The sequence below is a fragment of the Microplitis mediator genome, chromosome 5 (assembly GCF_029852145.1).
Source record: "Microplitis mediator isolate UGA2020A chromosome 5, iyMicMedi2.1, whole genome shotgun sequence".
Lineage (NCBI taxonomy): Eukaryota > Metazoa > Arthropoda > Insecta > Hymenoptera > Braconidae > Microplitis > Microplitis mediator.
In genome coordinates, this window is record NC_079973.1 from 13,336,569 (window position 1) to 13,408,657 (window position 72,089).

At 29.4% G+C, this 72,089-nt stretch overlaps 4 protein-coding genes across 9 annotated transcripts; 1 reads left to right on the top strand and 3 right to left on the bottom strand.

Annotated features, from left to right (window-relative positions):
* Positions 1-4,109: 4,109 nt before the first annotated feature.
* LOC130668011 (synaptic vesicle glycoprotein 2B-like) lies at positions 4,110-6,504 on the top strand. The gene is made up of 5 exons (XM_057469982.1): positions 4,110-4,172; positions 4,238-4,399; positions 5,210-5,372; positions 5,460-5,581; positions 5,664-6,504. The coding sequence occupies exons 1-5, from the start codon at positions 4,118-4,120 to the stop codon at positions 5,963-5,965; spliced, it is 804 nt and encodes a 267-aa protein (XP_057325965.1). The 5' UTR covers positions 4,110-4,117; the 3' UTR covers positions 5,966-6,504.
* Positions 6,505-10,784: 4,280 nt separating this feature from the next.
* On the bottom strand, positions 10,785-11,579 carry LOC130668845 (ankyrin repeat and KH domain-containing protein mask-like). Its single transcript, XM_057471333.1, has one exon. The coding sequence runs from the start codon at positions 11,577-11,579 to the stop codon at positions 10,785-10,787; it is 795 nt and encodes a 264-aa protein (XP_057327316.1).
* A 7,669-nt stretch (positions 11,580-19,248) lies between these two features.
* On the bottom strand, positions 19,249-52,472 carry LOC130667410 (uncharacterized). Of its 6 annotated transcripts, XM_057468953.1 has the most exons (8): positions 42,618-43,244; positions 41,535-42,052; positions 36,559-36,706; positions 32,743-32,956; positions 32,502-32,597; positions 30,119-30,359; positions 24,874-28,627; positions 19,249-22,250 (listed from the first exon to the last, which is right to left on the bottom strand). In XM_057468953.1, exons 2-8 carry the CDS (start codon positions 41,746-41,748, stop codon positions 22,079-22,081), a joined length of 4,839 nt encoding a protein of 1,612 aa, XP_057324936.1. In that variant the 5' UTR covers positions 41,749-42,052; positions 42,618-43,244; the 3' UTR covers positions 19,249-22,078. The 6 variants fall into 6 exon arrangements, with proteins under 6 accessions (XP_057324936.1, XP_057324940.1, XP_057324937.1 ...); XM_057468957.1 differs by lacking the exons at positions 41,535-42,052; positions 42,618-43,244 and adding an exon at positions 52,259-52,472; XM_057468954.1 differs by lacking the exon at positions 32,502-32,597 and having other exon boundaries at positions 42,618-43,243.
* Positions 52,473-62,751: 10,279 nt separating this feature from the next.
* Positions 62,752-66,476, bottom strand: LOC130668350 (small heat shock protein hspM-like). The gene is made up of 2 exons (XM_057470595.1): positions 66,370-66,476; positions 62,752-63,172 (listed from the first exon to the last, which is right to left on the bottom strand). The coding sequence occupies exons 1-2, from the start codon at positions 66,424-66,426 to the stop codon at positions 62,990-62,992; spliced, it is 240 nt and encodes a 79-aa protein (XP_057326578.1). The 5' UTR covers positions 66,427-66,476; the 3' UTR covers positions 62,752-62,989.
* Between the last annotated feature and the right edge of the window lie 5,613 nt (positions 66,477-72,089).

Genomic DNA, 72,089 nt, shown 5'->3' on the forward strand with positions numbered 1-72,089 from the left:
TTCATTAAATTCAAATTTTTTATATGTAATATACATAAAGAAAAATTACATTTCACATCATTGGTGGATACAAAGGCAAAAAAAAAATTTTTTTGTGGGGCAGAGAGGCCCCCCTCCAATAAATGATAATTTTTTTTTTTATTAAATTGTTTTCATCATTAAGAATGTATTTCTTTCTCTTGACAATTATTTTTGGTTTTACAATACTCTAAAAAAATTTTTTTAGGTGTAATAAATCGTTTCCCCTCGATTAGCTTAATTACTAATTGTTATGTAATAAAAAAAAACAATTCTATATTTTTTATTTGTCATTATTGTGAACCCAAAAAACGTGTTTTTTGATTTTTTAGACTACAGATTATTTTGCATTATTTCAAAAATTTTATCAATAAAAAAATAAAATATTATTTTCGAATATTTTTAGTGGCCGAATTTGCCACAGCTATAGAGAATCAGCCGAAAAATGAATGAATATATTAAATTTTTTTTAATTTGACAATAAAAATATGAAAGAATCATTTATTCAGAATTTTTGGATGGTCCATTTTGCCCCAAGTGTCATGCGTAGTGCTAAAAATGCGCAAATATATCGGATTTATAGCAATTAGACTAAAAAAAACATTTTTTTTTTTTTAATATTTTGGGGGTACTCCGTTTTGCCTACCCTACCCCCTTTTGCCCCCCCCCTCCCCTTCCCTAGTAGTGCTAATAAAAATATGTCATTACTCATCAGACAATTTTGTTCATTAAATAAAACTACAGTTCACCTCATCTTTACGATTTAATATTTTTGAATTAAATTGTATTTAAATAATTAACAAGCAAAAAAATCATGATTATTTGGACATCAGATTTAGCACAGTGGATAGCGTCCCGGCCTAGTAATCAGAAGGATCTCAGTTCGAACCCCGGTAGCCCCCAAATAATTTTATTTGTTATTTCCCATTAATTCAGTAATTAGTTAATTACACTCCAATGTAATGTCGATAAAAGTGTGATCAAACTTTTTTTTAATTATATTTATTAATTTAAATAATAATATTTTAGATCGAGCATTGGGTGAGCCTTAGATTTTTTGCTTCCCGAGGTTTGGCCGAGGCTTGATTTTTTGTTTCCCAAGCCTTGGCCAAGACTCAATTTTTTGTTTCCCAAGACTCGGCCGAGGCTTGATATTTCGTTCCCCAAGGCTGGGGACATGGCTATCATCCAAGGCTTGGATCAATCCTTGGCCCAATGCTCAGCCAAGGCACGTGCCAAGCCTTGCATAATCCTAGTGACGCTTGGCCAAGGCTTGGTCCAAACCTTGCCCAGTTGTTCTTTCCTACCTGGGACATGGTAAATTTTGTTCGATGTATTCGAAAAATTTCTATATTATCCGTAAATTTCACCATAATTCTATACTGTCCGTATGCTACGATAGCTATAACAATGTTGCTATAATTTTTTATGCAAAAAATACCGTGAAATTCTCTGAATGTAATTATTTTTTAGTTACCTGGGAACAGCAAGAAATATTCGATTTTTTCAGATTGAAAATCGCCAAATAAAAACGTCGTTTGGTAAATTAACTTTTGAAAAATTCCAACCGACTGAATATGATAAATAAAATATTATAAATATAATATTACACTTTATTAATAATAGCATTATTAATTTGATGAGTGATTAATTCAATTGCCTTCACTTATCAATTTAAAATCAAGCAAACTGGTCATACAACTGTGTATTATTAGCCACAATGTTCTTCGTCAGCTAAAAAAAAGCTGCTTCAGCTAATGTATTGCTCGAGTAAAAGTAAATCAAGTAAAGTTATGATTATAGATTAAAAAATATGTCTATCGGTTGACCCTGCGGGTCAGCCCTAAAACTTCCCGCTGTTTTCGAGCTCCTTGAGCTCGTAAACATTGTTGTGAATACATTTTCGAGCTCTTCAAGCTCGAAAATACGTTTGTATTCCATTGTTTTCGAATAAACCGTTTTTTACCAATTCTCTCCCCACAATATCCTGCGAACGAATTAACCGATTGAGACGGTTGAGGTGGCAATCGAAAGCTTTTATCGAGTTCTAGAATTGATTAGATTTTTGAATTGATCGATCCAACAGTTTTCGCAATATCCAACGAAAACGAAAAAAAAAATTTTTTTTTTTTCGTATTTCTTAAATATCTCAGAGTTTATTTGACTGAACGGTCTAAATTTTTTTTAAAAATCTAAGTTCAGAAAATACCTTTTGAATGCCGCAAGAACCATCTAAATCGTTTCATTCGTCAAAAAGATATGAGAGGTTTACATCCACACACGCACACACACACACACACACACACACACACACACACACACACACACACACACACACACACACACACACACACACACACACACACACACACACACACACACACACACACACACACACACACACACACACACACACACACACACACACACACACACACACACACACACACACACACACACACACACACACACACACACACACACACACACACACACACACACACACACACACACACACACACACACATACATACACACAGACATCGCTCTGAAAATGTCAGAATAGCATCCTAGCACCTTCAAATGTCGACATATGATAAAAACCGAGTTTTTGAAAATCGGGGTAAAACCAATAACTTTCCGAATTTTTTGAAAATTGTCGATTTTCTCAGCGGGAAGTTAAAAATTATTACTTCATTAATATGAAGTATCAGAAGTAAAGTATATACTTTATATGAAAAAAAAATCTGATAAAATTATAGAATATTTTTTTTAAAGATATTCTGATAATTTATGCAAATTAATTAATATAAATTTTTAAATAATAATTTTACCTTAGATGAAATAATAAACTATCTGTTAATTTTTCATTCAGAAAAAAAATGTTAGGAAAGTTTTTGTTTTTCTTAAAAAAAAAATGATCACCCAGATAGTCGAGGTGCGGGGAACTACCACCATATCCCGGAGGATGGCAGATGCCATCATCGTCCGTGACCCGGAGATTCGAAACTCAGTCCAAGAGTCTCGCTCTCTTCCCGGTTCGAATATGGGAACTGCCACAAGAACACGGAGAACGACATGCGTCAGTAACGTCCGTGCCCGACGCTTAAGACCTATTCATTGGACTCTCACTGGGGTGACATTAACACAGCATTGAAAATCTTATATATTCAAACTACTGTTATGACGAGTACATGTGAGAAGCGCTACAAGCAGCGCCATCTACGACAGAGTCGCGAAGTAACTTCTGGAAATTTATATATATACTATATATATTTTATAATTCAACTTATCTAATTTTTTTACGTATAGTGAAACCTAAGCTTACAATTAACCTTCTTAATAAGACAATTTATAGATAAATTGAGAAAAATATAGATAGCCTGAACTGGGATTCGAACTCAGACCATGTTGGAATCTTGCCGAGTGTTTTATAATTTTTGTAGAATTTTCATAAAATTTGTAGAAATTGATATTATAAAAGAATAAAGTTATGTATTTTATAAGTTATTCTCCAAATCAATAAACTTATTATCATAGTTCAATTGATATTGTCCTTGAGCGATAACATTTAGTGAGCAACTATGGGTTAACTCAACGTCCTTAAAAACTTAATATTAATTAATCATCAACATAATTCTTCAAATAAAATCTATTCTAATATTTACAACTATGAAAAATAATTTTTTATTTCATTCACTAATTTATATTAGGTGGTTTCATCTCACTCCAATGAACAGTGAGCAGGAAATGGGTCTTTTACCTTATATTTAATTAATATCGACTGTATTAGTATAATGATTCGGTGAATTTTAAGAAAACTAATATTTTTAAAGACATTACTTATGTATTCACTTTTTATGATAACACTTTCAAAGTTGATGAAAATTACGCAGTAATTACTATTAACAGTTTCAGCTCGAGTTACATATCTTATCACAAAATTAATTTTTAATCGATATTCTGTCTTGGAAAAACAGTATATATAAAACTAGTTAATATGCAATAAACATAATATAGATAATTTTTATCTATAGTTTCAATGTCACTATTTAATAAACGTAAAACTTGAGTAGAATACAATCATTCTTTTCATACCATGACAACCTCAAGAGTAGATGAAAAAGTTGTTCAAGCCGCTTTAAATGAAACAGGTAAAAATTAATTATTGTTAATTAAATTTTTCATAAAAATAATTATTAATATTTTTGAAAATAAGGTTTCGGCAAATTTAACTACAAAGTATTAATTATTGTTACTTTAATAGCAATAAATACTGGTATCAGTTTTGAGAATGTCAGTTTTGTTATCCCCGCAGCTACATGTGATTATAAAATGTCAACAATTGCGCAGAATGGCATTGCAATTAGTTTACTGATAGGTAAATATTGTGAAAGTTATTATTTTGTATGAAAAGAATTTTAATATAATTGTTTATTGATGTGTGATATCGGAATATTCGCTATTAGAATTTGACATCTTGGAAAAAATTATTTAAAAAAATTAATTCTGCATTAAATTTAAAATTTTCTAAGGATACCCGGGTCAGAAACAAAACTTGATTAATGCTCGCTTCACCATATTTTCTTTTGAAGTTATCGTTTTGCCGACGATTTTCCGATAAGATCTTGACTTTTTCAACTAAAATTAAATTTTTGTCAACTTTTAGAGATTTTTTCATCTTAGTTTCAACTTATTTGTAGTTTTCGATCTTAGTTTGAAGAATAGTTCTGATTCCTATGCTAGAATGGTAACCATTACTATGCTACATAGTAACGAAGATTTTTGTGAATATCCTGTTTGAATTTGCTGGAAAAAATCTTTGGAATTGTGGCAAAATTATGAGTGATAGCACATTCGATGCGGAATCAAATTTTGAGCAAGATGTGTTTTTTTTTTATTCATCAAAATTTCAGTTTTTTATTAACAAAAAAGATAAACAAAATAAAGAATCTTAAGTTAAATTTTAGTTTCCACTAGGATGTTCTTCCAGAATCAAATTTTATGGGTGATTCTTACTAAAAAATTCTCAAGCAAAATTTCTTAGTTGATTGAAGTAAAAAAATTATTTGAATCCAGAAACTCTGGTACCCTGCTCGTACATTACTTTGTGAGTAACTTAAAATAATTTGCTTTAAATTTCAAGGAAAATTATTAAGTGTATTCTTATGTATTTATAAAAAATGAATAGGAATGGCACTGGGTTCATATTTTTGGGCATGTATGGCCGAAACTAGCGGTCGGAAAATAAGTTTAATTTATGGTTTGCTTTTGGATGGCTGCTCAAATGCTCTAGCTTCTGTTATATCAAATTACTATAGATTCGTAATTTGTAAATTTTTCAATGGAGTCGGGTAATTTATCGAAAAATTAATTTAAATATGTCAAAATTTATTCAAATTCTTATCATGAATTTTTTTTTTCTTTTTTTTTTTCGTTAGTCAAAGTGCACAATTTACAGTAATCTTTGCTCATCTTGGAGAATTTCAACCTGATGACTATAGAGACAGGATGCTTAGTTGGATAGAATTTCCTTATATTTTTAGGACTATTTTGAATACAGGTAAATTACTTAAGAAAATTAACAAATTACAAAAAAAAAAAAATTAAATTAATGAATCGTTTTATTTTCTTTAAAAAAAAAGGGATCAGCTGGATTATTATTCCATTGAAATTCAGTTTCATAAGTGAAGCTACTTATTTTTTTTTTAACCCCTGGAACTTGTATATTTTAATATGTGCGCTAGTAGCATTTTTTACCGCATTTTGTTTGACTTTTCTACCAGAAACTCCTAAATATCTTGATGAAACTGGACAATATACTCAGTTAATGCATGTCTTTTGTCAAATGTATCGTCAAAATACCGGAAAATCAGATAAAAAATATAGAGTAAAAAAAATATACTTTCTGATGAATACACGCTATTGGAAATCTAAAAGAAAATGATTTGAGCTGAGTGAATAGCAACTTTTGTTCTGGAGATAATAGAGCATTTTTATCGCTTCGCATTCGAGGTATGCAAAAATTAAAATACGTTGAAAAAACCCAAGATAAATGACGATTATTCAAAGTGACTATAACAATTATCATTATCCTTAATAGTAAACTTTACCTTGCTGATTATACTATCATCGTATACCCATGTAAAAGAAAAAAATTCCGAAAAGGTTCATAACAGTGTTCTTGTAAATAATGAATGTATATCTAGTATATGAATTTATATCTATATAGTATTAAAATCGAATCCGATTCTTGCATTACTTCAGTCTGGCCCTAGTTGTGTTCATGGCACTCTCCATTTTCGCTAGTTGCTATATAGTTTTTTTTCGTCTTTTTTCTTCCGGATGACTGCCTCTGAAAACGTGGACATTGCGTTCCATGTCTTCGTGGACTTCAACATTGGCGTGAATCGGAATAAAGACATACAAAAATTACCAATATGGTCCAGCTTTACTATGACACCACAGCATACACAAAAATGTATACATTTCGAAAAAAAAAAACGACTTTAAAACCAACTATGACCAGTCTTTGACTCTTATCAGTACTGTTAAAAAACAAGGTTAGGAATAAAAAATTTGCTTGTTATTGAATTTTTCTATATTTACAAAATTGATCACCTCAAAGTTCAGAATGGTCTTAAATTTGCAACTTCACTAATTATTTACTATCTTTCGGAAACCATAACAAATTTTAAAATTATTTTTTCCGAGGCGGAAATTCCAATAGCGTATAATCAACCACTTTTTAACCCTTTGATGCTTTGGGGTCTCGAGGGATCTTGGTGTGAGCTATTTGGGGATAGCGACAATCATAAAACAGATTTTACTTGTTTAGTGTTACGATGAATTCCCTCTCTCTGTTCTTTAGTTCAGCGCTTGTGCTGCGACAGTGCCGTAGCTAAGATATATTAGCGACCGGCGCGCAGTGATAAATAAATCCATATTGTTCAAACTCATCGCGAGCAGTGAAATTTTCTTTCGGGATCTTAAACTTTAATAAATAATGCATGTAACCCATGAAAAAAAACTTCATTTTTTTACCGAGAAGTCAATGAAATTTTCATTTGTTTACTTAAAAGTTAATTAACAATGGAATAATAAACAAATAATTTTATGCTATTAACATTTTTATAAAATATAGATATTCGACAATAAATCCTGAAAATTTCATTAATTTATCTGTAACGGTTGTTTCGGAATCTATTTTTTAATTAAAAGTACTCAAAATTTTCATTGTAAAAAAAAAATGTTGTTAAATTAAAAATTTTGAAAAATCGTTTGAGGGGTTAATTTTTCATAGTGACTACATACGAAAAAAATACATAGAATTAATTTTCATGATCAAGTGGAAATTGGGGGGTCCACTTGACGTGATCTTGCTCAATGATACTAATTTGTCTCGAAGACTTCTCAATAGTTTCTGAGATATTCAATTTTACATCTAATTTTTTTATAAAAAAAAAATTTGCACACATCGAATTTAAATCAACTGTTTGTTTTAAATTTTTTCTAGCATTTAAAAAAAAAAAATCTTCAAAATCGGTTACTGTCAACGCTAATAATGATCTTCCACCGTTTTTTCGTGCACATCGAGTGGACTATATGCTCAATTTCTCACAAGTTGTTTGAATTAACGAGCCGCTACAAACGCCACAAAAAAAGCCAAATTAGTTCGTTCAAAAGTTAAAGAATATTTATATACATATATACACACATATATTCTATAAAATACCTATTACGATTTACGTTGATTCTTACACCGTCGGTTGTCCAGTGTTAGTTGTCTTGGTCCGGTAATTGTCCTGGTCCGTGTAATTGTCCTAGTCCGTGTAATTGTCTCGTGGTTACTCGGTCCTCCCGGCTCAGTGCTTCCTGGTTGTAACTTTGGGCGTCTAGATGGTTTGCCCGATCCTATTGACTGTGTCCCCGGGTGCGTCTGAGTCGTTACCCAGTCTTGCCGACTCTGTCTTGAATGTCTGTTCAGTCTGGCCGTTCCGGTCACTACTGTTCTTTTTCGCTGCTGTCTTCTAGTTTTATTAATTCCGCTCGATTATTTTCGGCAATGATCGAAAAACTCCTCTCTTAATTAATTATGGTTGGGCGTAGCGTCTCAGTATTTTCAATTAGCGCGCCCGGCTACAAGTCGAAAAACTTAATTGAATGCTCATTTGGGGTAGCAGGTAGGGTAGGTGACCATCCTTGAAAAATCACGATTTTGGTCGATAACGTAACTCAATTTACCCCGTTACAAATTATAGATGCCTTGTAACCGAGTTCGGAAAACGGAAAAAAAAGTTAAATGTTGTTAATTATTAATTTTACATTTTTTTCTTTACTTCTTAAGTTTCATTTGACCAAATAAAATTTTAATTCGATGAAATTTCAGCAATACGACTATAGATTTTTAATTTTTGATTTGAAATCAACAGTGACCGGGATTTTTTAATTTTTTTTAATTCATCAAATATTTCTATTTACTTTTATACTTTCATTTTTAAGTATATGTCTTTGGTTCTCTAGATTCCATAGAATAAGATGACGTCCGTTTCATGATGTCGAAAGGATAATTTGAAAAATTTTAAAGGTTTATTTCTTAGGTGACCGGGGCGACCTCACGCTCCCCTACTGTCAGACAATGACGTTAAGTTGATTGAAAATTCTTCTAAATTCTTCTGTCAAATTGCATCCAGATAACGGCAGTAGATTTGCACCAACTTGCACGCGAATATTATCCAGCCAAGGCTTGCCAGAAACTTGTCGTTAAGTTTGCCGAAAATGTTGAACTGCATAACTTGCTGAGCAATTATCTTTAGAGCGTGGCTATCAGGATATTTGAGATACCCTAATAGCCACTTTAGCTTGAAATTGACAGTAATTTGACATTGAAATTGCCTGAAATTCGCTGCCCGAATTTACTGACAAATTGACAGCAAAAGTTTGAAAGAAAAATTTTCGGTTAATTTTTGCTCAATTTACCCCAATAGCACAGTTCGCTTTAGCATAAGTTTACTTACAAAAGTTTTCTTGACTTTTTCTGTCAAATTTCCGTCAACTTGGGACTCTTCCGTTTTTGAGGACAATTAATATACAATTTGCCACACAACTTGACGTAAATTTACTACCCGAATTAGAATGCAAATTTACTTCAAAAGTTGACTAGAAAAAAGTTGTCAATTTTCAGGCAAATTTTACGTCCATTTATTGTTAATTCGACTTGAAAAATTATTAAGTATTTGTTTACCCTCAATGGGAAAGCTACCCTTAACATTAATACTATGGGAATCATTCCTATATTATAGGAACTGCTCCCATCAATTATGGACGTAGTTCCTATAACGGTATAAGAAAAAATTTCATAAAATTATGGGAACCGTACCCGTAATTTTTTTTCCTTATAGTAAATTATGAGTGGTGATCAATTAATATTTTATTGAAAATAAAAATATAAAGACAACAACGAATATTAATACTGATTAAACAATAAATTGATATAAAAACTTGACTTCAGACCACTAGGTTAACAGCAGCAACCCCTTGATTTTCTAAATTTGTTGTGGGGATGAATCATCACTTTTGTAATATTTAAATAATTTTATTTCAATTTCATTTATTTTTTTTTTTTATATAATTAACCTACTTTATTAATAAAGTGTCATAACAAAAATTCTACAGTTTGAACTTTGCGGCATGTAAAAATAATCGCTGTAGAGTTGATCTCTGTAGAGATTTTTATTATGAAAGATGTTCTCATGTAGAAATTGATCGATGTGAAAATAATCGTTTCTAGAGTTGTTGCGATGTAAAACTTTGTCTGTAGAGTTGACTCGTGTAGGGAAAAACTTATATGAACATTATATTCAAACATACATAAATTTTTGCCGCTTTATATAATTATATATTTTCGTATATAAAATAAAAATATACTTTGTTTTCATGCAGGAAATTTTTAAAAATAAAGTATTTTGTTTCATATAATAATAATTTGATTTTATTTTATTGAAAAAAATCAACCCCAATAGCTTACGCCAATAACAGGATTAATAAAATTATACATAATGTAAATATAAATTTATATATTTACAAAGCTTAACAAAATGTCTTATAACTAATGCAATATTAATATAATAATAATAAAATACATGTAATAAAAATTAATTCATTAAATTTACTTGATAATAACTACTGATTTGTTACAAACTAAATAATACTAAGTAAAAATATTCGTATAAATATTTCATTGTAATTTTTTTAAATTTTCATTGGATAGAAATTTAAAAATATCCCTCGTAAAAGTACTTGGGAGTTGTAGTTCTTGGAAAATATCATCAATTAAATCAGTAGCACTGAATAACAATTTCTTTCTTCTTAATGCTTTTTTTAACCGGTAATTTATTATTCCAGCATATAGTGGAAAAATAGATTGAATGGCAGAATCTAAAATCGTACTATCACTAACATATTTTAAACTTAAAGCTAATTTGTGGACACATTTATTATTTAAAACATAATGATACGTTACATTACTTTTACCAACAAATGTTATCTTCATTTTTTCCATTTCGCTTATGCACTGGTTGCGTAATGCGCCAAATTTTTCACTATTTATGACTGCTAAATTTTCTTCATTGACATAAAAATTCGCCGCACTACATTTCGCAATATGTTCCGTAATTATATCATTAACTTTTTTTGAATTATTCTGTGTTGAAATATTAAATGCTGTTTTACCATCACTGTTTTTTAAATTAACATCAATACCAGCATTAAGAAGTTATGATATTATCGTCAGTCGTATCCATCATTGCGCAATGAAGTGCTGAATCTTTAAAATCTGTCACTATATTTATATCAATCATATCATGATCTAAGAACAATTTTAATGCTTCCGAGTCTTGATTGTGGGCAACAACATGTAGAGGACTTTCTCCTAAACCGTGAGGAATTCCTCCAACATGTTTCATTACAATATTAACATTTGAACCGTAGGCCAGAAGAAGTTTTATAATTGGTAAATCTCCTTTAATAGCAGCAAAGAGTAGTGGTGATCCATAAGTATCAGCATCAGGATTCGGATCAGCATTATTTTTTAAAAGTAGCTCTACCATTTTTACATTCTGTCCATGAATAGCGATATTTAATGGTAGAGTGGCAACAGCTGTATGACCAGAAAGAAATATCGTATGGATACAGAAAGAGGATGATAATGAAAACTTACGAATTTCTTTACAATATTGGTAAACTGCCATCTTGAAACGGCGTAATTCAGAGAACTCAATTCGATGATTAACGTCTGCTCCAAAGCTTATTAGACTTTGAATTGTTGTCAGGTTATTCACTATCAGAGCAATATTAAAAACTGTACCCCAGCATTCACTTTTTGAATTTATATCAGCTCCTTTGCGGAGCAGATAGTCCACTAATTGTTGATCATTATTCAAAGTTGCTATGTGAAGCAACGTTAAACCACCCAAGACTGGAATCACTGCATTGATATCTTTGATCACACCTCGTTCGATCGATTTGGAAACGTATTCGTAGGTAAACTCTGATAATTCCATTGTAATGAATTTGATATTGTTGGTAATTGTTTATTTTTAACAAATGAACTCTTAAAAAACGAACTTGAGCACTACACTGTTAGAGTAACTGTTCACTTTGTACTAATTCAACGTTAAATTATTGGTAAACGTTGGTTATACTGATGTAGTCTTAAGACGAGAGTAACTGTACGACTTGCAGTCTCAAGATCAAAACTGAGTTTAAATGATGATGTCTATGGTACTTCCGACATTAGCAAAAATGCCCCCGACAATGATTTTTCTTGCCCCACTCTTCAAAATCCATCGTCATTAGTGCAACAAAGATAGAATTATTCAAAAGTAAACCCATACAGGACAACAATAGTTCTTAAGTTGTTCTGAAAATTAATTTCTTTCTACTAAAATTAAATTTGTCCATTTGACAATACGGGAATCCCAATGAGTTCATTGTCTCAACTATTATAGTTTTCCAGTCTTTCTCTCTCAATAACTTTATCCTTTTAATCTTGAAATCTAAATAAATAATGAGCTAACGACGATTCTATGTTATAGAAATATTTATACTAAAACTAAATATTTAAGAGTATTGTACATATGCAGATCATTAAATACTTATGTACTTTACTATTGTAGTACCGTATATGAGTGTCATTACGACAATCCATCTTCGAAGCATTAAGGTTTTTCGAACTAATTACACTGTTAAATTTTTACCTGAGTCCTTATGAGCGACTTAATAATGGTCCGGGGAACATTTTCGTATCTACGATAGAGTTGAGTTAAATTAAAATATATCGTTGCCGGCAAAAATGAAATTTTTTTTTTTAAGGGCAACTGAAAATTTTTTCTATTTACTTTGAAAATCATTTGAAAAAAAAAAAAAAAGATTTGGCGTATTTGAGTCCTCGAAACCTTAGAATTTTCTTAAGTACCCCGCTTTGCCCCCCCCCCCCTTCCCCTATATATACATATATTTATCTTAAAAAACCCAAAGATTTAACTTGTAGAAATATTTTATCTTCAGGTTTATATACAATTTCTAACTGATATTAACTAAATTCGCAAATTTATACATTAGGGTGTGCCAAAAAAAATCGATAATTTTTTTATTTGACTCCCCCACAAAAAATTTGTTGGTCAGCCCTAAAAAAAAGTTCAGTTAAAATTTCAGCCCTTAATTTCAATTTTAAGAGGTCCATCATCGATCTCAAAGTTTTCCCATTTAAATAACATGGGAAAACTATTTTTTTACATTATTTATGGCTGCAAACTGTGAAGATTTTTTTTTTTGACATTGTTGATCAGTGAACCTTCTTAAGCTATAAATTGTCTATAAAAAAATTCATAGAATCAAATCTGTGCACTCAATATTTCGTCTATTAATGACGTTAGAATATGCGAATTTTACGAAAATTCGTTATTTTTACATCTGGAAACTAAACTGTTGGTTGTAGAAAAAAAAGTTAAGTAGTAATTTCGTAGTACATTTGATTTTCTACAAAATTGCCATTGAGAACTTTTTTGTATGATGAACATATCAATAGTTATGAGTTTTCGAAGTCTTATTATTTAAGTTATTTACTTATAACAATTAAAATATTGACTATTAAAAAAAAAGTTGAGTAGTTATTTTGTAGTACATTTGATTTTCTACAAAATTGTCTTTATGAACTCTTCTGTATGATGAACAGTTCAATAGTTACGAGCTCTCGAAGTCTCATTATTTGAATTATTTGATTATAACAATTAAAGTATTGAGTACAGAGACAACAGTTATTTAAAAATTCGGTAAAAAATCCAATACACTACATATATACGCGGAAATTTTATCTTCAACGACTCAATAAATTTGAGCTCCAAAAGTCTCAATTATACATTTATTAAAATTATCAGTTTAACCTATTATCTGTTGAAAATAATTTGAATCAAGATTCTTTAGCAGTATTTTAAATTTATAAAAAAAACTCGTAATAAGACCATCATATCATTAATAGTTGATTGTTTATTTACTATTTCTATTTCTTGATTACAAAAATCTAATAAAATAAAATTTTTTTTTGTTTTAATTAAAAAACAAAAAGATTTTCTAATTTTTTTTCGGAGTATCCGACACTTAAATATTACTAACACATGCTATTAAAGATTTTTTCATTATTTAAAGGTAATTGTTGCGGAAGTTAACCAAAAGTTAATAATTTTACATTTGAATTTCGATTTCTTTATGCAGTTGAAACAAAACTCAAGCATAATTTTTATTGAAGATTCCATTTACCAAATTAAATAATATCAACTTATGTGATATGATATTTTCTGATCTTAAAAATTAATTGTAGATGAAAAACATCATCTTTATTATAAAATTTATTAAAATAAAAATTATGTATTTTTTAAATAACTGTGAGCTTTAAAATTGATGTTATTTAAAGTTAATCCTTCAGACAATGAAAAATAATCATTTAGATAAAATTAGGTAAAATACAGTGTGACTTTAAATTTTGTGACTTAAAAGTTTTAAGTAGTGTGAAAATAAAGTATATTTATAAGTTAATTATCGCTGTGTGTATTTTTTATACTTTTCACTCACTCAGGCTTCTAAATTACTCTAAGTTAATTTTAATTTCGAGAATAACAAATTTCTCAGTGGGTTATATAAATTTAAATTTGAATTTATCGAAGAATTAGCTACTAGCAGCTAGAATACTCCAAAGAAAAATTAAAAAATCGTTTTGTTTTTTAATTGAAACAAAAAAAATCTTTATGTCATTAGATTTTTGTAATCAAGGAATAGAAATAGTAAATAAACAATCAACTATTAATGATATGATGGACTTATTACGAGTTTTTTTTATAAATTTAAAATACTGCTAAAAAATCTTGATTCAAATTATTTTCAACAGAGAATAGGTTAAACGGATAATTTAAATAAATCTATAATTGAGACTTTTGGAGCTCAAATTTATCAGGATTCGTTGAAGATAAAATTTCCGCGTATATACGTAGTGTATAGGATTTTTTACTGAATTTTTAAATAACTGTTGTCTCTATACTCAATACTTTAATTGTTATAAGTAAATAATTCAAATAATGAGACTTCGAGAGCTCGTAACTATTGAACTGTTCATCATACAAAAAAGTTCTCAATGGCAATTTTGTAGAGAATCTAATGTACTACGAAATTACTACTTAACTTTTTTTTCTACAACCAACAGTTTAGTTTCCAGATGTAAAAATAACGAATTTTCGTAAAATTCGCATATTCTAACGTCATTAATAGACCAAATATTGAGTGCACAGATCTGATTCTATGAATTTTTTTATAGACAATTTATTGCTTAAGAAGGTTCACTGATCAATAATGTCAAAAAAAAAAATCTTCACAGTTTGCAGCCATAAATAATGTAAAAAAATAGTTTTCCCATGTTATTTAAATGGGAAAACTTTAAGATCGATGATGGACCTCTTAAAATTGAAATTAAGGGCTGAAATTTTAACTGAACTTTTTTTTAGGGCTGACCAACAAATTTTTTGTGGGAGAGTAAAAAAAAAAAATTATCGATTTTTTTTGGCACACCCTCCCGACTAGAATTTCTTCCTGATTTGCCTGAAGTACCATAAGGACCTTATCAGGTTAATATAAGGTTTGCCTTATTAGGGCAAACCTGACAAGGTCCTGATCAGGACCTCATCAGGATATCCTTATTCAAAAAAAAGTTATTTGCCATCGGGTCAACCTGACAAGTTCCTGGTCAGGACCTCATCAGGATATCCCTATTCAAAAAAAAAGTTATCCCATTCCTTCAAATATTTCATTTACAGGCTAAAAATTTAAAAAAGTACAAAAGAATATTATATAAAAATCACGTCAATCATTGTAGCACAGATTTTTTACTTCTTCATCAGTTATTCTTTGACATCATAATGAATATTATATTTACACTTTTGAGATCACTTGTGTATGTCAGCCCAGTGGATAGCATCGAGGACTTTGAATCGAAAGGACGCAGGTTCGAGCCCAGCAGTTATCGGGATTTATTTCATCAATAAATAATATGTTTACTTCCTCTAATTAATGCTTTCAATACAATAAATAACGTTCTCGATCGAATTAAAATTCTCTTATTTTTTTTTTTTTTGCAATTTAATATTTTTTCAAAAATAATTACTAATAAGGTAATCCTGATAAGGATTTGATGAGGATATCCTGGTATGGTCCTGATAAGGCAATCCCGATAAGGACCTCATGGGTCTTAAGCGTTACATCCATATCAGGGTCCTCGTCAGGATACCCTGATCGGGACCTTATTTGAAATAAGGTTAACCCGATAAGGAGCTCGTCAGGCCCTTATGAAAAATGCTAGTCGGGCTAATATACATACTTTCGGACATTATCTTGAAATTAGTCGGAACGGCTTCCTAAAACCTCAAGATCTGTTAGAAATTCGATTTTCTTAAAATCGGACCGAAACCAATTTCTCTTTTTTTTTTAAATTTTCAATTTTTATAGCGGGAAGTTAAATAATCAATAAGTATAAATTTTCTTTTGCTTCAAATAACTTATTAGTTACAATTTCATGAAATTGTTGAGTATTTTCTTTACGCAATTTTTTCTTGTTGTACTACTGCATATTAATGAGCTTGCCCGGCAAAAAATGTTCAGACCTGAACGTATTTCACGCTTCAGACATGATCATATATGACATCAGACATGAACAGGTATGATCAGATATAAGCAGGCCTGAACGTATTTAACACTACAGACATGGTCATAACTAATTTCAGGCCTGATCATACATGATTACTTTAAACACATTCATTGATTTCTGCCTGAATACATTTATTTAATTGAACACAATCATGAATAAAAATTTCAAAAACGCTTTTTCATTATTTTCGATCCTTAAATTTTCAAACTTCAGCATGAAACGTAATTTGTTTGAGTTTGAAGAGCTCATAAAAATCCTTGAACTTAAAAACAGCGGGAAGTTTTGGAGTTGACCCGCAGAGTCAACCGTTGCCCAGATATTTTTTTCTATATTGCAATAAAAAAAAAATATATATTTAGTTTTTTTTCATTTTTCTTAATAATTTGTTGAATCTGATTTTCGTTCAAGTAGATTCTAAAGATGTAAGAGTACTGGAAAATGCTAAGTGATTACAAAGATGGTTGTAATGAAGCCAAATATAAATGGAGTATAATTTTATCTTTGCACAGAAAAATTTTTTTTGTGGCTACAAAATAAGATAACATATGGTAACGAAATTCTGCCTTAATATACGGATAACGAAGCATTCGTTGGGATTTCAATGTTTTTGTAATGCTGAAAAATGTTTCGTTGTGCCAAGCAATGGTTTGTAACTGTAACAAAACTGTTGTGTTCCAATAAAAAAATTGATTTGTTAAAGTAACAGAATGAATTTGTAGCATTAAAAAAAATTTTCATAATCGTAAGCTAAGATTACTTACGGTAGCAAATGCCAAATTTAAAATACGACGATATTATTATAATAAACATCATGTGTTTTCATAACAAATCGACTTCTTAATTACGACACACATTGATTTGTTACCGTTAGCTAATCATGTTTGTCATTATGACAAAATTTTTCGTTATCCCGTCTATTGCTATCAGGACGAAATTCGTTTTTTCCGTGTGTATACCCGAGAAAAAATGATTTTGCCTAATTATATATCATCACTTATATATGATCAGATCCAAAAATTGGCCAGGTCTGATCATACATAACTCGATCTGTTTATAGATGATCATATATGATTATATATAATCATGCATGAACGAATATAGTCATTTTTAGAATCTCATTTAGAATATCTGTAAACTATTAATTAAATACCGTCCAATTAATATCCCACGTCGATGCTGTTCAACTTTGGTTATCGATGGATTGTAGTCTGGTCCTCTAGTCTGTTATACATTATTAGTAATAAAAGTTTATGGCATTACTGAACTCAAATAATCAAATTGATACATCTTACGTAAATAAGGCACCTAATGATGAATTTGGTTTTGTACAATTACAATAGAATTCATTACATACATTTAATCAAATCTATTTATCTATAAATTTATAAATATTCGTATATAAATCGATATCGATTTATACTTTTAAATTGCTGCCGAAACCTTTGAACATTTTTTAAGTATTGGGGATTTAAGTTTGATTGATAGTTGAAAAAATAAAAATTTAATAACTTTGATATTCAAAAATTGTCATATTATGTAATATATATATTAATGTATATATTAGACCTATATACATAATTGAATATTTATAGGTTTAACATCAATTAAGTCTGATCAGATCCAATCATATATAAACTTATGCACGACTATACATGAATTTATATTAGCCGTCTGATCAGATCTAGTCATGTATTCTCATATATAATTATATCTAAGCCTATATATGATCATACATAGGCAGATATAATTCAGGTCTGGTCGGATCTAATTATATATAGACCTATATATAACTTTATACATAGTTCGAGACATAATGTATTGGTCAGACATGATCAGATTAAATTATATATAACGTCATGCATAATTATATATGGAGGTAGATATGATTATATATAATCATACATAAATTCATATATAATTATATATAATTTCATATATAATCATACATAATTATTAGGGTGGCGCAAAAAAACCGACTATTTTTTTTTTTTCCATCTCGCATGAAAATTTGTTGGTTTACGATGTTTTAAGAAGCCTCTCCACAAATCAGCTCGATAAAAGATTTTTAAGAGGTAGCTCACGAATTTTGAAAATATCAAAAATGATCGAAATTCGGATTTTTATTAAAAAATTTTTTTTTTTCTCGTGGCAGCAATAGTTTATATTTGTGAAATCATGACTATGCTGAAAATTTCAGCCCAAAATTTAAATATTTAAACGGCGCTCAAGAATTTCGAATATTAACTGATAATATGTAACTAATAGTTTGGATTAGTTTTTATAACTTAATTATTGTCATTTCACTTAAATATAACTTTTGCATAACCAAAAATATACAGGACAGTCTTAAACAATACAATTTGGTAAGTTTTAAATAAGCGAAAAAACCTACAAATTGGATTAAAAAATAAAAAAGTATGTAAATAACTTATTATTTCTATTTCTCGGGTTATATTTTCATTCATTGTCATGCAAATTGATGGTGAAAAAATCGAGAAGCTTTATTATTAATATTTAAGGGTCGCTCAAAAACGTCCAAGAGACTGCGCTCGGAAACATTCAAAATTCTTGAGCGCCGTTTAAATATTTAAATTTTGGGCTGAAATTTTCAGCATAGTCATGATTTTACAAACATAAACTATTGCTGCCACGAGAAAAAAAATATTTTTTTAATAAAAATCCGAATTTCGATCATTTTTGATATTTTCAAAATTCGTGAGCGACCTCTTAAAAATCTTTTATCGAGCTGATTTGTGGAGAGGCTTCTTAAAACATCGTAAACCAACAAATTTTCATGCGAGATGGAAAAAAAAAAAATAGTCGGTTTTTTTGCGCCACCCTAATAATTATACATAATTAGGCAAAATTATTTTTTCCCGGGATAATAAAATAGTCAAATTTGTATGAACTCGTTTAACTAAAAAGAACAAAGACCGCATGAAAGATGAAAGTGGGAATGTCGCTTATTAATTTGGTAAATGTGCTATCAATAAATATGATAATTTTTATTTTATGTAAATGTATACATACGTATATGTTTCATCAAATTCGAGCGAGTTAACGAGGCCAATTTTTATTATTTTTTTTTTCTTTATTGTGGCGTTTCCTTCTTATCATACTAATTTGTTTTACGCTCAATGATTTATATATATTAATATTAATTTATCTTTTTTATTGCATACAATATATATATATATATATATATATATATATATATATATATATATATATATATACACATATATATATATATATATATTACCATTTGAACAAGACACAAAGCGAGAAAACATAAATCTATTAAATTATTATGCAAAACAATATAATTTGATACTTTGTTTTCTTTTCTCTTTTACATATGAATATATATCTATAAATATATATTTCTTCTTGCAAAAGATACTTTTTTATCATATATATAAATGTCAGCAGATTTCTATGTCTATTTTAATCATTCTAATTTAATTTTAAACTCAACGCTAATTACCAAAATTATTATAATGTATAATTTTTTTAATGATTGAATAATAATTCACTAAAACTTTTAATTTTTAAATATGAAAAAGTAATATTATTTTATATTTATTATTTATGATACTGAAAGTAGACGACAATAATTTGTTTTCTTTCGAATAAACAATTAATGCTTATAAAAAAAAATGCATTCCAATAACTTAAAGGAAAGGGACCTCCTGAGATACAAAAAAATAAGAGGATGTTTTGGTTATTTTTTTTTCAGAGTACCTTCGTTATTAAAATTCTTAAAATTTGTGGCATTATTAAGCATCATTCCAAGAATATTCTGCTAAATTTTCATAAAAAATTATTGAAAAATAAGCCAATGGTAGTGGGGAGAGACGAGTCACTTTAAAAAAAAGTTTCCATGCCATAGGCAGAATAACTCATGACTGCTTCATCTGAAACCAAAAAACCAAAAAGATTTTTTTGGTACATAAGTTTATCGGATTTGAACGAAGGAATAAACGAAATATTCATTTTTTAATTTTTGGTAAAGGTGCAATAAAAAAAAACTTATTTTTACCAAAAATTGTTCCTCTTGTTTAATTAAAAAATAAGTTATTGATAAAAGAAATCCTTCGTTCAAATCGAAGGTAAACTTATGTACTAAAGAAAACTTTTTGGTTTTTTTGATTTCAGATGAGGCAGTCATGAGTTATCCTGCCTTCGGCATGGAGACTTTTTTGAAGTGACTCGTCTCTCCCCACTACCACTGGCTTATTTTTCAATATTTTTTTATGAAAATTTAGCAGAATATTCTTGCAATGATGCTTAATAATGTCACAAATTTTAAGAATTTTAATAAAGAAGATACTCTGAAAAAAAAATCACGAAAATATCCTCTTTTTTGTTGTGTCTCAGACCTCTTCCCCTCTTTCCCCTATTAAAAAAATTTTGCTAGTGTATTTTCAGAAAATTTTCTACACAAGTAATTTATTTATAAAAATAGTAAAATTGCCTGATGTCTGCTTCTTTCAGTATTATAATTATTTAATGAATTTCCAGCATTTTGAGATTCTTTAAATCATTTTTTTTTAACAACAATCACAATATTTAAACATATAAATAATTAAAATATATAAATCAGATATAAAAATTCAAGTCTTTAATCTGCATAATGACAAACCATTTCTTCAATCTTATTGTTTTATTATATATCTTTGTGATTTAACATAATGATTATAGTTTTTTTTTTAGCAAAGCTATATAAAGATAAATTATTTCATACATCGAATATATACATACATTTTTGTTCACAATTATTTTTTATCATCTTTATTTTTAAATAATAAATTATTTTATAATTTTTTCTTCTTTATAATTATGGTTCTAAGTATCTAAACTCGAGCATTATTGCATAATAATAAGTAACATTAAACTGTACAGTGAAATAGTATAACTATCATTACTAAAGTACTATTACTTACTTTAAATTAAAACTTAAATCGATATGCAAGGGTCACATACACAAGATACAGTAAGCAGTAAGCAAGTAAAAAAAGATTATTTTAAATATTACCAAATACAATATTGCTAATGTTTAAATAAAAAGTAAATGTGAGTTGTAGAGATAACATTTTTTAAATAATGTCATAATTTTTAAATTAAACGTCACTAAAATTAATTCATTTTAAATTAATATTAAAGGATAAAACTAAACAAACTGATAAACTTATTTTCCTGATTATCACAGTTACATTTATATAATAATAACTATAATAATAAAAATAATAATAATGATTATAATGACAGTATGTTATTACTACTTAATTATTAACGTTACATTTTAAATTGTCGTTACACTGTATATATGTACAATGGATATAAATATGTTCTCTTTAGATAATTAAATACAATCTGGTATCGAGAGATGACTAGTTATTATTTTTTCTTGTCATATAATTTTTTTCATTCAGTTAATGACGTTAATGAAATTCTATGATTAATTTAAAAATAAAAATATATTATTAATTAATATAATAAACATTAATCTTTGTCATAGTCATTAACATTAATTAATACTTGATTAGTTTTTTTATTATCATTATTTACTTTTTTTTTTAATCATTTTCTTACTCTTCATTTAAATCTTTGTTACACTGTACATTAAACTAAAATAATTAGTCATTAATTTTTATTTTTATTAATATGACACGAATTTTAATGACACTAGTGCGAGGCATTATTGCCAGCCTAAATTAATGAATTCTGTGACTTTCATATATATTCATTCTTACTTTTTTTTTTAAATATCGATAGTGAATTTTAAATTTTCATGGTGATATTTATCTTGGGCTAAGTCTGACAAACGTGCACGCAAGCTCTTGGTACTAAGCCCTTACGATCACCCTTTGCGCATAATAACCATTTGCTATCTACTTCCAAGATAACTTTCAGTCGGTCGCCTTCGTTAAAAGATAAGTGGCCATTGTCTGACGGAAGTCGATGAGTTAGAGTGCGCACTTCTCTAAAATAACATTTTTTAAAATTAAATTAATTATATTTTAATTGTTTATATTTAACAGGGCGTTTCAAAAAAACAAATATTTTTTTTTCTTGGAACCAGGCTCAAAAGTTTCGTTTAGATACCAAAATAGGCCTCTGAAAATATGAGCCCTCAATATTAATATTAAGGTTGTCCGCATCGCACTTTTCGATTTCCCATAAAAATAACACAGGAAAAAAATTTTTTTTTCTTATGATTTTTGAAACTAATGAACCATAAATTGCATTGTAATGTCCATCAAATATTTTTGTAGAGAATTGAACGCTCTACAAAAAAAGTCTCTTATCACTTTTTGATAAATCCATCTGTTCGAAAGTTATTGGAGCTGGAAGTCAAATCTACAGTAAACTTCGAGATCTTTTTACTTTTCCAGCAAAACTATCAGACTTATCAAGAAATGTTATAGGATCTTTTTTGTAGACAATTTTATTTCCTACAAATTATTTTCAATGAAGTTTTTTGAAATTCCGCATTTTTTTCTAGTTATTTTCATTTTAATGCCAAGATTATAAAAATAATAGTCTTCTAATCGATTTTGAGAACTTAACGTTAAAATGAGAATAACTAGAAAACAATGCGGAATTCGAATGAACTTTATTGAAAATAATTTGTAGGAAATGAAATTGTCTACAAAAAAGTTCCTACGACATTTCTTGATAAGTCTGATAGTTTTGCTGGAAAAGTAAAAAGATCTCGAAGCTTACTGTAGATTTGACTTCCAGCTCCAATAACTTTCGAACAGATGGATTTATCAAAAAGTGATAAGACTTTTTTTGTAGAGCGTTCAATTCTCTACAAAAATATTTGATGGACATTACAATGCAATATATGGTTCATTAGTTTCAAAAATCAGAAGAAAAAAAATTTTTTTCCTGTGTTATTCTTATGGGAAATCGAAAAGTGCGATGCGGACAACCTTAATATTGATATTAGGGGCTCATATTTTCAGAGGCCTATTTTGGCATCTAAACGATACTTTTGAGCCTGGTTCCGAGAAAAAAAAAAATTTTTTTTTTTTTTGAAACGCCCTAATATTTAATTATAGTATCGTAAATTATAAAAGAATTTTATATTTAATTATTTTTTTAATTATGCCCATGAAAAAAAAATGTTCGGAAAATTCTCTAAATTAAGAACCTTCTAAGTTCTATTTATTGGAACTTTAAAAAATTTTTAACTAAAAATACTAGTTGGTTCAGTATTTTTTTGTAAACTTATTTTAAGGCCATACTCAGACAGTTCCCACTACTTTTTAAAAATTTTCAATTTCTTTCAATTGTCATAAGCGTATCAAAATTTACTTGATTAATTAAAAAAAATTTTAAACTTTAATTGAAAAGAGGACAACGTAGAAGTAATTTCGACGAAATACAGAATTTGAAAAAAATTACTTACAGTTGATATCAGTTGGGAGTTGAACGAAATTTGTTGAATAAATTTTAGCATACAAAATTTGAAAATTTTAATTAAACAATTGACATGAAGATTTTACTGGAATTTATTCAACAAAATTGATATCAACTGTAAGTAATTTTTTTTTAATTCTATATCTCGGTGAAATTACTTCTACGTTGTCTATTTTTCAATTAGAGTTTTATTTTTTTTTTTAATTAATTATAGTTGGATTAGCGAAACTTTGCTTTTCGGATATTTTCGATTTTTACCCCCACCATCTAAATTTAAAACCTAAGACATTGCGCCTTGATGATGGGGGTAAAAAACCAAAGCTCAAATTCTCGCAAATCCAACTATAATTAATTAATTAATTAATTAAATTTGAATACGGTTATGACAGTTGAAAGTCATTGCATACTTTTAAAAAGTGGGCGGTGCTGTCTGAGAATGCTCTTAATTTTTCTAGAATATATTTTTAAATTTTTTATATCAAAATATATATAAAAGTTTTTAAAGTTTAATGAATTTTTTTATATAATTTCTGATAATTTTTTTTTTATTTGTAACAAATTAAGAAAAAAAAAAATATTGGAACCATTTCCGAAGTTGTAATTTTTTGGAACCTGTTCCCAAAAGGTTTATTTTTTAAATTATTTTCGCGCTCTTTTTTTTCTAAACTTTTTACAAAGTGTTAGAATAAATCATCAAAAAAATTAACAATAAAAACTTCTCTAGTATTAAATTCTCCATAAATCTAATAACTTTTTAAGATTTTCAAACCAAAACTAAAATTTGTATTGAAAATTGAAATAAATTGTTATCGTAGTAAATTTAGATATCATTAAATTAAAAAAAAATATATTTTTTATTAATTAAAGTCCAAATCTGGGTAACTTTGGCCAGTTGATATAAACAATTCATTTTTTATTTACGTAGTCAATAGACATTTGAAAATATAAATAAGTAGTAATTCCATTTGAATGATTGGCTTTCTGTTGTTAGATTTATCATTAACCTTGAAATAATTAATTAATAACTTATAATGTCAATAATGGGGACTTTAGTCCCATATAAAATTTTGAAGTCAAAATATACCTCAGCATAATTTTAAGATTCAGTTCATGTTACCTTGATTTGGCCAAAGTCACTCAGACTTACTGTAATTATAATTATAATTAAACTAACTTACTTTACTGGACGTTTTAATTGAGTATTAGCTTTTGAAGCAGCTGGAGTATTTGGTCTTGGTAAAGATGTTGAAACAGCACGTCTCTGTGGTGAAATCAAATTTTTTTCTTTAGCATTGAGAGCATAAGATTTATAAGGTAATGAACTCGGGCGCGTTAAATGTGTTCTTGGAGTGACATTATGATCTTGATCAACACGACTAGTGCGTCTAGATGATTCTTTAAGTTTTGAATCTGTTGGTTTTTTCGGCAAAATTTTATTTGTTGTACTGGGAATTGATTTTTTAACAGGTATACCAGTAACAGTTTTATTTTTCGTACCAGTCAGACTATTTGTTGGTTGTTTTATTGGTGATGTCAATAGCCGAGGAATTTTAGATTTAGTAACACCAGTAGGAGTTCTAAGTGGTGATGATGGTGATGTTGTATTATTAGTTTCTCTACCACGTGTGTCATCTTTACCAACCATTAATTCCCATTTTTCTTGTAATCTTTTAAATTTCAATCCACTTGCACCAGCATTATCTTGATTATCATCACCATCATCATCATCATTATCATCAGCGTTTTTAACAGTTGATGTTCTGGTTATATTTTTACGATTACTAGCACGATTTAACGGTGAATGCTCTAAGCTATCAGTATAATCTTCAGAATCATCACAAGTTAATTTATCCAATACAGGAAACATTTTAGATCCAATAGCTATATTACTCCAACGTTTTTTCATATCATTTGTATTTTCAGCCTTAGTGATATTGTTATCAAAACCACAAGAACGTGGTCGTATTTTTTTCGGACTTTGAATTAATATATTTTGTTGTTTATCAAAATTATCTTTTGTCACAATAATATTATTATCATTTGTTATAATATTATTAACATGACTAAAACTGTTATGTAATTGCCGATACTGATATAAAAGATCTAATTGGAATGGACAAAATGCAAGTGGATCTAAAATACTAAGAAAATTATCAATTAATTTACGTGAATTTGCGCAACCAATACCACAAACAAATAAACTACTACTAGTATAATGTTTACGTAATATTGTTTCACGTGTACATAAATATGCAAACCATGCATCTAATGCCCGTAAATTTAATAACCCAAATACAAAGGCATGAAATTTAAGTAATCCTTCAGTCATAAAATCTTCGCTATTTATTTTTTTAACTAATTCATTAAGTGTATTTGTAAGTGGCCCCTGTTGTGATGATGCTTCAACAACTTGCCAAACACTGTTAGCAATAGGACCAAAAGTTGAATTTATTTGTGGTTTTAAACCATCAGACATTATTGCATATAATGCCGGGCATAAGTTACTTAAACATATTTGTGAACATTCTATTTTATCATTATAATCAACAGATCTTGAGTCTACTTGCGTATTCCAAAATTTAATTAATAAATCAACAGCTTTATTAACAGAGTTAATCATTATTTGTTTGTCATCAAAATTAATTTTTTTATCAAAATCATCATGACAATCTTTAATATCCAGTTGTAAAATTTTACTATCTAAATATGGTCGTCTATTAACAGCAAAACTGACTGTTTTTTTCTGTGATTCAAGCATTTCAGCTTTGACAGCATCTTTATTCATTTTTAGCGCCAAAAATTTTCTAACATAAGATCTTAATCTAATATCAGGGTCTTCACCGTCGTCGCTGCTTGATGAAAATCCACTGCGCTTCAAAAATTCTTCAAGCTGTTTAACATCATCACCACTTGATTCAACATCAATTGTCTCAGCAATACCATAATTGCCAACTTCTCTCATATGTTCTGCGTAACGTTTCTCTTCAACTTCATCGACGTCTTTGTCAGAATCAATAATACGCCCGTGACGTAATAATTGTAAATCATTATTAATATAATACGGTTCTTGTAGTGACATTCGTTTATTTGATTCAGCTTCGGATTTTAAATGATCATCAACTTCTTCAACTCCGCCCATTTCAAACATGCTGTATCTTTTATTTGTCGCTGATCTATTTTTACGTAAAATACTTCGAGGTAAAGGAGGCCGCGGTGGTACTTTGCCAGTGTACTCAATATTATTTTCTTTTTCTCCATGTGGTAAAGAAATAGATCGTTTTGAAAATCCAGTATTACCAGTTCTTTGACTCACACTACTGCCAGGTCGGTGTGACGACTTTTTATCATGGCTTATTAAACTATTTTCAGAGCTACCGCTGTCATAACGATAAAGATAAAGTGGATTGGTACTTGTCTGTTGATTTGATGAGGAATCGCTGAGAATTGTTGACGATCCGCGATAACCTGATGATGGTTGTGTACCAGTACTACTACTAGATGATATATTTGTCGGTAAAATTTCATTTGTTGTTGCTGCTGCTGCTGCTGCATTACGTCCAACTCCTTTGTGTCGCATTGGTGGAGATAAACAAAATAGAGGTTTTTTATTTTCTTCAGACAATTTAATGTGTCTGGGTACTTCAGGAACGTCATGTAAAACTTTACGATACTCTGTTGGTAATAAAAATGTCAATGATTCCCAATCTTTAACATGAGAAAATCCACGTTGTTTCAGTGATTCAATGTCATTACAAGAAAATGGTCTATTGTTTCGTCCAGTTTTTTTAAGACTCACTCTTTCTTGTGGTTTCAATGCCACATTATCAAGTTTTACTTGTTTGTTATTTAAAAATGATAAATCTGGTAATGCATAATTTGGATAGACCACATAAACTGGCTTTTTATCAACGAATGTTTCACGTAAATATGGATAATAATCATTTTTAGATGATAAGTTATAAATAAGTGATGTCTGTACAGCATTATCTTCAACTTCTTTAATCGTTTGTATACCAGTTGTTTTAGATATTGGTATTGTTTCTTGTTCTGATGATTTATTCCATACTTTTTTGATATTATTATCTTTTAACTGCAGTAATTCTGATTGGATTTTATCATTCATTATTTCGGATTTTAAAATACTCTCAGACAATTCTTCAACAGATGGTGATTCTTGTTTCATTTCTTTAATTGATGGCACACGTTTTGATGTATTACTGGAACTACCGTCATGGCTCATTGTTTCAGTACTTTTATAACAGTCTGTTTTAACCCAGTTTATTGAAAAGTCATTGTCTGGAATGTTATTTTTACATGTATCATTAATATTATTATGATGATTAATTTGTATCTGTGTATTTGTATTTGTTCTGCTCTCACTGCTGCTATTACTTGTAGGCCAACCATTATCACTTGCTGAATCAGACTGATCGAGTGTCAAACTCATACCTTCAGCACTCATACTTTTTTGTTTAATAAATAATTTAACGAGACTCATATTTTGAATTTTTTTACCCGCTGATGTGTTACTATTTGAACTTTCATTTACAGATCTACTCATTACCGAACCAGAACTGTGCGAATGTTGATGATGTGATTCTGCAGAGTCCATTGAAAAATTTAATGGAATATTTATTTGTTCTAAATCACGGGTTTTTCTTAAATCTGGTAAACTTAAACTCCTTTTGGTTGAATTTAACATAACTGTTGCTGGTATTGTTGCTGCTGTTGCTTGAAGAAAATTTGGCATTGTGTTATTATTACCAGACCCATGACGTTTCATAACTTTATTTGCCGATAAATGTTTTAAATTACTCCAAGTCGTGTAAATTTTTGAATCTGAACAAGCCATTGAATAATCCAATATATTTTTTAAATCTATTTTACTTGGATTGTAATAATTTTCTCGAACTTCATATGCTTTATGTTTATCTGCAATACAAAAAAAAATTGTTAGTATTTTTTTTTTCTTTAACTATTAATCAAATAAATAAAAGGTGCCGCGATAAAATATCCACGGGACAAAATATCTGTGGATGAAATATCATGATCCTGAAGTTAGCAGACAATTAGTAATTTTCGGATTTTTTTTTTCACCAAATGAATTGCAAAAAAAAAAAAAAACTAAAAATATGCACACGTAGAAAATTTTCAAAACTACAGGTGCAATTTTTTCAAATTTTTTTTTTTTTAAATTTACGGTCTAAAAGAAAATCCAAAAATTATTAGACGTCTGCTAGCTTCAGTATCATGAAAAATCCACATTTACTAGATGAATTAAAGAAAAAATACTCATATTTTAATTCAATTTCGTCAATTACTGGATTATTTTGTACTTGGGTGGGTGTGTATCACGAAGCGGTAAAAGGCAACGAAAATCTTTGATTGAAATATCTTTATGGAATTGTTATAATGTCATATTTAAAGATAAAATCCATTCCAACGATACTGTTGAAGGGTGACACAATTCCTTTAACAGTAAAGTACGGATAATCCATACAAGTTTCCGAAAATTCATTTGAATATGAACGAACTCGTTCAAAGGACTCTGGTATTAGCCTGAATTATATTCGTACAAAGTTACATCAATTATTTTCATGTTACATAAATATTACAATACACTGTAAAAAATTCGTAGAGTGAATGCGGATTAAATCCGGAGTGAATGCATTTTTAATTATCGGAGTAGATATATTTTTATTAATTTAATCCTTCCGCAGTGAAATTCACTCCGGAGAGGAGTTTTGAAAATATTATTAATAAAAAATAACTCCATTAAATAAAATCAAAGTAAAAACTCGCGTATTACATTACTGATCAGCTGATACGCACACACACATTCACACAAACACGCTCTCGCACACACATTCGCACGCATTCACTATTTAACAGTTTAATATAAATTCAATTAAATGTTAAAACTCCGGACCGGTGTGAATTGGGAGTGAAATAAAATCCACGTCACTCCAAAATTACTCCGCTAAAAAAAACTCCCAATTCACTCCGCATGCGGAGTGATTTTTTTTAAAACTCCGGAACTCCGAGTGGTGGAGTGAATTTAGATGGAAATTAAATCCGGATTCACTCCCAACTTTTTAAAGTGTATTAATACAAAATTAAAATTAACTGTCTTTAGATTATATGATTAATACAATTAATTCTATTATTATTATAGTTATTAATAAATTGACCCATAATTTACACACATGATATTATTTCAGTGGGTAACTTCGTCTCCAGATATTTCGTAATGATGAAATTTTGTCCGTAAATATTTTTTCTTTTGGATATTTTGTTACGGAACCAAATAAAATTAAACGAACAAGCCAACATATTTTTTTTTTTATTTCGGTAAATTTATCATGTCAGCAAGTTAATTTAAATGTTTATGAAACTAATAATTTAAAAAAATAGCAATATCACCTTGACTCTCAAAATCAACTTGTGAGCCATCAGAGTACATTGTCATGCTGCCTTCAAAAGCGATTGTATAATTATTTTTGTTATTAGCCTGACACGTCAATAACATGTCTTCGCAGTCAAGAGAATCAACACTATAACTACCACCCGGTGGCAATACTGGTGTTTCTTTCACAGGTGAAAAAAGTAACGATGACTTGCAGATTGAAATAGTATCCGCAGTAGAACATGCTGAATCTTCTCCCTAAACAAAAATTTTTATCATTAATTAATAAAATAATATCAGAAGAATATTTACAGTCGACTCTCTGAAAGTGTTCGCTTTTGGGTCTGTGGGGGAATATATTTCTGAGAAATACAGTCCCCCCACTATCATATCGTTATGCTCGATTTGGTCGTGGATTTTATTAACAGATTAGACTCTCTCTAAGTGTCCACTCTGAATCTGACCGTTATGAAAAACTATTCATGTTTAAATACTATACATTAGGCTGTATCAAAAAAATCGGCTATTCTTTTTTCCTTCATTATATCGAAAATATTGTTGAAAATGACGAAAAAAAAAATACTGTGAAAGTTTGAGCTCTTAATATTAATATTAACAACTGCCGCATCGCAATTTTCTATTTCCCGTTTAAATAACATGGGAAAATTTATTTTTTAAGCTTTGGAATTTTGTAGCTCACGGTGGGATCAATACTTTTAAATGTTCAAGACATAATTTTATGGGAAATTTGACGCTCTACAAAAAAGGTCTCTTATAATTTTTCGATATTTTTATTTCTTCAAAAGTTATTCGAAGTTAAAGTTAGATTGACGATAAATTTTTACATTTTTTAAATTTTGTGACGCAACCATCAACTTTATCGGAAAATTTTATAGGACATTTTTTGTAGAGAATTTTATTTCCTATAACTTGTCTTATAGAAAATTTTCGATATTTCTTACAAGTCGTAAGTTATTTGCAATTAACTGAAAATTTAATATAATTAATTTTAAGCAACAAAATTTAGATTATTTAAGAAAATTTTCAGTTAATTGCAAATAACTTACGACTTGTGAGAAATATCGGAAATTTTCTATCAGACAAGTTATAGGAAATAAAATTCTCTACAAAAAATGTCCTATAAAATTTTCCAATAAAGTTAATGGTTGCGTCACAAAATTTAAAAAATGTAAAAATTTATCGTCAATCTAACTTTGACTTCGAATAACTTTTGAAGAAATAAAAATATCGAAAAATTATAAGAGACCTTTTTTGTAGAGCGTCAAATTTTCCATAAAAATATGTCTTGAACATTTGAAAGTATTGGTCCCACCGTGAGCTACAAAATTCCAAAGCTTAAAAAATAAATTTTCCCATGTTATTTAAACGGGAAATAGAAAATTGCGATACGGTAGCGGTTAATATTGATATTAAGAGCTCAAACTTTCACAGTATTTTTTTTTCGTCATTTCCAACACTATTTTCGATATAATGAAGGAAAAAAAAATAGCCGATTTTTTTGATACAGCTTACTATACATATATTAGGGTGTTCGTTATTCCCCAAATTAGATTAATTTACTTGGTACAAATCACTTATTTGAGACCCAAAAATAATTTTAAAAAATAAAAAAGTTTATTTTAATGCCGTTCAACCCGTTCTAAGTAATGATACTTCCCAATTTTAGTGCAATGAGAACAATTTTATAACTTGATGAAAAATAAGCGTACAGCTATAACTAATATTCATTTTTGTAGGAAATTTTCAACTCTTCAAAAAAGGTCTCTTATGTTTTTTTCGTAAAGCCAACCATTTAAGAGATTTTGAAGCTCAAACTTTGATCTGTTTCTAAAAATTGACGTTTTTGTTTGAAATTTGATTACTCTCTAACGCTTCGACATACAATTAAGTGCTATAAATTTTTTTAATTATAGATATTAATTATTTTAATTAAATAAATTTTGTATGCAGACACTTGAAGAGAGCGAGTCAAAATATTTGTTGCGGACATATACAGAGGGTATTAAAAAATTAATGACTGTCCATTGGTGGGAGAACGACTAAACGTTGAAATTAGGGGATCGGAGATTTTCAGAGAGGCCACATAGAAAGAGTCGACTGTATTTCCCATTTGACATGCTGCTATTGAATTAAAATATTTATTTAAATTATTTATAATAGTAATAATAATAATAAATGTCCTTTGAGCAATGGATCATTTTTTGTTATCATGCTCGATTTATTTATAAGCGCAAACTGATAACTGATAATAAATAATAAATTAAATTAATTTATTTAATAAGCGAAAAAATGGTAATAATGTAAAGCTTATTACGTATTAATTATTTATTGTTTTATATATTTATTTTATATTTTTTTGAGATCCAGTCCATTTCATACCTGACTGCTGGTATGAGGACTTATTGACGAACCAATGTCGATTTTTTCCATCACTGAACCAGATATACTGGCATAACGTTCCCTTTGATAGTTAAACTGTTATAATATACACAAAATTTATTACAACTTTTTATTTGCCAAAATTATATAAAATAGTTTAATTTGTTTTATTTTTTTTCAGTCGTGGTGTTTAAAAATTAATACAATTATTTAATTAATAATTATGAGAAAAAAAAAATACCTCTGACTGTTGAATAGGATCGGTGCACATAACAGGTAAAGCTGTAAGCAAAGTATGTATATCTGCTGTTCGAAAACTCTCCATATCAACTTCAGCAAGATTGGCATCCAGATTTCTTGCCAAGTCGTCGTAGTAACCCAAGTCTTCTTGAGTATAAGAAGTAGAAAGTGATGAAAGTACGCTTGGATGGACGTGTAATCCCCCATCTCGATATCTATTAAATTGTTTTAATTATTTGTTAATAATATTTTATCACTATTTTATTTTTAGCAAAATATATTCAATTATCTTCGAGTTATCGTTGGGATAAATTGATAGATTTATGAGTTAAAAATATTGATTAAAATTGAAGACTGTTACTTTTCTGAGATAAATAACTTGCTAATAGTAAACTTGTGATGATAAAATATAAACTGAGCTAGCAGCAGTTTTAAATTCAAAGTATCTACATCTAATTTTTTAAATTTAAGAATTAAAATATTTTAGTAACTACACTGGTCACAAAAATTAAGGGATATAAAAAAAATTCCAAATTTTTGAGTTGATTTTCAACATGCTGTAACTCAGTGAAAAATGGTCGTAGAGTAAAAATACAAAAAAGCAAATTGTAGCCTAAAGTTTCTAGTTTTCAGATCTGGACTTAAAATTTTTTTATCATGCACGGTTCCGGAGTAATCCTAAGAAAACCGACGCAAAAATAATTTTCCAAATTTTTGCTAGTCTTCAAAAAAGTCTATGGGCTTCAATAATTTTTTTTTGATAATCTGACATAGGATTACTCCGGAACCGTGCATTACAAAAAAATTTAAAGTCCAGATCTGAAAACTAGAAACTTTAGGCTACAATTTGCTTTTTGTATTTTTACCCTACGACCATTTTTCACTGAGTTACAGCATGTTGAAAATCACTCAAAAATTTGGAATTTTTTTTATATCCCTTAATTTTTGTGACTAGTGTATCAAGTTTTTTAAAAAATTACAAGATAGATTTCTTGTAGAGAATTTAAAGCGCTACAAAAAAAGTATCTTACAATTTTACGAATAATTCGGTATTTACAGAGATATTTGTAAAAAACCAATCATACTTATTATGTGGTAACTTTTAAATTTACTAAGAAAATTTTTCATTTCATTTATTAAAATTAATGTACACGTTATAAATTATATAAAAAATGATATGATATGACATATGTTCTAATTAATATTATTAAAATCCCAAGCATCAACATGTTGACCACAGATTTTTGAAACTGAAATTCCCTGACTTCTAGGTATTCCAGTCAAATATTTAAAAAATTCCTGGCCATATGTAGCAATATTAAATCATTGGAAATATTTATTTAATTCAAAATAAAATGCTATAAGTCAGTTCAATTAATAATCAACCATTGTCGTTGAATGAAACTTTATTTTATTATTTGTCAATGTTTATAATTTTTTTTTATTCATTAAATGAATAATTTTTTATTTTATATTTTAAATCTATGTTTTTATATAACTTACTCTATAATAAAATATTAATCAAGTACGCAAGTAATCAATAAAGGGAAACTTATTAGTTCACTACTTATGTATACTTTTAATGTTTTTGGTTTTTTAACTTGTCAATATGTGTATTAATAACTTGAAGATCTTGATGATTGGTTTCTACTAAGACTTTTTTTTCTAACAGCCTTTTTAATTCAAACTGCTTCATTTTTTCGCTATTGGAATCAATTCCTACTAATTTTTTTTCAAGACGGTATTAGAATCGCATTCGCGCCGCGCCACTTTTTGAACAGTTTTGACAGAAAAAAAATTCATCGGATTTTTTCAGTCAAAAGAAAAGAAAGTTAAAATTGTTCCAGCTTTGTGACGGAATTCCCTGACTTTTCCAGTATATTTATAAATCCCTGACATTTCCAGATTTTCCAAGTTTTCTAGAAATGTGGCCACCATAATAAAATCTAATAAATAAGTCCTGCTTATAACCACTGTCGTAAAAAGTTATCGGAATAAATTTATGATAAAAGTGATATTTGTATGAACATAAATTTTGTAGTAAAATTAAATATTTTAACACTAAAGCTATAACCGCATAATTGTATTGGAGAAAAGTTAAATATTTATTTTTTAAACACTCAAGATAAAAAAAATTATAGTATTAAGATAAGCTATCGAAAACTAGAACAGAAATTATAGAACACGACCTTAGAATTCAACATTCTTATTGTATCTTTGAACTTCTATACATCGTATCCTCGACTGTTATCTACATACTGATTCATAGAAATTTTTACATATATAAATAAACCATACGACCATTTTTTAAAATATATCGGAATAAATATTTAATTCTTCTGGATGTTTACAACATATGACATTTAAATTATTTAATTTTCAATAGATTGTAATTGAATAAACAAATTTAAAAAATATGTCTAATTTTAAAACAAAGTATAAAAAACTTTAAAAAAAAAAAATTTTAAAACTTGATATTCAGAATTAATTTTTATTTAATGTAAAAGCCTCTATACCCGCTCACTTTTCATTGAAGTGAGATTAAATCACTCAATATAAATTAATAAATAAAATGAAAAACCATATTTTTTTTTATAGTTATTTTTTGAAGTTTCGAGTATTAGAATAAAATTAAGTTTGAAGAGTAATGTTGATAATTAATTATTACTAATTTTTTAAATAAGGTCCTTGAGTGTATCCATAGTCGCTCACTAAAAGTTGTCATGTACCATTACTCGACCAACACATGGCCCTATAGTCGCTCAAAGACAAGATCAATTAAAATATGATAAGTTTATTGGTTTGGACAAATAATTTATAAATTATACTACTTTATTCTTTCATAATATAAAATTTCATGAATTTTAAAAATGTATTCACTAAGATATAGTTATAACAATTCTTAAAAAATTTGGTGTAACCTAAATTTAATCTAACGAATGAACGTTAAAGTAAAAAATGCCCGGCTGAGCGCAATTTTGAAAACAGTCATTTAATTTAAATTTATAATCTATTATAAAATAATTTGATACGTCATATTTTAATATATTTAGATTCACAAATAATTATTTATGAATAATAATATTTTTAGTTGTAATTTTTTTTAATAAAAGTTATAAAAAAACGCCTTAAACAGTTAAAGTGAGCGACTAATGGTACTGAGCTATAGGGACTTTTACCTTAGAACTATAATATAAAAAAACATCAATTATATAAAATCTAACATATAAAAATTGTAAAATAATAAATCTTTGTAGATTTGGTCTGAAGATGCTGATGCATGAAACCAGCGAAATATCGCCAATAAATAATTAAATAAGTACACCTAGTATCATTCAAACCTAGTAATTTAATCAACCTTAATGATTTATAACTTAAATTTACTCTCTATATATTTTTAGTTGATTGTATTCTTTAGCAATCAGTTAATTTATACTTTACTTAGCTTAGTTTAGCCATCTTTGTATATTTTTTTTTGTATAACTATGTAGTGACCCTGTTATTGGCAAATTTTTGCTGTTGGGTCTAAATAAAGGCAATAGGAATAATAATAATAATAATAATAATAATAATAATAATAATAATAATAAATAAAATTTTTTTATCGATGTGGATCGGATGTGCCTTTAATTATTCTTAAATTATAAGTATCCATCAAAACAAATATAAATGTTTTAACAAACATATATATTTTGAAACTACTAACAAATAATGAATATTTAATATCTTGTGAACAAGAAAATAAATGTAAATTTTTGAAAACCATCACTTCTCTTAAAAATAACGATAGTAATAAAAAAAAAAAAATATCACTTACCCATAATCAATAAACCACTGATAGTCAGAGTTATCTTGAATAAATTCCGAGCTTATGAGATCCTGAGAAATAGGATCTGCTGGATTGGAATTACAATCCGAACCGGGAGTCTGTGGATCTTCCATCATTGCAGCTTTCTTACCAGAACCTAAAAATAAATAAAATATAAACTTTACAACACATCAAATTATTCTATTTATAAAATATATAAATCTATTGATTGAAATTTGTAAATCAAATAAAGTGCCCACGATACACTTGCATCATAACTCCTTATATTTAAAATCGTTGCGCATAATTAATAAAACTAAGTATAACAATTATGAATAAATTTATTGTATGTAAATATATGTTTGAATTATTAATGACGTATTGTCAATTGTAAACATATTATAATTATGTTATGTACCCAATAAATTTTTTTTTCATCTCCATACTCAAATTCAAATGACAGTAAAGTTAGCGGGCTTCTGATAATTTTAAAAACTTTTGAAAAAATAAATTGAAATGTTTATTAAATAAAAATAAAAAAAGACTTGTTTAGAAAATTCAAAATTCAGTACATGCATTTTTTAAAATTTTATTATTTTAATTATTTAATGTTTTTATATGTAATTTAAAAATTGTCGTATGCCTGCTACATTTACGCTCATATTTTTTTTTCCAACAAATAAATTACAAAAAAACAAAAACTAAAAATATGCACATGTAGAAAATTTAAAAAACTACAGGTGCAATTTTTTCAAATATTTTTATTTTTATAATTTATCGTTTAAAAAAAAGTCCAAAAATTATTAAACGTCGGCTAACTTCAGTATCATTCATATTAATTTTCTGTATTCATAATTTGGTGTCTGTGTTGATTAAATATGTAGGAAATTTGAATATCATTATACAACTAATTTAAAAAAGAAAAAAAAGCAATACATGAGAAAATTATAACTAGAGACGAGAAAGTTTAGCAACGCCTTATAATTTCCCTTTTACTAGAATGTTGTCGAACATGAATGGACACACAAAATAACAATAACTAAACAAACGTAAATAAAATAACGTATTTAAACAGTAGACTGTTGATTCCTATTTTGAGAGTAGAAAGTAAAAAAAATTACGTTTGTTGATCACTATAATACACAAAAGAATCCTATTTAAAGAGACTATTGCTAACCTTCTTACATGGCAATTGTACGATCGATCCACCTCTGATACGTAGGCGATACACTACTCAAACAATAAAATATTATGACACATGTAGTAAACAATTAAATTCGCATGATTAATAATCTGACACTCTGTGGATAATTGATCAATGATAATTAATTTATTTAAAAGTTTAAGAATGATAAAATTAAAAACAGTGTCAGTGAGACACGAGGTCTTCACCATCACTCTATTCACGGCACTACTGGCTACAAATACGAATTTCGAAATGGTCGTTCAGGGATACGTTATACATTGATACATCACTGTATATATTTATGTATTTGTGGAGTATGTGTGTGGATAAAAATCAAGTGTGGGATGTGACTAAATGACGTCACGCAAGTATGGCTGGTTTAGTTTCAATGCGCATGCGTTTGTGATAAAAAGCGGCGCATTCCCGCCATTTTTATATTTGAAAATTTTATCGGCGGATTTGTTTTATTGTTAGTGATTTTTTTTCGGTTTATTTATTAGAACTAACTTGTTTAATAATTTTTAAGAGCCAAAAAAATTATTTTAAAATTTTTAAATGTCAAATAATGATATGTAATTATTTAGTCATTTAAAAAAAACTGTTTTTTTATCTAACGGCTTTGTCATACAGAAAATGCGTCATCGTATTCTGTCATGTACGTGTGACGAATGTCAAATTAATTAGCAGCACAATTATTTTTCATTTATTTATTTATTGATAAATGATAAATATAAATTGTGTTCGATAAAAAAAATTATTATCATTATGAGTGTGAATGTAGCAGACATCGGACAAATTTAAAATTATAAATAAATAAAGTAAATAATTTAAAAAATGCACTTATTAATTTCAAAATTTTTTTAATGCGCCTTTTTTTAAATTTAATCTTATTAATTATTTATTCTATATATTTAAAATTTTTAATTTGTCTGACGTCTGCTACATTCATACTCATTTATCATTAACTTTTTTTTATGTTTACACAAAATTTGAACACAAAAACTAACACTGTCGAGAAAATTTAATTTCAAAATGTCCATAGTAGACATTAGTAATTCTTTTGGTTTGTGTTTATGCAAATTTATTATTTAAAATTTATTGTACGTTTATTGACAGCTATAAAGATTATTGTCTGCTTTGTATTTGTGTTATTTGAGTAAGAAAAATTATTTTTACCTTTCCTGGGTAATAATAATTTATGAAAGCACAATGATAAATAATTTCTACCGGACTTTACATAAAATATTTACGTAATAAATATTTAAGAAAATCACAATAAATCTGTACACGTCCATATGGCGTCTTACTTTGTTCGTTTACAATTTAATACTGACTAGCTAACGACCAACAAGTAGCTACACTATCATCAGCGACATCATTACTTAACTGATAATAATAACAATAAAATAAAAAAGAAACTTTCATTGTCTTCATAATGAAGGTATTAATTGCGCATGAGTAATTGTAATATGATATTTAAATTTTTAAGTTCATTGACTATTTGATAGTTACTACAATGCTAAGTATTTGTTACTAATTAATATAACTTCTGATGTATAACAGTACGACAGCAAGTGAAAACTCAGCATAATATTGTCGTATTATTTAGCAACAATTTTTTAAAGATATGTTTGACAATATATATTTTATTTCTCTTATTTCATTTTATTTTTTAATGAAAGCTTTTTAACTTAAGTATTAAAGTATATAATGGGGAGTTTTAACTTAAATAACGAGACGTATCCAAGAACATACGATACATGATGAAATAGTTCAAGTGCATGATGCATTTTATAACTGGGCGTATACCGTTTTTACTCTACCTACTTCTTGAGTAGATGTTGCACAGAAAACTCAACTGTATGGAGTTATTTTAGACAATTTTAAGTCTGCTGGCTCTGGGTAATAACGAGTCTGAAATCTTTCTGGCAATGTAAAAAATAAGTGCAAAATAACTTGGCACCCACTGATATTATTTGGTTTGTATGTCCGTGAAATTCAATCTGTTAACTTACAATTGTTATTATACTTATATTCATATAGTATTTCAAGCGTTAAATAAAAATAAATTTTATATTTCAATGTTTGCGATGCCTACATTTTTATTTGAAAATATTTTTTTTTCACATTTACTTAAAGAGGGAAAGGGTTCTGAGATACAAAAAAAAGAGGATATTTTTGTGATTTTTTTTTTCAGAGTACCTTCGTTAATAAAATTCTTAAAATTTGTGAAATTATTAAGCATCATTCCAAAAATATTCTGCTAAATTTTCATAATAAAATATTGAAAAATAAGCCAGTAGTAGTGGGGAGAGACGAGTCACCTAAAAAAAAAAGTCTTCATGTCGTAGGCAGGATAACTCATGACTGCCTCATCTGAAATCAAAAAACCAAAAATATTTCTTTACACGCAGAGAATTTTACGGTATTTTTTGGATCAAAAATTTATATAAAAATTACTATAGTCATAGTAACATGAGGACAGTATGGAATTATTGTACAAATTACCGATAGTGTATAGAAATTTTTAAAATACATCGAACAGAATTTACAAGGTGCATTGTAATTTTGACAAAGCAACAGATAAAATTTATACCAACTGCATAGTAAAATTTACTAGGTTTAATCAGAATATTTAGTATGCAGTTGGTATAAGTTTTATCTGTTGTTTTGTCAAAATTACAATGCACTTTGTAAATTCTGTTCAATGTATTTTGAAAATTTCTACACTATCGGTAATTTGTACAATAATTTCATACTGTCCTCATGTTACTATGACTATAGTAATTTTTTTCTATAAATTTTTGATGTAAAAAATACCGTAAAATTTTCTGCGTGTAGTATATAAGTTTATCTTGGATTTGAACAAAGGATTTTTTTTTCAATAACTACTTATTTTTTAATTAAACAAAAGTAGCGTTTTTTGGCAAAATCAGAGTTTTTTGATTTCACCTTTACCAGAAATTCAAAAATGAATATTTTATTTATTCCTTCGTTCAAATCCAAGATAAACTTGTGTACTAAAGAAATCTTATTGGTTTCTTGATTCCAGATGAGGCAGTCATGAGTTATCCTGCCTACGGCATGGAAACATTTTTTTTAGATGACTCGTCTCTCCCCACTACCACTGGCTTATTTTTCAATATTTTTTTATGGAAATTTAGCAGAATATTATTGGAATGATGCTTAATAATGTCACAAATTTTGAGAATTTTCATAAAGAAGGTACTCTGAAAAAAAAAAATCACAAAAGTATCCTCTTTTTTTTGTAACTCAGAACCCTTTCCCTCCTTAAACTGAAAACCAAATTCGGTTGAGAATTTTGAAATAACATTGTAATATTTCGAAAGATAACAAACAAAATTTGAAGTGCATAGGATTTAAAAATAAAATTAAAATTAAACTTTATTCGTTTCATGAATTCGAATAAGATAAAATGTAATATATCAATTACTTTGACACGCACATGCTCTTCACCAGCTGTGAAATTCATTTTTACATGATATACAATATATTACTCAGTAAAAAAAAAATACAAGTATAAAGTCACGCGTTTTTTTTAAACAATTTTCGAATAAAAAGATAATTATTTATTGTTTGTTTATCCGAAATATTGAAAGCCATTTTTTTTCTTTTTAAATTTATGTAAGTTTGATTCATTTGATCCATGGAAAGGAAGTGGGGTGAAGTTTAATCATGAGCCACTTAAAGTACTTATCGCTTTTTATTAGAACAATTGTTTATCACGTGGGTAATTGGACAATCAATTTAAAAAAACATTTAAAAAATAATGTCTTACGTTTTTTGTTGTTGTATTGATATTTATTGTTAACATTTATCCATTTTTGAATTTTATTGCGTCGCTTTAGTTTGTTGTTATTATTGTCATTATAATTATTAAAATTATGAATATAGTAAGGAGGCGAATGTCTTGATGACAAAGTCGGGCTTACACGCCCAACTGATAACTCTGCTATCTTCATTATTACACACAAAAAAAGCACTAGCATCATTTGAAAAATGTACTAGTTGTACTAAAGGCTTTCTAATGCCTCTTTTCTTTTATTTACTGCATCGTTTGTATTTCTCTTTATCAATTTTTTTTTCTTTCTCACTAATGTTCATACACAGTATATTTTAGTGATTTAAAAGCACAAAGTTAAAAGCACAAGCAAAAAAAAAATGAATAAAATAAATATAAAATGTTCATTATAGTTCACGGCACTTTTTTATACATCATATAGTTTTACATGTAGTATTTTATGGATTACAAATAAATGTTTCTACATTTAAAAAATCTCACTGCTGATCCAATTTCTATTAATTAATTAAGTAAATTAACTTCCAATAAAATATTCATTGCAAAGTTGTCACTCTATATACAAACAATTTTTTTTATAAGTTTCATATTTTAAAAATATGATACACGATATCGAGACAATATCAATATCATATGAGATAAATTTACCAATAGTTAATAAAAACAAATAGTAAATACTTCTAGTATTAATGAAATGAATATTTGAATAAACAATTTTTTTTTCTTTTACAAAAAAATTTTTTTATGATCAAAGAATATGATCCTGAAGTTACCAGACAATTAAAAATTTTCGAATTATTTTTTTCAGAAAATCAATTGCGAAAAAAAAAAAACTAAAAATTTCCACATGTAGAAAATTTAAAAAACTACAGGTGCAATTTTTTCAAATATTTTTTTTTTTAGTTTATCGTCTAAAAAAAAATTCAAAAATTATTAGACGTCTGCTAACTTCAGTGTGATCAAAGAATAGTGAAATAAAATTTTGAATTAATGATTTAAATTTAATTGAATGTATAATAATGACTACTTTGTAAAAAATATTATTTCGAGGGTAACAAGTACCAATTTATTATGATAATAACTTGGATGACGTCAATGTAAAAACATTGAGTCGTTTTAAATTGCAACAAGTGATGAACCAATTGTTACAGTTAATTAAATGGGTGATGTGATAACAGGGTGTCGTTCTCATTTGAATTATTAATACAGTTCAATACACATAGAAATTTATAATTCTGCAGACAACTGAACTTTTAATGATAACACAAAACAAAATGTTTAAAAAAAAAAATAAACGGGCACTATAATTATAAAATTTTAAATGTCACTTCCGGTTGAGTCTTAATTCAGCGCATTACTCAGTAGCTTGAGGTAGTTTGCATGCTGAAATTAATCCACGGTGAAATATAATTCAAATAAAATAAGCGCTGGTTAATTTATAACACAGTGATAAGAAATATAATAAAATATATGTAATATCAAAGAAAGTTTATGGAGTAAGTTATGCACGTTAATAGCAAACGATACTCTCTTTATCTTGGGGTTGAGATTGAGTTGAAACACGTATTACTGATAGGTGGTGCACAAATAGTGTTGAGTGATTATTTAGATATTTTACATATGATCTGTAATACTCGTGGACCACAAGCTCGGGTGTAGTATCAGAGTTAACTGCTAGCTTGGACTTCAACCGCGCGGGAGAACACTTGCACACGACACTACACGACGCGACGTTTAATCTCTATTAATAAATACCCAGTGCACGGCGAGAATAGAGCTCTGCCAACGCTCATCTCACTATACTTACTCCTCTTCACTTACTCATTGAAAACTCGGGTGTTAGAAGCTTCCCATCACTTTATTATCATTTTCAATTTTCCGATAAATAAAATTGTTTTCTTTTTTTATCCTCCATGTAATTTTATTATTATTCTTTTTATAGTTTAATAAATAAAAGCTTCATGGCTGCACTCTTTTATAGCGAGCGCTATAAAGCTTTTATTAAATAAGTATGATAATTTTATTTGTTTGGATAAAATATACAATTTTTTTTTTATTAAATAATTTCTTTCTTTAGTAATTTAATTTAAAAAATAAATTTATGTAGGGGTTCAAAAGTTTATTGTTCTTAATTATAGTTAATGAAATGAGTAAAGTAGATGCTGGTTAAAATAAAGCTTTTAAAGAAAATAATTTCATAATTTTCTGAAAATGATACCATATTTTTTTCATTCAAAGATCGTACACAGATATATCGTAATTTTTTTTAAAATAATTGTTGCATGCCACCCTGGCGTATCCGAACTATGGTGATTTACCCCATTTTGGCGTAATTTACTGTAAAAATACGGCATTTATACGGCAAATTTACCGCAACTTGCGTCAGTTACAGTAAGATAGGTAATTTACGATATTTTACAGCGAATTACGGTACAAATACGTCAATTTACCGCAATTTTTGGCATTTTTACCGTAAGCATCGAATGCTTTTTATTGCACACCTCGAACGCGAAGCGGAGAGGCAGTGCTCTATTGTCACCAAATCAATTTTTGCAGTTTTTACCCTAGCAGATCCGAATCACGGTAAATTATTGCAATTTACCGTAAAATACCGTGATTGTCAGAATTCGTAATAATGGTAAATCACCGTAACATACGACATTGGACCTAGAGTACGGCAAATTATTTTAATTTACGGTAAAATACCGTATTTTACGGCTAATCGCGGCAATTTACCGTGAAATTTGCGGCAATACTGCGGTATTTTACGGTGAAAGTGCGGTATTTTACCGCAAAATACTGTAATTTACGGTATTCAGAAGAATTATCGCAAAACACAGTATTTTACTATTAACTAAGCCATTTTACGGTAAAATACCGCATTTTACCGCAAATTTGCTGAAAATTACGGTATTTTGCCGTAAAATACAGTAATTTTCCAAATTTTGGATCCGCTAGGGTACAGTAGTGAACAACTTCACTTTACTGTAAAATACAGCAGGGTTGTCGAAATTTTACGGTAAGTTACCGTTTTCTTACGGAAAATTTACGGGAAAAAATATCGCAACCCTCCGAATACCGTAAATTACTGTAGTTACCGTAATTTGGATCCGCTAGAGTACAGTGCAATACTTCATTTTACCGTAAAATACCGCAGACTTTTCGCAATTTTACGGTAAGTTACCGTTCTCTTACTGCGAATTCACGGTAAAAATATCGCAACAACCCGAATACCGTAAATTACGGTAATTACCGTAAATTGCCGTAATGCGAATTTGCCGGGGTCCAGTAAATTCACTTTATATAATTTATTTAATTTATTAAATCAATTAACTCAATCCTACAAAAAATAAAAATTATCTATGTTTTTTGTTTAAAAACAAAAAAGGAGGCGAACAAAAATTTTCGATCGTAAAGCACTCCCTAATGCTTCGCATTATGAGTCGTGCAATAAAGATAATGGCTTAACTTATCAGGATTTCGGTATTTTAATGGTATCTATAAATCCTGTAAATTAATTAAGATAAAGTCTGTCGGTGCATATTCGGATATTTATGAGACCCCTATGACCTTTAAATTTAAAACCAAAAAATTCAGTCAATCTAATATTCATATATTCACATTACTTTCTAACTGACCTGATTTGATCCCAACTTTCTCTATGATTTTCGTAAAAAAAATAATAGTAAATATAAACTTTATTATTATATACTCTGTCTAAAAATAATATCAATACTTTTTCAATCTCTGCATGAGAGTTGGAAGGTAAAAACTAAGAGATTGTCTTATTTTAAAGTTTAAATTTATCAATAAAAAAAAAATACCAACGGATCCGAATCTCAAAATAGTAAACCATTAGATATTTTATTAAGGATTAAACGTATTTATACGTCATGCCGCCACGTGTATATCAATGTACCTAATTCTTATTAGTCGTTTTGTATGTTTTATCATGTGTATACCACGCACATGCGAGATGATGCATGCTCGTTTAAAATAACAACCCTCGTTGATTCAAACCGCACATATGCGCCAAGCAGTAAACCATAGAGAATGAAAATAAAAATTTCTTTTTTTTTAAAGTTTATCAATAAAGACTTTGAACAAATTAAACTTAAATTAGTAAATATTTAAACCAAGATTTTATTAAAATACTGATTCCTATTGCGCCAATTAAAATTTTACATATAACAGTTAATGCTTCAATAAGTTATTGCTAACTGAGTTGTACAAAATTGCGCATTACTTCGATCTCAGCCGTACATTTACTTTTTTATTAGAATATAAATATTAGGGCATTTCAAAAAAAACAAAAACTTTTTTTTTTTCTCGGAACCAGGCTCAAAAGTTTCGTTTAGATGCCAAAATAGGCCTCTAAAAATATAAGCCCTTAATATTAATATTAAGATTGTCCGCATCGCACTTTTCGCACATTGTAATGTCCATCAAATATTTTTTGTAGAGAATTAAACGCTCTACAAAAAAAGTCTCTTATTATGTTTTGATAAATCCATCTGTTCGAAAGTTATTGGAGCTGGAAGCCAAATCTATAGAAAATTTCGAGATATTTTTACTGTTCCAGCAAAACTATCAGACTTATCAAAAAATGTTATAGGACCTTTTTTGTAGACAATTTTATTCCCTACAAATTATTTACAATAAAGTTCATTCAAATTCTGCATTGCTATATTATAGATAGAACTAGACGCTTTTAAGCGGGTTAATATTTAATTTAAATATGAAATTAAATTATAACTCGTCTATGTCCTTTTGACATTTTATTACGAAGAAATATATTGCTTCACAACTCATAGTGAAACAAATAATTAACATCAATGTATTACAATTGATTTATTATATAATGTCGTCAGAAATAAAAACATCAACAGTAACAATAACAATCCTATACAAATATTGTGGGCATGTTTAACTTCTTACTTCCTAGAAAATAAGTACCAGTTGGACGATGTCCAACACTGTTGGCAAAGACGCGATTACTAACGACAATCACAATGCATTTTTTTTTTACTTTCTTTTACATCCTACCATTATTTATATCGTGAACTTAAACGAGTACGAGGGTACTTTTGATGAAACCTAAAAAAGTTATATTATAAAAAAAAAAAAAAAAAAAAAAGAAAGATGTGTAAAGATAGAAGTGTTTATTGATTAAAATAGAGATATATCAACACTACAACACTAAGACTATAACATTTGTAACAGGACAATGACTTTCCAGTGCAAAATAAGTAACTAAGCAATATGAAATTACACTTTCAAATGTACGTTTTTTAAAACTTTCCGTAAAGATGATTGAAAATTTTCCAAAATTCGGAAAGTTGTTTTCATCCCGATTTTCAAAAATCGAGTTTTCTTCGAGTGTCGACGTTTAAAGATCCTATAAGGTGTTCTTCTGACATTTTCAGAGATGTGTGTGTGTGTGTGTGTGTGTGTGTGTGTGTGTGGGAGGGGGGGGGGGTAAATCTCTCATGTGTTTTTTATAAATAAACCGATCTAGATGGTTCTTGCGGCATTCAAAAGAGTTCGCTTGAACTTAGATTTCATGCAAATTTGAAATTATTTAATCAAATAGATTCTGAGATACTTAAGACCTACGAAATTTTTAACTTCCCGCTAAGAAAATTGAAAATTTTCGAAAATTCGGGAAATTATTGGTTTCGGTCCGATTTTCGAAAACCGAATTTCTATCAGATTTTGACGTTTTAAGGTTCTAGGAAGCTATCCTAACTAATTTTACGATGACGTCCGAGTGTATGTATGTGTGTACATACGTACGTACGTATGTATGTAAATATTCATAACTCTTGAACGGATGAACCGATTTTGATCTTTGAGGTGTCATTTGACGCGGCTTGTTAATATCTTGAAGCTGTAAAAATTTGAGCTTAATCGGTAGGGTGCGTTCGGAGATATTCCAAAAATAAAATTTTTTCAAAAATGTTTTTTTTTTATAACTTGTAATGTGCTCGATGGACTGATTCCAAAATCAACTGGGCTCTTAAGCTTTATAAGCCGCGTTGAATGCCACCTCAACCATCAAAATCGGTTCATTCGTTCAAGGGAAACCGTTGTCGAAAGAATTAAATTGAATCGATCTATTTCAAAATCTAATCAGCTCTAGAACTCGATAAAGCCTTCGATTGCCACTGAAATCGCCTCAATCGGATAATCTGTTCGAGAGATATCGTCGACGAAAGAATAAAAAAAAATTGTTTTTTCCGTTTCTCTCGAATATATTGGAAACTATTAAATCGATCTATTCAACATCTAATCAGCTCTAAAGCTCTTTAAGATGTATCGTTGCTGCCGCAACTATCAAAATTGGATTTATCGTTCAAGAGAAATCGTTGTCGAAAGAATTTCGAAAAAGTTTTTTTTTCTGTATAGTAAACTCAAAAATTGAAAAACTGACTGGTCCCAAAAACTTGTCAAGTTTGAGGCGGAAAAAGCGCATTAAATTCCATCTCAAACCTCAAAAACCGGTGATTAGTTCGAAAGATATCAGCCATAAAAAATTTGAAATAATAGATACTTGATTTTTACCGGATAACGCATATTGTAATTCCTCTTATGTTGCAAAACTTATACCGGCCCTTTGTGTTTATGGTCTCTGATGATCGCTACATAATTTATTGCAGTCGGTTCGTTAGTTGAAATAATGTCATGTCAACAAAAGTTTCGATCTATCACTTATTTCTGATTTTTTTTTCCGGATGTTTCATATATTAACGTTTTGATTCAATTTAAAGCTCATTGCTATTTCGACAATTTTTATATTTGAAAAAATAAGTATACTATAAAAGTATAAAGAAAAAATCGGTCTATAGGTTAACCCTGCGGGCCAGCCCCAAAACTTCCCGCTGTTTTCGAGCTCAAGAACCTCAAAAACATTATTGTGAATACATTTTCGAGCTCTTCGAGCTCGAAAATACTTTTGTATGCCGTTGTTTTCTAAAAAAACATTTTTTAGCATTTCTTTCTCCCACGATATCTCGCGAACGAATTAACCGATTTCGATGGTTGAGGCGGCAATCGACGCGTTTTATTAAGTTCTAGAGCCGAATAGATTTTAAAATCGAATGATTCAATTTTTCTGTAGATATCTGAAAAAAAACGTTTTTCACTAATTTTTTAATCAACGATATCTCGTAAACGAATTGACCGATTAAGACGGTTGGGGTAGCAATCGACGTGTTTTATTGAGGCCTAGAGCTGATGAAATTTTGGGAATGATTGGTTTAGTCGTTTCGACGATATTTGCAAAAAACCGTTTTCTACTGTTTCTTTCGTTGACGATATCTTTTGAACGGATTATCTGATTGAGACGTTCTTGGTGGCAATTGAAAGCTTCTATCGAGTTCTAGAGCTGATTAGACTTTGGAATTGATCGATCCAACAGATTTCACAATATCCAAAAAAAACGAAAAAAAAAATTTTTTTTTTTTTTCGAATTTCTTAAATATCTCAGAGTTTATTTGACTAAATGGTCTAAATTTTTTTTTGAAAATCTAAGTTCAGAAGATATCTTTCGAATGCCGCAAGAACCATCTAAATCGGTTCATTCATCAAAAAGATATGAGAGGTTTACATCCACACACACACACACACACACACACACACACACACATACATACATACATACATACATACATACATACATACAGACATCGCTCTGAAAATGTCAGCATCCTAGCACCTTCAAATGTCGACATATGATGAAAACCCAGTTTTTGAATATCGGGGTGAAACCAATAACTTCCCGAATTTTTTGAAAATCCTCGATTTTCTCAGCGGGAAGTTAAAAAAAAACAAACAAGAAAAATTACAATTTCACATACGGAAAAAAATAATCGGTAGCCGTTACCGATTTTTTCGGTATCAGTTACGTCCACACTCACTCACACACACACACGCACACACGCGCACTCACGCACGCGTGGGCACATACTCGCATATACACGCACTCGCACACTCGCGCACACATGCATACACACGCGCAAAAATACACACACGCGTGCACACATGCACACACACGCGTGCACACATGCACACACACGCGAGCACTCGCACACCCATTCCTCAGAAATTTTTTTTTTGTCCACTTAAATTCGTCAGTAGAACCGAAATAATCGTTATAGCGGCTACTGATTATTTTTTTTCCATGTAATTTCAGATTTTTACACCTACACAATTTTAGCACCTTATTTTACGGATTTCGCGACGACAATGACCTCAATCGATAGGTCTCCGTTAGGTCCGTTAAGGTCCACCAATTTTTTGTAAGGTCCCCGTTTGTTTTTTTTAAATAATTTTTTAAATTTTCCATAAAAAAAATTTACTATATACAGCACCTCATTCATGATTAAGTTGTTATTTTTTATCATATTCTTTTTCTTAATCGTTAGGTCAATATTGGTCCATCATTTTCATCGTCGTATCATTTGTTTTAAATATTTTATTAATAATTATATTATAATTTAAATAAAATTCGCGCATGCGCACTTTACGTGTATTCTATGCAGGCGCGGAATGGAAAATTTAAAAAATTATTTAAAAAAAAAACATAAGGGGAGCTAATGAAAAAATTGGTGGACCTTAACGGACCTAACGATTGAGGTCATTTTCGTTGCAAAATTCGTAAAATGAGGTGCTAAATAGTAAATTTTGATTTTTACTAAATTATTGAGCAGGAAGTATATTGTAAACTTTAAAGTGAACTTCACTACTGAGAATTCCGTTTAATAAAATTACTATTTGAAAGTGTTCTTACAGAATTTTGTCTTATGTTTACAGTTTTCGATTCCAAGCGCCGAGTTACAGTATTGTATGAAACTTTAATCTTTTTTTATTGTTTTTTTTCTGTGTATTTATGAATACAGTTATATAGGGTAGAAAGAAGCAATGATGGCTTCATCAAAAAAATCTACAAAATAATTATTTCGATTCTGACAAAAAAAAGTACGAGAAAATTAAGTTTAAAAATTTTTCGTCATAGGTCCCACTTACCCCAGTCAATCTAATTATACTAGTAAATCATTTAATCTCTAGTAAATATGAAAATGGCAAAATTGTTTTTGTTTTTTTTAAATAATTTTTTAAAGGAGGCCATCATGGACTGGAGGACCACCTTACCCCTTTTTTGTATTCACACTGTTTTGTTGTCTTATTGTTATTTATTTGTATATTTTGATTATTTTGAATCTGATAAAATAGATACCAGTGTAATTAATAACCCTCGTGTTTTCTAAGGCTTCAATTAAATTAGAATCGACAAACTCCCTAATTGCTTTTATATACCTTTAGTATACAACGAAATAGAGGCCACAAATTGTCAATTAAAAATATTATTTAACTTTATAGATTTTAAAATATATTTGTTTAATTTAAAAGTATTAACAATAAAAGATTTGAATAATTCAAAATTATTATTATTATTATTCAAAGTTATTATTCATCAAAATAGCAGTGACATATTTTTAAAAAAAGCATTCAAAAATATTACAAGTGTAACTCCGTACTTGTTTCATGCTTTCTTAAAGATTGGAGTACTTTTTTTAATGAATAAATTTGTAAATATAAGTAAAGTGACTTTCATAAAGTATAAATAAAACATATTGTTTTTTTTTGCTAGTACGCCTTTCAAAATTGTTGTTCTATTTTCAAATCAATACTTTTTTTTTATAGAATCCAAAAGATTTAATTTGTTCGAAATATTCTATTTTTAATTTAACAATCCAAGTAGCATACTCGACTTTGTGACATTTATATCAGTTTTTTGACATATCGATGGCACCAAAATGTTGATAAAACGATCATAAATTGATGTCACCGAAAAAATATCTGGTTAAAAGACTTGACAAAAGTGACGACAAAAAGCAAATTACAAATAAGTCATCTAAACAATTTTTTAATGGAAATGACAATTTTCAGACAAGAAAAAGAACACAAATTTTCTATGGCTCATAGGATCAACATCCGTATGTCTTATTTATATAAAAAAAAATATGACTGAGACAAAAAAAAAAATTGTCTTGTCCTTTTAAAAAACATCTTTTTGACATCTTAAAGTTGTCTCTGTGCTACTTGGGAAAGTAAGTCTCTTTTTAGATAACAAAAGCATCTTGCTTGAATCAATCCGATAACCCTGATTAAACAACTGAATTCGATCGAATTAAACAGAATTGAATTTTTAATTCTATACAATTCAGATAAATTCTGTTAATTAGGTACCTCACTTAAAAAAGAATTCTGTCTAATTCGGCAGGAAAACCAGAATTTATCCAAATTGAAACGAATTAAAATAATTCTATTCGGTTTAATTCGAAAATAATTCCCAAATTTCTGGTTCTGACTCCGAATTTAACAGAATATAATGGAATTGAAATTTTCAATTGTTGAATTCTGTTTTGCATAATTCGAGAGAATTGAGCAGAATTAAAATTTTTAATTCGGTCGAATTCAGTTGTTTAATCAGGGAAACTCAATACAACTATTTAATTCACTTCAGTTAATTAAATAAAATTTTTGTAGATGAAGTAAAATTTATTTTTATTAAATTGTTTAATATACAATGAATTTATATTTAGAGTTTTTGTTCTGTGATTGTTTAAATATACTCGGCAACAGAGATTCTGAGTCTCAAAGCTTTCATAAGCTTTAGTCAATATCAAAGCAATACTCACATTCATGTTAAAACTCCAACTAGAAAATCGTTAATCCACTGTAATAAATTCACAACAATTCACAATATTAACTTAATTATTATCATTTATATTACTGCCATAGTAATACAATAATTTAAATGATATAAAGCATTTCGCAAGACAAAAATTTAATAAAAATTTTTATTTAAATGTAAAATCCAAGATGTTGAGTTTGAGGGTGGATAAACTGAGTCACAGTAGAGAGAGCCCCTCCTCAGTGCTGACAACCCCTTGTTGAGTTACCACTGCGCATGCTCTGACTCTTAGATGTACATCGGTCAAAGGGGGTGCTTCTTGTTTCGATTAAAGGAGTTGGCCCTAAGCATTTCGGAACTTTTTCGAATTTCCTTCTTCCTTATTTTTTTATGTAATAAATAAAGTAAAGACTTCATATAAAAACAAGGACTTTCGATAATAAATTTGTTTTTGTTTCCATCGCTTACGCAAATAAATTTTTCAGACAAAATGTTTATTTTAAGTCAATAACTAGAATTCTGTATTCAACTCCAATTTAATTAATAAAAATTAAAATGTTCCTAAATTAAGTAAAATTAAAATTTTTAAGCCCAAATTCTTATAACCTTATCAACAAAACACATTTAGTCGATTGATAAATTTTTTTGTAAAATATTTACAAAAATAAAAAATATCTAAAATGTTTTTTATAAAAAAATTTACATGTGAGTAACGAAGCGAGAGTAGGTATTGATTTTCACGAATTTAAAGTGAAGGTCTATTGACTAGACTCCATATAAAAAGTCTATAAATTGAGGGTCACGTGGATTTTCGAATATCCTTAAGATTTTAATATCTACTGTAATGTAACATCTTGTCTGGTTTAAATCTTTTAAAGACGCATACAATAATTACTATCGATAAAAACATCAAGTTTACTTAACTAAGATATAATTTTTAATTCTATTTTTAAATACTTAACAAAAAAAGTACTACTTTATAAAAGTACAAAATCACTTTTATAGCTAAATTTGATAAAAACATGTCCCAGTTGGCTGAAAGGAGCCAGTTTTATATTGATTTCCTTTCTTTTGAGGGTGACAAATAGAGGCGCCTTTTCAACTGTAATAAAGCTCTAATACTTTTGCCGAAAATTTATTACCTTGACCATGATCCAAGGAAAAAAAATAACTCGCGGTACGATTTTTTATTGCAAAATTAAAATGAATGATTAAAACTTTAAAAATCGAATTATGTAAAATAAGTTCTTGTCATCTACTGTAAATTTCAGGTTCGGTTGATATTGCGTACATTCAGGGTTGCGAATTCTTTAATAAGAATATTTGCAATTAAAAATTAAATTTTTAATCCGTAATTGAAATTATATCAATCAAAATTACGAAATTAATTTTTAATTCAGAAATATGAAATTAAATATTCAAAAATTAATTTTAATCGAGAAACGTGGTATTCAAAATTTAAAAATTAATTTAAACGTACACACGTGGGATTAAAAATCGAAAAACTAATTTTTAGTCGGACACACAGTAAAAAATATTGTGTATTTGTGTCGAAAACGGTTTGTGTTAAACTAACACGAAGTTTGTGTCACTTTTTGTAACATAAAAAATGTGTTATACACTCTTTATTAACACATTTTGTGTGTTACTGTGGAATTTTTTGCGCCCTCTTGTGGCGATATTTCAACATAATCTTTGTGTTAAAAAGGGGTTACACAAAGTTTGTGACGAAATTTCAACACAAATTTTGTGTCAACCGTTTTTAACACACAAACTGTGTTGATTTTACACAATATTTTTTACTGTATGCAAGTGAAATTGAAAATTTAAAAATTAGTTTTTAAATTGACATGTGGGTTTAAAATTTTGAAAATTAATTCTAATTCAGACATTTGGGATTAAAAATTAAAAAATTACTTGTTAATTCAAACACGTGGGATCAAAAATTGGAAATTATTTTTTAATTCAGATATGGTACGCAATCAGATAAGTAATCAAGAAAAAAATCGGTCTGTCAGTTGACCCTGCGGGCCAGCCCCAAAACTTCCCGCTGTTTTCGAGCTCGTTGAGCTCGAAAACACTATTGTGAATACATTTTCGAGCTCTACGAGCTCACAAATACTTTTGGATGCCATTGTTTTGTAAAAAACCATTTTTTAGCATTTCTTTCTCCCACGATATCTCGCGAACGAATTAACCGATTTTGATGGTTGAGGCGGAAATCGACGCGTTTTGTCAAGTTCTAAAGCTGATAAAATTTTGGATTCGATTTATCGAGTCGTTTTTGAGATATTTCAGGAAAAATAAAAAAATTTTTTTTTTTTAATTCTTTCGACAACGGTTTCTCTTGAACGAATGAACCGATTTTGATGGTTGAGGTGGCATTCGACGCGGCTTATAAAGCTCTAGAGCCCAGTCCATTTTGGAATGAATCCGTCGAGCACATTAAAAGTTATCCAAAAAAAACATTTTTGAAAAAACTTTATTTTTGGAATATCTCTGAACGAGCCCTACCGATCAAGCTCAATTTTCTCTCGGCTTCAAGATATTGACAATCCGCGTCGAATGGCACCTTAAAGTTCAAAATCGGTTCATCCGTTCAAAAGATACAGGTATTTACATACGTACGTACGTACGTACATACATACATACATACACTCGGACATCATATTGAAATTAGTCAGAATAGCTTCCTTGGACCTCAAAACGTCGACATATGATGGAAATTCGATTTTCGTAAATCGGACCGAAACCAATAACTTCCCGAATTTTTGAAAATTTACAATTTTCTTAGCGGGAAGTTAAAAATTTGACAGCACTTATAACAGGAAAGATTAATGTTTTACTTGATCTTCAAGTTTAAATATTTTTAAACTTACTCTTGATCGTCAGATATAATAGAATTTGAAATAAAAAGATCATTCATAGTTGAGACAATTAAGAATTAAATTTTTTAAATAATTTTCAGTGTAAACAGAGAATTTAAAATTATAACAACACTAATCCGATGTTCGGAATTAAAAATTTTGATATTGGATTAAAAATTGAAAAACCATTTTCAATTTGTTGTTTTTGGATTATGAAATATAAAAAAAAATTTAATTGAAGCACTAATGCAATTATAAATTTAATGCGCTATTTGCAATCCTGCTTACATTATTCTGTCAAAGCCCTCGAATGGCCTTTTTTCTCCGCATGTGGCGCACATTAGCAATTTCGTTAAAGAAATAAAAAAAAATATTAATTAACAGCAAATTAAAAACGAAAATCACATTTTTTCGACCTAACGCACTTTAAACTTATAGAATATACATACGGTATATATATATATATATTAGGGTGTGTCATTTGAAGGCTATATTTTTTTTTTTACTGCCATACCCGAAAATCTGGTAGTATATAGAAAATAAAAAATTATGCCGCTGGGTGAAAGGGTTTAAGTCCACTAGCGGCTTAGCTCATCAAATAATTCGATTTCCCATTTGAATAACACGGGAAATTTTTTTTTTTAACTTTGAGTATTTTTAACTCGTGAACAAATTAATAGATCGAATTGACTAATACACACTTTTGTAGGAAATTGAACGCTCTACAAAAAAGGTCTCTTATCATTTTTCGATCAATCCATCTGTTCTAAAGTTATTGGAGCTGGAAGTCAAGTTATAGTAAATTTCGAGATCTTTTTACTTTTTCGGCAAAACTATCAGACTTATCATAAAATGTTGTAGGGTCTTTTTTATTGAAAGTTTTATTCTCTACAAATTATTATCAGTAAAGTTTTTTCAAATTCCACATTGATTTCTAGTTATTTTCATTTTAATGTCGAGCTCTTGAAATCGATCAGAACACTACTTTTTTAAGAGCTTAAAATTAAAATGAAAATAACTAGAAAACAATGCGAAATTCGAAAAAACTTTACTGATAATAATTTGTAGGAAATAAAATTGTCTACAAAAAAAACACTATGATATTTTGTGATAAGTCTGATAGTTTTGCCGGAAAAGTGGAAAGATATCGAAATTTACTATAACTTGACTTCGAGCTCCAATAACTTCAGAACAGATGGATTGATCGAAAAATGAAAAGAGACCTTTTTTGTAGAGCGTTCAATTTCCTACAAAAATATGTATTAGTTAATTCAATCTATTAATTTGTTCACGAGTTAAAAATACTCAAAGTTAAAAAAAAAAATTTCCCGTGTTATTTAAATGGGAAATCGAATTTTTTGATGAGCTAAGCCGCTATTGGACTTAAACCCTTTAACCCAGCGGCATAATTTTTTATTTTCTATATACTACCAGATTTTCTGGTATAACAGTAAAAAAAAAAATATAGCCTTGAAATGACACACCCTAATATATATATATATAGGGGAAGGGGGACAAAACGGGATAGGTCGGCAAAATGGGATACCCTCAAAATTTCGTCAAAATTTTTTTTTCTCGAAAAACTTTCGAAAATGGTCAAAAATGACATCTAGTATCATTTTACACTAATAAAAGCTAAAAAAAAAAACATTTTTATATTTTTTGCGAAAAGTATAAATGAAAAAAATGTACAAATTTTATCGTACTACAAATTTATTTTCATGAAGTATCACAAATTAAGAAATTTATTTCTTTAATTAACTCAAGAACAATAACAACAATAAGACTAATAAAAACTCTAAAACTGTAACATTGGTAATCATCATAATTTTAACTGTTACATTGTAACTTTCATAATTTTGTAATATTTTATAACTTTAGTGCTATAATATCACATTATTAACAGTTATGTTAATTTTCTAATATTCATTTTTGTGTTCACCATTTAAATATAGTGGAAACCTAAACATGCAAACATGCAAATAACCTTCTCAATAAGACAATTTATAGATAAATTGAGAAAAATATCGATAGCCCGAACTGGGAATCGAACCCAGACCAATTCGGTATCGCGCCGAGTGCTCTACCAGTTGAGCACATTCTTTAAAAATATGTTGAGAGTAAATTTTATTACTTACATCAATTTAGAAAGAAATTATTACATCAATTTTATTCACTTGAAAAAAAAAAAAAAAAAAAAAAATTTACTTTTTTTTGGGGTATCCCATTTTGCCCGCAGAAAATAAAAATTTTTTTTCTGATGGCAGTCTAAAATTCGTTATATTTATTTCAAATAGAATCAAAATGAAGCCAATTTACGATATTTATGTCCCTAAAAACTAAATTTTTCGTTAAGTATCCCGTTTTGCCCCCCCTTCCCCTATATATATATATATATATATATATATATATATATATATATATACATATCCATATACAACATTTACTTTTTTTTTTCAGAATATAAATAATAATAACTATTGTAATTACCTTTATTGCAGCAATCGTGATCAAGAAGAAAATAATCGACAAGTTTTTTAGACACATTTTAAAAAGTTAAAAGTTAATTTATTACTCATTAAGACATCGAGTGAAATAGAATATGAATGTTTACTCTCGTAATTTGAATCAGTGAAAAATCCACTGGTGAATCAGTAAGATTCAAAGTTGCTTACTGATAAACCAGTGGTGTAAACAATCTGATATTTGTTTGTTAATGACAATTGAATTAATTAATAGACTTCAAGCCAAATTGTGACCCTATTATTACATTTTCAATTTTACATAAATTATAGGGAAGGGGACAAAATGGGCCCCCCAAAATTTTTGTCCAATTTAAATGATTCAAGAATAAGAAATCCTTGTAAAGTGTTTGAGTTTGTGGTTTACTTTTAACTCGTCTGAATAAAAAAATTTTCTGAATTTAAATATAAATTAATTTTTTTTATTACAAAGCTTGAAAATGATTTGGAAGTTAAACCGACACCATGTCGACTACGCACCGAGTGCTCTTGCAGTTGAGTTATCTGAGCTTATGTGTTAGTCCGTTTAATTTATCTGTATACGTAACATTGAAATAATTAAGTGGGGAAAATCAATATTCTAAAAAATTAATTAATTAGCTTTTTTACCATACCTGCACCGAAAGTTTAAATTCCTGCCCTGTTTAAAGGAAGGAATGTCGTTCTTTTCTTTTATGAGAGAATAACAAATGGTAAAAAAAGTGCATGCGTCATTCTTCCCACAAAACAGAGGCAAAAAATTAAACTTTCAGGTGTAGATTGAGTAAAAATCGTATGCATACCACGGAGGAAAATATGAAATCCCAATCCTAGTGTTTTCCACCTTTGTCTTCAGCTCAGGTATAGGTAATTATGCACTCGGTTTGAAATGTCCTACTTTCCTCCCTTGATGTGTAATATACTATTGAGATAAATTAAAAATAATAGTCGTATTTTAGTAGATTCCGTATAGGGCCCGTTTTGTCCAAAATTTAGATTTTTTATTTTTGGAACATTTTGATTACAAAGACATGGCAGAAGACTAGAAGAAGTAAAAATGGTAAAAAAATTAAATATTTAAACTTTTTTTCGGGGGGACCCATTTTGCCCCAAATTCTAAGATTTTTAATTTTCAACAGATGCGGCATATTGAAACGAAAAACATCGTAAGGAGCTAGAAAGAAGTAAAATAAAGTGAGAACCACTTAGAATATAAGCCAGTTTTTTTTTAAGAGGCCCATTTTGCCCCCCATCCCCTATTATATTATTATTGCCATTTTAGAAATCTATGTAGTTCACTATTACCATTAAGTATCATGTTATTCGAATAAGTTTGCCATCATGATTATATAGTTTGAGTACCCACATCACTATATTTAGATGCAAATAAAAATTTCAAATTTCGAAAATATTTTGATTTAATTCCCTGGCGGTCTTGATTCACCGTGATATAGGGTGAATTACGGTGAATCACGGTAATTCTCGCTAATAGGTCGAAATTACGGTGATTTACGGTAATTTACGGTGATTCACCGTGATTCACGGAGATTCATGGTGAATTATCGTGAAATTACCGTGAATCACCGTAAATTACTGTGAATGTGTGCGTGATATCACGGTGAGCTTTCACGGTGATTTGGGGTAAAATCACGGTGATTTACGTCTATCCACGGTGATGCTCTATAATCGAATTATGGAAATTCACCGTGATTTACGATGAATTTTTGTAAAATTCTGCGGCCCCATCGAGGTTTCATAATGTATTGCCTTTTTTTTATACAATAACAGTGATTTTCGCAGAATCACCGTGATCTACGACATCGCGGTGAGGTCTCGCGTCGATTCACTGTGATTCACTGCAACATCACGGTGAACTCTCACGGTAAATCGCGGTGAATCACGGCGAATCACCGTGGTTCACGGTAGCATCACGGTGAGCGTTCACGGTGATTCCCGGTGATTCACCGTAATCCACCGTGATTCAGGCCTGCCAGGGATATTTTTATAATTAATTTTTTAAAATTTATTACTCATCAATACATCGAGTGAAGTAACATATAAATATTTAAATAAAAAATTGTGCCTGTGAAGAGGACACTTCCCATACAGGAAAATACGCCGGGGCCAGATATGGGCCACGCTTGACGCAATGCTGTCGATCTCTGGCCCATGCTTGTAAACCCGCTTTGGCCCAGCCTTGGTAAAAGTCTGGGATGATAACAGGGTGCCAGGCTTGGTTGTTACCATTGGCCCAGGCATCATTGCCAAGGCTGGCCCATGCGTGGTGGCCAGATCTGAGCCATGCTTGTTTGCCAGACCTGGCCCATGCTTGCTTGCCAGACTTGGCCCATGCATCGACAAAACAAATAAATTTAATTTAAAAAAATTTTTATTATTATTATCCTAATAGAGTTTGTGATCATTGACATTTAAACTATTTAAGTGAGGTAAATGACGTGAAAAAACTCGGTGAAATTCTGCTGGGCTCTGGGCGCGAACTGCCGTCCTTCTGATCGCTAGGTTTGAACGATAGCTACTGGACGAACCTACTAATGTTGAACTGAAACTTTTATATGTTGTACTTATTCATTTTACTACAACCACTTGGTTTTATGAAATATAAAGAGCAATTAAATAAATATTTTCGATTAAGAAAAAAAATAATAATTTCGTATTATTTTTATTATAATTACATAATTTTTAAAAATAAAATTTATTAAATTTAATTGATTATTTATCAAGAACCCAGTTGAATTGTCTTGCTCTACCACCAATCTTAAAAATAACATTTATTATAAAAATTCATGAGTTATTTCTTACTTAAATTAATGTTTATAACTGAAATTATAAAATTACGGTTGTTGATTGCAAATAACAACGAACTAAAAAATATTTCAATTATTAGTTGTAAATAATTTTAATCGCAATATTATAATATTTATTAATTAAAACTTATTTTAATTCAAAAATAAATAATTACTGTAAAAAATTCGCGGAGTGAATGCGGAGTGAATGAATTTTTAATTATTCACTCCCCTCGAAGTGAAATTCACTTCGCAGGGGAGTTTTCGTGGAGTAGATAATTTTTTATTAATTTAATCCCTCCGGAGTGAAATTCACTACGGAGCGGAGTTTTGTAAATATTATTAATAAAAAATTGTTCCACTCAATAAAATCGAAGTAAAAACACGCGTATTACATTATTGATCTGCTGATATGCACACACATACACACATACATATTTAGGCACACACGCGCACTCGTACACACACGCACGCACACGTTTGCACACACGCACACATTTGAACACACGTACACATTTGTACACATGAACACATTTGCACACACGCACAAATTTGCACACACGCACACATTTGCACACACGCACACATTTGCACACACGCACAAATTTGCACACACACAAATTTGCACACACGCACACATTTGTACACACGCACATATTTTCACACACGCACACATTTGCACACACGCACAAATTTTCACACATGCACACATTTGCACACACGCACACAAACACCTGCACACACCCAAACACACACATGCACGCAAACACACACTCGCACACACACACACACACGTTGTTTAGCAGATTCATATAAATTTATTTAAGTATTAAAACTCCGGACCGGAATGAATCGGGAGTGAAATAAAATCCGCGTCACTCCGAGATCACTCCGCTAAAAAAACTCCCAATTCATTCCGCATGCGGAGTGATTTTTTTTAAAACTCCGGAACTCCGAGTGGCGGAGTGAATTCGGATTTTATTTCACTCCCAATTCACTCCGGATTCACTCCGGATTTTTTACAGTGTATTAATTTAAAAAACCATACACAGTAAAAAATATTGTATATTTGTGTCGAAAACGGTTGGTGTTAAAATTGTAGTGTGTTAAACTAATACAAAGTTTGTGTCACTTTGTTTTGTAACATAAAAAATGTGTTATACACTCTTTATTAACACATTTTGTATGTTACTGTAGAATTCTTTGCGCCCTCTTGTGGCGATATTTCAACATAATCTTTGTGTTAAAAAGGGGTTACACAAAGTTTGTGTCGAAATTTCAACACAAATTTCGTGTCAACCGTTTTTAACACACGAACTGTGTTGATTTTACACAATAATTTTTACTGTGTAATAATGAGGTAATTGAATAATTAATAAAAAACGTGGATTAACCAATTCTGGCCCAATGATGGGGAACTATAGCTATAGCCGAACTTGGATAATCCTACCTTGGCCCAAATCTGGCTTGCCATTGAATGATCAAGGCAGGGGAACCTAGTCTTGACCCAGGCTCGGGAAATGATTGGACCCAAGAATGGGCCAATATAGACGTGTCAAAGCTAGCTTCCCCAGTGCTGAGCCAAGGAGGGCCTCTTCGTTCAAATCTGGCAGATCCTGCATGGGGTGCAGTGGGCTGGCTCTCACGAGGTCCGTGATTCGAGTACTGAACGAACGTGAGTTTTTTTTTTCTCGGCCGATATGCATAATAATTTACATATAATTTTATTTTTTATTTAATTATATAAATTTTTTTTTCTCCTGGCAAATCTAATCAACACAAATTGCCTGGATGTAAGAAAATATTATAAAATGACTTTTCATAAAAAATGGGTTATTCAGTCTAAGCCCGTGTTAGGTCTACCACTCAACGGCCAAGGCTAGGTTATTCAGTCTTGGCCCAAGCCTGGGTAATCATTGGAATGGCCAAGAATAATTACCCAGTTATGGCCCGGGCATGGGACAGTATAGGTTTGCCAAGATGGGCTTCCCAATAATGTCCCAGGCATGGCCCGTCGTTCAACTCTGGGGCTTCCTGTATGGGTTATTGTCTTTATTAATTATCATGTATCTCTTTTTTTCCAAGTTTTCTATGAAATTTCGGAATAAAACTATAAATGAATATTCTCAGTTTTTTTAATTATAATTATTTATTAATCAAATGATATTTCAACATACAAGCATATACGAATTATATTAATAATTAATATAATTTAATATTATTTTCTTTATAATTATTATTGTATATTAGAATGTTTATTACATTTATAATTAATATAAAATATGTAATCGCATTGTAATTATTTTTATACCATGTACTCCTCTATGTATATATAATATGATATGTGGTGATATTACTTTAAAAAGATAGATATATATCTATAAATATATATATATATTTATAGATACAAACACATATCATCATATATATACAACAATTCGATCATATGTGATCACAAAATCTGATCGTGTTCATAAATGATCATATATCATCTTATCTGACTAATTTATTGTGAATTATTATTGTTATTAATTAATTAATTTGACAGTCAATAATTTAAAAATTAGGAGCATTCTTCTTCATTGTCATTATTGTTGTTGTTGTTGTTGTAGTTGTTGTTTGAATCAAAAGTAGTCCCATTATTACTGGCAGAATTCGGACTTTTAAAATAAACTTGATCGTTGTCAATAACCACAGGTGTATTATCAGGAATAACATAGATTTTATTCTTGATAGTGACAACTGTCTATAATAAACAAAGTATATATTACTATTTTTTTTTATTTAGTGTGATACGTATTGAAAGACTCGCACGGAAAAACATATTGGCAGCAGTGCAGCCAGATCGCGGACGAAAAGTTCCCCTTCCCAAGCACCGTTTAAGCTGTGAGTGATGCTAAAATGGTGCGAAAGAAGGGGAACTTTTCGTCCGCGATCTGGCTGCACTGATTGGCAGGGTGTGGAGTATAGGGTGGGGACAATCGAATCGATTGTAGCGCCTGCAGTGGACGAAATACGCGTTAAATCGCACTTGTCTTGTGAATAGTTAAATGAAAGCAGTGTTAAAAAATAAGAACAAGTAGTTGTTGTGTTGTTAATTGCAAAAATACTGACAGAAATAGTAATTGCAAGTTTTATACATTTCTATCCATGATGCTCATCTTTGGCTAAAAATTATTACGGGGAATTTTTTAAATTACAAATTTTTAACACAAAGTATTTTTAATTATTGAGTTTTTAAATTTAAAATTACGAATAATTGAAATCACTTTAATTTCTTTACTTAATGCAAATTAATAATTTTAGCTTTGAAAAAATTATAATTATAATTATTTTAACTTATTTGTTATTATGACTATTATTGTTGTTATTATTATTATTACAAGCTAACCTTCCCGACTAGAAATTTTTAGGTGCAACCACTTGAGAACCAATTGGGTTGCCCAATGGGGACCCTACATTGGGATGTAACGCAGAAACGTACTTGGGCCCCGATCGGGCAATCCCAATAGGTTCCCAATTGGGTAAGACCTACGTAATCCCAAACGTGCGATCCCTATTAAAAGAAAAATTAAATTGCAAAAAAAAAATAAAATAATTTTAATTAGATCCGAATTTTAGTCTATTGTATTAGAAGCTTTGATGCTATCCACTGCGCTGACCCACGTATCCAATCGCGTGAGTGTAAATAGTATATTTATCATATTACTAAAGAATAACTTGAAGAAATAAAAAATCCGTGATGCAATAATCGACGTACTCTTTGTATAAATATATTATTGTTTTGTACTTTGTTTAATCTTTAGCCAGTAAACAAAATATTAAAAAAAAATTAAAAAATTTTACGATCAAATGGATTACCAAATTAAAACTCAAGGTACTTCAAGTAAATCAAGAAAAAATTAGTTAATAAAAATTTTAGTCGATCAAAATTATACTAGAAAAAATTGAAAAGAGAAGAGGGAGGGACACAAAACAGAATATCCTATTCAGAAGAAGCGAAAAATAATTTGATTTGAAAATTAAATAAATTTGATAAAATGAAATTGTTTATAAACAATTTAGATAAATAAAAAAGTAATTTTAACATAAATATTGTGTACAAGCGTAAAAAAACAATTTTTTTTTATTATTAAATTTTTGAAAAAAAAAAAAATTTTCAACAACAAATTTTGAGCATTTCAAATTGTATATGAATCATAAAAGTTATTGAAATAATAATAATTTTTGCATTGGGATATCCCAATAAGTTCCCAACTGGGTCCCGATGTGGCAAAACCAATGTAAGTTATTTATTTTTGCATTGGGCTATCCCAACGAGTTCCCAATTGGGTCCCGACGTGGCAAAACCAGTCAAAGTTATTTATTTTTCCATTGGGCTATCCCAACGAGTTCCCAATTGGGTCCCGATGTGGCAAAACCAATAAAAGTTATTTATTCTTGCGTTGGGATATCCCAGTAAGTTCCCAATTGGGTCCCGATGTGGCAAAACCAGTCAAAGTTATTTATTTTTGCATTGGGCTATCCCAACGAGTTCCCAATTGGGTCCCACTTAGGAAAAACTGATGCTGGGTAGGTGATTTTTGCATTGGGATATCCCAACAAGTTCCCGATCGGGTTCTGACTGGGATAGCCCGACTGGGCATGCCACAGCGATTCCCAATTGGGGCCCAATATATGTATTGGGACAATTTCTAGTCGGGTTATGTCGTTCAAAATAATATTTATTTTGTATTTATTAAAATTTTTTATACTTATTTTTTTCAGTACAATCTACTCTATATTTTTCCACCTTTCAAATGTGGTATCACACATATATTTCGCAATCTTTAAAAATTTTAATTATTTGTTTATAAAAACTTTCCGTATTCTCTCTGTGCTTTTTGAGGATGATTTAATGCGGTCGACAGATGTCGTTTTCGTCGCGCACCCGGCCAATAGTCCAGTCAAATAGAATATATATAGGGCTTATACCTTTAGTATTTTCGTATATATGCTATTCTGCCGGCATATATTCCCGGATAAATATTGCACGTCTCAACGCGAAGCGTGAGTTGTGCTTTACTCTCACTCTCTCAAGGTCAAGCAATTTTCTCGGCTTAAATTGCTTTTATCCGATCCTTTTTGCACTTTGAGTATTAAATTAGTTGACGAATATCAACAAAAACACTTTTTTATGACAGTAGATACTTTAAAAAACACTATTTTTACTAGATAGTAAATAAAAAACCGTTTTGATGAAATATTTCGGTGGACGTCGGGTTGTCTGTATGTGTGGATGATGTATGTGGTCACGATTTTTTTTTCATTCGCTTCAGTACCATTCTGAGTAATAGCCTATTTTAAATTACCGTCTTATTCAATGTAATTTAATTGAAAAATGAATAAATTCATCAACAGTGAACAATCTTTCTTGTATATCTATATCTATATCTATATATATATATATATATATACATAAAATTATAAAATAGTTCAATCTTTGGCCACACATGGGCTTAAGTCGCGGAAAAATAAATATTATTCGCGGGAAAATTTGAAACAAATTTTTTTCTTTTATTTTATTTAATACTTTTACGGAGTATTTATATGCTTGAATATTGAGTAACTGCTTAATGATTAATGATTATTTTTGTCATAAAATGAGCGTTGAGACGTGCACTTTTGGATTTTCCAAACTTTTTTTTCTTACGAGGTGCATTAATAGCTTGTAGGAAAATAATTCATTCGTATTGAGTTTTATTTGAGAATTGTATATAATTATATACAATTTTTATACAGTTGTATACAATTGGATCGAGCCATTTTTTGTATATAATTTTATACAATTGTATATAATCTTTTTTCATCGGGAACGAAAATAACATTTTTTATTCCTTTGTGGATCCTAACATATATGTATATGAATATATAATATATAATTATAATAATTATTGTACTTACCCCCATTTCGGCGATCCCGATCATAAAGAAAAAAATCAGTAAAAATTTAAGAGACATTTTATAAATTGTGTTTTGTATTAACCAGAAAAAAAATTGATTGTTGGCTGTTTTGATGCTCAATGTTTCTTCTAACGAAATTTCTGTCGTATATATACTCAAACTAATCGTTATTAATATACTTATTATGCCACTACGTCACCTAATGTTCAATGTCACCCAAATAGTTACGATTTTTTTAGTGCTTTCATAAGTAAACAATCTTAGCTCTAATGGTAGTTGTTATTAGAGTTTTATTATCGCTTCTTGTCATCGAATGACTTTAACAATGGAATTAAGTCACCAAAGTTCCCCAACCTATTATCAATATTTTTATTGATTATGAATCATCGGTTTTTTTTTTTTTTAAGTAATTGCACTTTAACTATATTGATATAAAATTGATATTGATGTAAAATTTAAAAAAATATTGTAATTTTTCACAATTGGGTTCTGTGTGGGACCCAAGTGGGAAATCCCGACGTAAACTCTAAAAAAATATTGTAATTTTTCCCAATTGGGTTCTGTGTGGGACCCAAGTGGGAAATCCCAACGTGGAAATAAAAATAATTAATGCAATTTTTCCCTATTGGGTTCTGTGTGGGGCCCAAGTGGGAAATCCCAACGTGGAAATAAAAAAAATTAATGCAATTTTTCCCTAATGGGTTCTGTGTGGGACCCAAGTGGGAAATCCCAACGTAAACTCTAAAATAATATTGTAATTTTTCCCAATTGGGTTCTGTGTGGGACCCAAGTAGGAAATCCCAACGTAAACTCTAAAAAAATATTGTAATTTTTCCCAATTGGGTTCTGTGTGGGACCCAAGTGGGAAATCCCAACGTGGAAATAAAAAAAATTAATGCAATTTTTTTCCTATTGGGTTCTGTGTGGGGCCCAAGTGGGAAATCCCAACGTGGAAATAAAAAAAATTAATGCAATTTTTCCCTAATGGGTTCTGTGTGGGACCCAAGTGGGAAATCCCAACGTAAACTCTAAAAAAATATTGTAATTTTTCCCAATTGGGTTCTGTGTGGGACCCAAGTAGGAAATCCCAACGTAAACTCTAAAAAAATATTGTAATTTTTCCCAATTGGGTTCTGTGTGGGACCCAAGTGGGAAATCCCAACGTGGAAATAAAAAAAATTAATGCAATTTTTTTCCTATTGGGTTCTGTGTGGGGCCCAAGTGGGAAATCCCAACGTAAAATTTACAAAAATATTGTAATTTTCCCCAATTGGGTTCTGTGTGGGACCCAAGTAGGAAATCCCAACGTAAACTCTAAAAAAATATTGTAATTTTTCCCAATTGGGTTCTGTGTGGGGCCCAAGTGAGAAATCCCAACGTAAAATTTAAAAAAATATTGTAATTTTTCCCAATTGGGTTCTGTGTGGGACTCAAGTGGGAAATCCCAACGTAAACTCTAAAAGAATATTGTAATTTTTCCCAATTGGGTTCTGTGTGGGACCCAAGTGGGAAATCCCAACGTGGAAATAAAAAAAATTAATGCAGTTTTTTTCCTATTGGGTTCTGTGTGGGGCCCAAGTGGAAAATCCCAACGTAAAATTTACAAAAATATTGTAATTTTTCCCAATTGGGTTCTGTGTGGGACCCAAGTAGGAAATCCCAACGTAAACTCTAAAAACATATTGTAATTTTTCCCAATTGGGTTCTGTGTGGGGCCCAAGTGGGAAATCCCAACGTAAAATTTACAAAAATATTGTAATTTTTCCCAATTGGGTTCTGTGTGGGACCCAAGTAGGAAATCCCAACGTAAACTCTAAAAAAATATTGTAATTTTTCCCAATTGGGTTCTGTGTGGGACCCAAGTGGGAAATCCCAACGTGGAAATAAAAAAAATTAATGCAATTTTTCCCTATTGGGTTCTGTGATGGGCCCAAGTGGGAAATCCCAACGAAAAATTTCAAAAAATATTGTCATTTTTCCCAATTGGGTTCTGTGTGGGACCCACGTGGGAAATCCCACCGTAAAAGTAAAAAAATTATTGTCATGTTTCCCCATTGGGCCCTGATTGGGAAATCCCGACGTTTAAATAAATAAATTTTTTTCACCTTTTTTAGGGGTTATCCCATTTTAGCCGCTTAAAATAAAAATATTTTTTTTCAACGGCAGCTGAAAACTCTTCTATACACTCCGAATACCATTTTTTGGTTTTATCGTCTGTTATTCTTTGGTATCATAATAAATATACAATTTACACTCACGCGATCACATACGTGGGTCAGCGCAGTGGATAACATCAAAGACTTCAAATCGGAAGGATGCAGGTTCGAGCTCAACAGTCACCGGGATTTTTGTATTAATTTAAATCATGTACACTCCTTCTAAATAATTAAATGATTTAATTACAATTATCTTTCTTTTTTTGCATTTTAATATTTTTTTCAACAGATATGCCTCAGTGGAATTTCTTGGGGATTTCCCCATTGGGGTACAAGTAGGATTTCCCCATTGGGGCCCAATAGGTCTTTCCGTGACATCCCTATGTACGGCCCCAATCGGGAATCCCAACGGGGGCCCAAGTGGTCGCACCTAAAACTTTCTAGTCGGGTTGTTTAATAAAAATATTAACCAATATCTTATATAATAAGCAATTAATTAATTGAGGTAGGCTTTTTTAAAGTTTAAGCTAAAAATTTTTTTGTTTATCAGGGGCATTTTCTTCTACAACATCGTAACATTTTTGTTACAATATTAATGAACAAATAAATTAATTATAGATACCTTGTAACCGAGTACGGAAAACGCGTTTTTCTCGAAACAGCATTTTCCGAATTTGCTGCAGTGATTACTCAAAGACAAATGATCCGATCACTACCGAATTTTTTTCTACATGTTCTTTATATAGTTCTTCATACAATAACCTATCGATTTTTCGATCTGATCAAAAATCGAATTTTTGCAGGTCATAAACGACCAAAATTTTGGGTGAAATTCGACTTTTTTTTTTAAACGCCGTCATTTTGTCAATTTTCGATTTTTTTTTTATCGTAGGTCATTTCACGGACAATATCTTCTAGTTTAACGAGAAATTTTTTTTTTAGATTTCATCCACGGAGAAGACCGGAATTACTGCAGCAGTAGAGGACCTTTTTTTCGCGCCGTCGGAGATCGTGTATAACTTAAAAAATATTTAATTTTTTTTTTTTAAATTTCACTGTATATTCTTAAAACGTGTATAAATATACTCTTAAAGTTTTGAAACAATAAATAAAGTAGTTTTTTTAATAAAAATTCACAAAAATCACATTTTTTAGGCCGTTACACTAGGTGTGCCTCTTAAAGCTGCTATATACACGATTTCAGACTGCGGGTGATGTCAGCCCTCGCCTGCGACTCGGGCAGCCAACTTCACTTTAGTCTAAAATCGTCTTGTTTCATCCCTCGTCACACAATATACTAGTTTCTTACTTGTTTTCATTTCCAAAGATAATTTAAAACCCCCTTGGGGGAAATTGATCTCCGAAAAAAAAGTTCGTGCTGTCGGACCTTGAGATGCTCAATTTTGAGTTGTAAGATGCTGCAGCTCATCTCAGGCCAAGTAAAAATTTTTTTTGCCCTCGATTCGGATTTACTTCTTATATTTTTGTCTCTACCGATCTCTTGCATCGAAGATACAAACTATCAGTAACGAAATAATATCATTTGACTTTTCTTATCAAAAATTTAATTTCCTACAAAAAAATATCGATGGAATTTTATCGTATTCAATAGTTTACTCATAAAATTCCTTTTATCTATTCACAATGGCTACAAAATCCGCGGCAAAAAATCATCTATCAAAACCCAGCGAAGGTTACAAATTTCTAAAATGGGTTCATTTTAATGTTCTCTGTGATTTGAACGGGAGGCTAAAAATTATTAGAATATTTTTAATTGAATTATATTTCTTTTTTTTTCGAGAACATTCGTTTGCCCGAGTCAAAATTAAAAAGGTGATTTGAGCCTCCAAATCCTATACGAGGGTAAGGAGGTTCAAATCATCTTTTTAGAATATGAAGATCCATGCATTAAAAAGGTGATTTGAACTTAAACGTGGTAACTTTGTCCGCTTTTACCAAGTTTAGGTTCAAATCATCTTTTTAAAAAGGTAAAATAAGCCTCCAGAGCCAAAATCTATAGATCAAGAGACTCTCATCGGATCGCCTACAATTGGTAAAGAACCAGAAAGGAAAAGGGGGCCACTAATTAGAAATGACTACCACGATCGAAAAAAATTTGAAATTTAAAAATTTCAAAAATAATTTCTTAGTAATAAATATTTTGTTGTAATTATAATAACTTAAGTTGACAAATAATAAAATTTAAAATATTAATAATAGTAGCTAAAGTTATACGAGTAGGCGTTCGAATAGAATAGTACTATGTCATTCGAAATTCGAATTGAATAATTAGTTTTTGACTTGTTAGTATATGATTAATTAATTATTTTATGTGAACAATAAATACCAACGATGCATTGGAAAACGGAAACTGCCGAAGAATTTGAAAAAAACTGCTAAAATCTAATCTACTGCCGCTGGGATTCGAAACCACGGCCTTACGAATATGAAGCACAACCACTGCCGCACTGCTACTCGGACGCTCATGATCAGTTGGAAATATCTTTATGTATTTAGAACGCAGATATTATTATAACAATAATATCATGCTAAAGAATTGAGCTCATTCGAAGTTACAGATTAAAAGTATGGTAGGCCATGGAGGGTTAAAATATCATTTTAAAAAGGTGATTAAGTCCTTCATACGCTACTTTTAGGACATCGAGGACTTAAATAACATATTACATTCAGCAGCGAGTCCAACATCAAAAGAACTGAGGCTTTGGAAGCTCAAACTACTGTTTCAATTTTGACTCGAGTGACCTTTAGAAAAATATATTAATTATCATATCAACGTAGTTAAAGTGCAATTAGTGTACAAAAAAAAACCGATGATTCATAATCAATAAAAATATTGATAATAGGTTGGGGAACTTTGGTGACTTAATTCCATTGTTAAAGTCATTCGATAATAAGAAGCGATAATGAAATTCTAATAACAATTACCATTAGAGCTAAGATTGTTTACTGATGTAAGCATTTAAAAAATCGTAACTATTTGGGTGACATTGAACATGAGGTGACGTCGTGGCATAATAATTATAATAATAACGATTAGTTTGAGTATATATACGACAGAAATTTCGTTAGAAGAAACATTAAGCATCAAAACAGCCAACAATTAATTTTTTTTTTTGGTTAATACAAAAAAAAATTTATAAAATGTCTCTAAAATTTTTACTAATTTTTTTCTTCTTGATCGGGATCGCCGAAATGAGGGTAAGTACAATAATTATTATAATTGACAATACTTTGAAAAAAATTATTATTACTGAATATAATTAGATTCAATTATATGTATAGTAATATATAGGGGAGACCGGGGTGCTATGGCCCCCTGGGGTACGAAGGCCCCCCCTCAAAAATTAGGTAAAAAAATTTTTTTGATTTCCGTCGAGTTATGACCACTCGATAATGTTTTTATCATATTTTAGGCCAATATGTAATCTATGGGGTAAAATAGACCACTCGATAAAAAAAATTATAACAAAAAAATTATTTTTTTTTTTTATTTTCACATATCACATATTGACCTAAAATATAATAAAACCATTATAGAGGTCA

Coding starts and splice junctions, on each gene's coding strand:
- LOC130667410 (XM_057468953.1), bottom strand. CDS start 41,748: ATGATGCTAGTGCTTTTTTTGTGTGTAATAATGAAGATAGCAGAGTTA. Junction 36,707..41,534: donor TCAATACAACAACAAAAAAC/GTAAGACATTAT, acceptor ATTTATTTTTAG/GTTCTGGTAAGAAAGCTGCA. Junction 30,360..32,501: donor GTCCTCATACCAGCAGTCAG/GTATGAAATGGA, acceptor ATTTTTGTTTAG/GGAGAAGATTCAGCATGTTC.
- LOC130668350 (XM_057470595.1), bottom strand. CDS start 66,426: ATGTCTCTTAAATTTTTACTGATTTTTTTCTTTATGATCGGGATCGCC. Junction 63,173..66,369: donor TCGGGATCGCCGAAATGGGG/GTAAGTACAATA, acceptor TGTTTATTATAG/ACAGTTGTCACTATCAAGAA.
- LOC130668845 (XM_057471333.1), bottom strand. CDS start 11,579: ATGGAATTATCAGAGTTTACCTACGAATACGTTTCCAAATCGATCGAA.
- LOC130668011 (XM_057469982.1), top strand. CDS start 4,118: ATGACAACCTCAAGAGTAGATGAAAAAGTTGTTCAAGCCGCTTTAAAT. Junction 4,400..5,209: donor TGCAATTAGTTTACTGATAG/GTAAATATTGTG, acceptor AAAAATGAATAG/GAATGGCACTGGGTTCATAT. Junction 5,582..5,663: donor TAGGACTATTTTGAATACAG/GTAAATTACTTA, acceptor TTAAAAAAAAAG/GGATCAGCTGGATTATTATT.